Source organism: Camarhynchus parvulus, chromosome 1A (assembly GCF_901933205.1).
Source record: "Camarhynchus parvulus chromosome 1A, STF_HiC, whole genome shotgun sequence".
NCBI classification, from domain to species: Eukaryota; Metazoa; Chordata; class Aves; order Passeriformes; family Thraupidae; genus Camarhynchus; species Camarhynchus parvulus.
Genome location: NC_044586.1, coordinates 37,683,903 through 37,744,873, shown reverse-complemented (window position 1 = coordinate 37,744,873; position 60,971 = coordinate 37,683,903). Strand labels below are relative to the sequence as shown.

The 60,971-nt window shown below is 41.3% G+C and overlaps 1 protein-coding gene across 1 annotated transcript; it reads left to right on the top strand.

The window, feature by feature from the left end:
• Positions 1–7,375: 7,375 nt before the first annotated feature.
• Positions 7,376–37,352, top strand: TBC1D30 (TBC1 domain family member 30). Its single transcript, XM_030959578.1, is given in 14 exon segments — positions 7,376–7,681; positions 13,275–13,336; positions 13,730–13,795; positions 16,780–16,905; positions 17,767–17,952; positions 21,232–21,400; positions 22,801–22,969; positions 25,756–25,861; positions 30,951–31,063; positions 31,227–31,366; positions 32,953–33,159; positions 33,369–33,425; positions 34,742–35,225; positions 35,227–37,352. Coding segments are annotated over 14 exon segments (2,343 nt in total). The 5' UTR covers positions 7,376–7,521; the 3' UTR covers positions 35,525–37,352.
• Positions 37,353–60,971: the final 23,619 nt, after the last annotated feature.

Genomic DNA, 60,971 nt, shown 5'->3' with positions numbered 1-60,971 from the left:
GAAACATAGATGCTGTTGTAGAATTACAGACACACAGCCAATTTTACAACATGGAGATATCAATCCACTTATCTATCATTTTTCTCTGATTAAGAGCTTGTTAGAAGCATGTGGAACATAGCATTTGGAAGCTTCTGCAAGCTCCTTTTTTTGTTGGGTGTGCTTTTCTCCTTTTGGAAGGCAACATATATATAAACAAAGAATTAAACATAAAGTGGACTTCAGCACTGGATTAATCACCTGTTTCAGTGTTTGTACATATGTTTTCATGAATGCTAATGTGTGTGCTTTCCTCATGGTCACTGTAGATCTAGTCTGTCTTCCTCCTGTTACTTTCATATCCAAAACTCTTCGCAACCTACTTTTCTCTCTGTTTCTCTTTTTTCTCTGTCCCATCATTATAACTTACTCAGTATACAAGCTTGGCTCCTGCCTCCTACCTCCATCCCACATGTGTTTTAAAACAAGTACATTTTCAATTTCCCCTCATGCTGACATTTTCTTATAGATGTTTCACCATATTGAACATGTTGAGGATTAAAATCTGATCTCTTAGCACTCTCATTGACCTTATGCATTCATGGTGCATCCCCTTGGAGCCCATCTCTGCCATGAAGGCCATAGAAACAATAGCAGCTCTTATGTTAAGAATATTGTGGACTATGCTTTTCAATCTCACCTTGTCACCTGGTTGTTGCCCTGTACTTCTCTGTCTGCTAATGTGTTTGCTAATGTGTTTTCTCTTCTTTCTTTTTTTTTTTTTTTAAGCAGGCAGTCTGAGGTTTTGCTGTACTTGTGCAGTACCTGTAGCAACAGTGCTGGAGCCCAGAACTGGGATTTGGGATTTACAGGCATTGCAGCAAATACAGATCGCTTTAGTAGTATATCAGGCATACTCAGTTGTGTAAGTTTGTTGTCCTCTATTATTGGCATAAGAAGGTAAACTAACTGCTGTCTTGTGATCAAGCAAAATTAGTCTAAGCTCCTTTTTGTTTCCCACATAGATAGTTCCGAGTTAAATCTGTGCCTTGTTCTTTCAGTGTAGCTGTTGAACCATATGTTAAAAGTTTCCACATTGCATCCGTTTTGTAATGTCAGTAAGGTTTTAGGGGTTTTTCTGAAATATTTGAGGTGCCTATGATCTGTGCTGCATGATGTTTAAAAAACATGAGTCAGTTTCTACTTTTTTGGAATTCTTTCAATTCTCTCCTTTTAAGCTCTGGGAACAGTCCATTCCCAGCGATGGGCCTTGAGTGAAATAAGCTACCATTTATACCCAGCCCTGGAGTGAAATAAATCACCCTTTGTACCCAGCCCATTGGCATTAGTTGCTGTCACTTGTGTGCTCAGGATTGCTGAATTATCAGCAAACTTAAATTCTATTCTCAAAACTAGTTTGACCTAGGAACTCCAGGCACTACAGAATACAAGCTTATCAGTGGTGTGGTGGTAAGAGATGGTGACATAGGAGAGATAATAATTTGTGAAGTAAAGCATTTGAATATTAATGTATTCAGTGTTAGCTTGATGTGATTATGTTGTAGACAGGTTTAAGAAAATCTTCTGGCTTATTGCTGAGGGGTTTTTTGAAGAACTCAGGGAAAACAGGAGCTTTTTGCTCTACTGGATCAAGTACAGATCTGGGAGATGGGTTTGTGCAGTTCTGCTGTTGCTGCCTGTAACTCTGGTACTATACAGATGTTAAGTCTTTCTGCATGTCACTCATTCATTTGCAGTTATGTATTTACAAATGGAAAGAGGTTTATGAGCAGGTTCAGGGGGATTACAGGCACACCTGTATGTCTGAGTAACCTGCAATGCTTTTGAAGGCTTTCATATACTCACCTACATGATCCAATTGCATAAGCATCTTGTGCTACTCTATGAACAACCAAGGGATTGAGGGACTGCAATCAGCCTTACCTGGACTGATTCACTGCCTTGGAATGTGGCGCCTTCCTAGATGGGAAACTGGTCATTGCAGCTCCATGCCATTGTGCTGTAAACTGCTTTCACAATTGATTTGCAGGTGTATTACATATTCAAGTGCTTTCACTAATGCTGGAAAACTCTGGCATACTTTTCAGGGTGTATCTGCCAGAAATTTCAAGAAGCAATATGACTATGAACATTATTAAACTTGAAAGTACACTTACTAGATGTAACTGTCCATCATTCCCAAAGAATAAATTATAACCTATACTTGTGGCAGGGGATGCTAGCTCTATTGAGAGGACCTTCTCTGCTCTCATCAATCCTGTCTTACTGTATGCAAGTGCGTAGCACAGGAGGGAGGAGTGGATAATGTGTATGGGAAGAAAAGGGAGAATTAGGTAAAAAACCCCCAAATCACACAACTAAAGATCATAACAAAGAATCTTGAGTCTGAAGTTCTGAATCCTAATTGTGATGGCTGAAGGATCATGTATTGCTCATGCAGTTGTGACCATCTTACACGAGTTACAGACTTGGAGATTAATTTACTGTTGAAAGATAGGCACCGTACTAAGCAGTACTATTTAAATTATTGTCTCTAGAATAGTCCTCAATAGATATGGCTAAACAATATGCAAGCAATATTCTTTTTCAGCTATCTTACCTATAAACAAGAGAATTCCCTAGCTCCTCTGTCATAAGACCACCAAGAACAAGTGTGCTGTTTTAGGGCTTCCTTAAAAAGAAGGCTGTATTAAAGTGTAATTACCATGCTCTCGGTTTTGGAAGGGGGAAATAAGTAATAAGATTATGTGCCTGAAGTCTAAAGGAAGAGGAAATATTTGACTAGCTGCATGCTTCCTTAGACTAAATCATATAAATTTTGTTCTCTGTTCCTGGAAATCATAGATGTTATTTCCTGTCCATTGTGTAGTTTATATTTGTGCTGAATACCTTTGTGGACGAAGATTGGGTCTGCAGCTTTTGTCTGATATTTAATATAGGACACAGCAAGGTCTTCACCTTTTTTGTGACATTTGTGTACAAAGTCATACAAATGATGACTAATGCAATGAAAAGGTTTAAAATATTACAGCTGTATTGATGAGACTGTGGTATGTGAACATACTTCACCATTTTCCTGAGCCATTTTTCCTGCTTTCAACAAGTTATTATACAAATTATAAAAGTTATTATACAAATTAACCTCCTCTAGGCACAAATACAGTAGCAAAAATTTGTTTTTGTATTTTTTCCGGAACCATCCTTTGTGCAGTAAAGACAACCCTGGATTATCTGTCTGGCAACAGAACAACAGAAACCAGCTTGAATACAGAACTGAATCTGCTAGTCCATAATCATGTTTCTCCTTTTGCATAACACAAATCTCTCCATAGGCAGGTGCTCCCGCAGCAGTGATGCAAACAGATACACCAAACAGTGCCACAGGCTCTATGCTTGGTGATCCACAGGGTAGTTGCAGGGAGCTGGAGGATCCCAGCACACACTCCCTGCACTCTGAGGTAGCACATTGGTACCAGGGGCTGTGGGCAGAGCAGTGTGGGCCATGCAGGAGGGGATGCTCCTCTTGCAGGCTCAGGTGGGAGGAATGCAGGGCTCTGCCACCTCACAGGCTTTTGTGTTCAAGGGAACTTTTGTGTTCATGCTGTAGCATTGCTGTAGCATCTGTGCCCTTGTGGTGACAAGGACCCAACAAGCCAGAGACCTCTTTGCAAGCTGTCAGAGGTGGCTCCATCTTGTGTGTTGGAGGAGTGTGAAACTCCAGGTGGGTTGTGCTTGTTTTTAGGCTTTTAGGATCAAGCAGAAGGAATCAGGGCTGTTTTTTCAGAGGGGATGTTTGATAATAGAACATGCATAGAACTGGGTAGGATAGGAATTTTGTGCCCCAGTGGTGGAGATGGTTTAATGGGCTAAATGTATTTAAAATAGTTTTGCCTTCTGGGATAATCTCAGACTGGCTTACCTTTTTTTGTCTCTAATGTGGATATATTTCATTCCACTTGTTTTCTCTTGTATACTGTCATTTGCAAGTGAAATATTTTTTTCTTTTGAGCCTCATGGTGAACTACAATACATGTCAAAACATATGTTGGTTTATTTGCTAGCTTCTGTCGAGCTATTCGAAACCCTGTGATAATAGATTTACATTTTCTGGATACAATTTTTGGGCTCTTTAAAGTAGTATATTGAGCTTTGGGACTTAGCAGACAGTGACTCTATGATTTGATATAACAGGTTTTCCCTTGTGGTTGCAATACATTTTCCCCCCTCATCCTATTGGTATATATTTCTTTCTGATATTTCCTCTATCATCAGCTGCTGTAGTGCTGCTGTTTAAGTGTAATTTCCAAAATCCTCTTGGACGAATCATATTACAGTATTATCGTACAATATATTTACTCTATTTTTTCATGGGTACATGTCATTTTAAGTATTTTTGCTGACATTAGCATTGAGAATTATGGCAAATAAGCTTTATTCCCAGACCTTGACTGTTTTGCTGGGATGTTATGATGCAAATCAGAATTAAGAGAGGTCTCTACAATTTTCTGTGAAATAAAGGGGAGGATGTGGAGTTCATGAAATACAGTGACCCAGCTGAAGATATTTTACCATTTTTAGTCTTTTAATTACATTCAGTCTTCTTAGCACCCATCAGAAGAGAAGTGGTGAATTGTGTCTTCTAGTAATCCTGGGCTTGGGCAGTTAAAGCTCCATGCAAACAAATAGATTCTTTAAAAGTAGATTGCCCTGTGGCCCCATTTCTGCTGGCTGTCCTTCTGTTTCTGTGGCTGCCCCATCTGTTTGTACTCATTGTCCCTTTCTGGCAGCCTGTGTTTTACCTCATTGTCCCAGTGCAGACACAAGTGGGCTAAAGAATGGAGAGGTTTAAGGTAAATGGAGTTGGTCAAAACCTGGTGTTGACCTTGGGACTGATCACCCTAAGTTTGATTGCAACAAAGGAACAAGAATACACATAGTATTCTTCATTCTGGCCTTAAAATGGCATGTGTGGCAGATGCTGGTAAGATTGTAAAGAGGTACCAAATGAGGAGGTAAGGTTTTTCTGTAAGTGACTGGTGTCAGAGGGAATACACAAACTACAGAGGGAGGAAAAAAAGCAAAGTCTCATGTTGATTATTACAAAATACTGGAGATGAAATATCTTGCCTAGCCAAACGTTTTGATTTTTTTCCCTCCAAATCCTTTCTGAATGTCCTCTGTCTTGTCAGTAAATGCAGATGAGGGCTTGTGGACATGACCAGACTTCCATGCACTGGTGGATCAAACTAGATTCATGATGGTTGACATGTCCTGCCACAGGCAGATTAGAGGCTTCGCCTGATCGGTGATTAAAACCCAGTGCCATCCACTTTTCTAGAGGCTAGGTTCTAGCCCTGAAGATATGTATATGTGTGCTTAATGGGAGGCTTATCCCCCTGCATCTGAATCCATTTGTACTAATGATCCAGTGAGTCATCAAACCTATTAGTATGGCTTGGCTTCTTCATTTTGTCTCCTGAAGTTCGATTTTTGCACTTTTTCCTTCAGAATAACATTGTATTAATTGGTTGGCATGCGGGAAAGCTCTTTAATGGTGTGCTTGGAAGTATCTGTGTGCCCAGTCACAGTATGATTATCCTGATTGTTTCCAGTTTTCTTGTAGAGGCAAGATGACAAGTAGGAGAAATAGCAATGATGGGAATACTGAATTCTCATTTTGACAGCTGGTTATCTTCATCAGCTAAATATTTATATCTTTCTTAGACCTGATTTCTAATTGTTTAAAAATTGGAAGTAACACAGTTTAGTACAATGTCTGATTCTCACTGTCTGGATAATGAGTGGTTTCTGAAACTTTGGTTATGGCTTCTGAGACTTTGGGCAGCAGCGTGTGGTGTTGGATTAGTCAGTCTTGAAATGATCCAAGAACGATGTGGTGCTATTTGCAAAAGGTGCTCAAGCAAGAGGAGAATAATATTACAGAGATAATATGGCTATTTCTGTATTTAAATGTTGCTGTTATAGTCCCATTGGTACAATCTGTACACCTAGGGAGACTAATTGATTTCAAATTTGATGCTTTAACCACTAAATCATCATCTCCAGCTGGCACTGAAATAAAGTGATTTGCATCATCTACATCAGCAGGGAAGTGTCACCTTTGTTAAAAAAAGAACCACCGACACACAGACTTAATTATCTATTCAGAGTGCAAGCTAACAGCTCAAATGTAGTGACTTTTCTCCAAAACCCAAGCAGATATTTAAAGAGGCATGATCAAAATCACACTTCTCTGAAAGCTTAACAGCGACTTCTAAAAATAGTTATAACTGATTTTAAAAAGAGGCTTGATTCTGTGTTTTATATTGTGTGTCTTTTATATAATTAGCTTTACTAAGATAAACTGGCAATGGATAAGCATGCGTTGCCAGTTTTCTCTCTTCATAATGTAACTGAGGAATGTAAATTTTTAATAAAGGAGCAAAATGTTTCAGAGCTACAGTTGTTGGCAGGTAGACTGAGACTTCTGGTAGTTTGGCCTTTGAGCCTGACTAATGTGGTGTCATAAATCTGCTCTCCTTCCACAAAAATGCTGAGTGGTTTAGCTTATAAAAGCTACCATTATTTCAAATGCTTTTCCTTCTTGTCAATCAAACCACGAGTTTGAGAATCTCTGAAACCCTTTTAAGATGCTCTTGGGCCAAATAGCACTGGAAAATGCATCTAATAAAGTGCTTTTGAATAGCTTCGCTTAACTACTTAGTGCCTGGCATGTTACTTGTAAGTGCAGTTGCAATGTAGATTCATAGAAAAGGCTGCTATTTTAGCTGAGGATTGTTGTGGTTCGTGCAGAGGATGTTCAGGCTCTCTTTGCTGGAGAGAGAAAAACAGAAACTGTGCAGCATGCTTGCTTGTGCTGCTGCTGGGGCTGTCGCTGAGCAGGACCCCAGCCTGCCCTGGCACTGACATGCTGTTAAACTCTTTGCTCTCCCTGCTCCGTGGTCTGATAGTGCTGGTCAGACTCCTTCCCAGGGCAGCTTTTTGAAAAAGGCAGCAGGATTATCTGTGTTTGTCCAACTGTAGGCCCGAGTACCAGGTGAGAAGACCCTTTGGTGGATATTTAGCTCGTTTCATTCTCGGCAGAAAAGTCAGTATTGCCGCCGGTTAGCAGGCGTCAAGCGCGCCGTGTCCGCATTGCCCGTGTCGGGCGGTCTCCGCGCAGCCCGGGGCTTGTGCAGCTGTCCTGAGGCCCTTTGGCGCAGCCAAGCCCCACCACTGCCACCGGGGCCCCCTTTATTTCTAACCAGAGCTGCTGCTCCCCTCGCCCGCTGCATTCCAGGTGGTGCTGGAGGAGGAGGAGGAGGAGAGGCTGCTGGTTTATTCAGGCAGTGATGCTAGGGTTGTGGGCGGGAACAGATTTTTTTTTTCCTTTCCCCTTTTTGTCTTTCTCCTCTCCTTGTCCTCCCTCTTCTCTCCGGCACTGGGACTTGGCAGTCTGCAGTGCGGGTCCCCGCACGCCATGCCCCCCAGCCCGCCGCCCTAGGGCTTGCCCCGGGCACCATGCGGCAGGACAGGCTCACGGGCTCGCTGCGGCGCGGGGGGCGATGCCTGAAGCGGCAGAGCTCGGGCGGCGGCGTGGGCACCATCCTCAGCAATGTGCTCAAGAAGCGCAGCTGCATCTCCCGGACCGCGCCGCGCCTGCTGTGCACCTTGGAGCCAGGTACCCGCGCCGGCCGGCCGGGCGAGGCTGCGGCTGCCGCCCCGTAAGCGGCTTAGCGGGGCGGGGGGAGCTGCCGAGGCCTCGGGGTCGGCTCGGAGGAGGAGGCGGCCGGCGGGCGATGAGGGCCGCGGGTAGGCGCGGGGGGCAGCGCCCGGGGGGCGGCCCGGCCCGCGGCAGATGCGCCTCCCCGGCCGCGGCAGCGGCGCAGCCCCGGCGGGGCCCGGCCGGCGCGGGGCGCCGCGGTCGCGGCCTGGGGCCCGCGGCGGGTCCGGAGCGCGGGCTCCCGCCCGGGCTGCGCTGGCCTGGGGCTCGGAGCGGGGCCTGCGAGGTGGCCCCGGGCTGCGGAGCGGCCGAGGTACCGCGGCGGGTGCGAGGCGGCCCCGGCGGGGAACGGGGCCGGGCCCCGGCGGGAGGCCGGGAGCCGCGGGGCCCTGCGGGGAGGCAGCGCGCTGCCCCTGCCCCGGGGGACTGCTCCTGCTCGTGTCCCGCCTGGCCCGTGATCCCAGCTCCGCTCTCCCGATCTCCTGGTCCTCTCCTTGCTCCTCCCGCCCGGCGTCGCCGCCTCGCAGCGCTTTTGTGTCGTCTGTCCCCGGTGCCTTTCTCCCTCCGTCTCCTCTCCCCCGGGCTCGGCGACTCAGCTTTGTGCCAGTCCCTCCCCGAAGTCTCCTCGCAGCCTCCCCAGACCTTTCCTGATAAACCTGCTACCTCTTGACCTGCCGGAGACCCCTCCTCCCTCCCAGCCTTTGTCTGCGGTAGGGTGTTGTCTAAATTTGCAACCATGCCTTTTCCAAGGGGAAGGCATCAGCTCTGCAGCTATGTTTTCTAGATCCTGCTTCAGTATCAAAATTTTTTAAGAACTGGATGGTCAGCAAACGACGTGTGTTTACTCCAGGGAGGGGGGCTCTCAACAGAAGCACAGATGGGTGATCATGACTGAGCGCTAGATTCTAGTTGCCAGTTGCCTGCCATCAAAATTTTGTTTGGTTTTTTTTTTTAATGAAATATCAAGATATTTAAATTCAAGTTACCGTGTTAGAACTGTCACTTTTAGCTAAAATGTTGTGGATCTGTTGCCTAATTTTAGGCATTTACAAAGCATGCAAGCCAGAGATCCACTGAAACATAGAGCAATACATGGAAATAAATAAAGATCAGTTTCCCATTGTACTAGGTGTGTGTGCATCAAACACACAATGCTCACTGCCTCTGTGTTTGAGATGGGTTTCAGAAACTGTTATTAATAAGGTCTCAGATACATTTTGGTAGATTTATGGGGTTGCTGTTTTCAAGGAGATTTCCTGAATTGTAATTGTCAAAGACCCCTGCTCCAACAGTAGCCTGCCATTATCCCAGGTAATGACGTTGTCTGGATAATGACATTCATGTATTTACACTCACACAAAGACCAGGGGATGTGATTGGGTGTAACTATGAATGCCACAGTCCTAAAAATCCCCCTGGTTTGGGGTTTCCATATTGTTCACATGTAGGTAAAGACAATACCACTGTTCAGGATACATGCTTTCATAGAGTGGTGGAGATGGGACAGCTAATGAACCCTTTAAAAATAAGCTGGATGAAATATTCTTCAGATTTACTTAGTGTCTTTGTTCGCTGTCTGTATTGTGAAGTTTTTCTAGACTGGAGGTTTTAGATGTGCTTTGATACATCTCAGTGAGCTCTGGCTCCTGGTAGAAGTGGTTTCATACAGACTTAATCAGAATGTTACTTTTAGAGATAAATTGCAAGGCTAAGAATCTTCCTGAAACATCAAGCAGCATAGGGTGATAGTTTATGTTGACAGTTCTCTTTCCTTCAGCATGGGCTCCTGCTGCACACAAATCTCCTTTAGGCCTTTTTCCTTGTTTATGTTTGATAAAATATTTATTTGCATTCTATGGGAGAGGTTTCAACAGCTGTGAAGTGCAGCTGAGAACCTATAGTGCTACTTTGCAAGTTTAAAGCTACGTCTGTATAGCTCACAAATGTGCATCAAAACATATAATCTTCCTACACTTTCCTCTGGTTTGATATTTCTGAAAAAAATCCCAGATTTTGCCCTATCCTTTTGTTTAACGTTGCTGGGGGTGCACTGGGAATTTGATTCTGTCACCCAGGTACTTGGCTGCCAGTATTTTTCTCCCTTCTTGTGGCTCTTTATGTGGTTCTGTGCTATATTTTGGTTATGCAGAGGAAGACTGCTAGGGTTTGGGAATCCTAGGGATATAATCTTCCCTCTTACAGCCTTTTCTTGTCAGGAGTTATTGTGTATTTTACACAGAAAAGGACTGTGGTTGGGGGGGGGATTATATTTTCCTTATTTTAAATTCTTTAATTTTTTTTATAACTTTTCTGCAGTGGTTTCTGGTGACAGGGTTGGAAGGGCATTGAACAGAGCTTATTTTGGCATTCCCCTACCTTTCAGAAATTTGTTGTCAAGTATGTACCTTTCTGTGTCCTTGTATTCATGGAGCTAATAATTCCAGAGTATTCCCAGCATATTCCTGCTGTTATGAGTTTATATGCTTCTCATACATGAAGAATAAGTTGAAAATGTATGAACTGGAGGTGATATTTAATATGTCAAATGACACTATAGCCTGGCTGATTTGATGTGAAAGGGCTGAGTTGTACTGACAACACCTAAAGTAGGAACTACTTCTCTGTGTGTGATGTATCTATGCCAGGCTGTCCCTGCCGAGGAGCTGGGAAGAAAAGTTCTCTTAAGGCCTGAAGGGGTATTTTTTTGCAAAAAGCAGGTGTTTATGTAAGGGAGAGGAATGTGACCCAAAGATGGAGGATTGTTAGAAATGGGAAAATCCAGTGAAAGTAGGTGCAGACATGCAGTAGGGTTGTATGGGTGGGGTACTGAGGGGTGAAGAAACTATTGGGGAATCTAAGTTAGTTTGTGGAGAGAAGACAACCGAATAGAAAAAGGGGAATGATGGAGAAAGGAAGGATTAGGAAACCAAGAGAGGCTGAGTTAGGGATAGGCATTGGTTTCCTTGAAGCTCCAAAGCTCAGGGAGAAATTCCTTGAGCAGAGTGCAGAAACTGCCATGTAGCAAGATGATTCTTGTGCCAGAAGTAAGTGACAAGCAATGAGATGCTGCTCCCATTTTGCTGGTTACCTTCTTTGCTCTGTCTGTATGGTTGCAGCTTTTTTAAACATGCTTACTTGCTGTATTTTTTATTAAGCAATGTTGTAATTTTTTTATTTTAGGAAATATAAATTCTTTAAAATGGATGGGAACGAGGAACAATTCATATATGCTCTGGGGTTCATTCCCCATGGTTCTTCCCTTCCCCTCCCACAAAACCCACATAATTTGATTTGGAAAGTACTTCTAATGGAGAACAAATAAAGGGACACAGATTCCATAGCATTTACAAGAGATTGTCATGCATGGCCTGACCAAGCAGTTCCTCACCATGCTGAAGAGAGTGTGCTGCATAGTCTGGTGTTACCATGTCATGTAATTCTCATTTACAGTAATTTTCACACCCGTCTTAATTGTTTGCTGTGATTTAATTAACTTTTGTAGATGGATGATCTCGTTTCAGTCTCATTTAATCAAGGGTCTCATTTGAAGGGTCTCATTTCAGTCTCAGGAGGGACATGTACTTTGACTGTAGTGTGAGCTCCCTGTACATGATGCTCATGTAACTATAGATAGATATTTCCTTGCTCTGAGCTTTTATCTTGCTGTACTTGATCTTTTGAAGAACTGGAAGTATCTGCTTGTGTCTTTCTTAGGAAGATTCTAAAACAGACAGAAAAGTTGTTACTGGGGTCTTTTAAGTCTTAGAAAACTGTGAAGTAATTAATATTTGGCTACTGGGTTGGAAATGAATACATGGTTATTTTGGAAGGCTATTGGTTCTTTGCTGCAAGGTAGTATCAGATAATGTGTCAGCATCTGTTACTTTAACAAAAGGAGTTCTCAGTCATGATGTATTTTTGTATGTATTAGGGTTTTACAGTACTTACTTTTTTTTGCTTGAGAATGAAGTTCGCGATTTCCAGTTTCATCAAATGTGCTACAATTTAGTCTTAGGTTGCTGCTATTGTTACATTGCTTTGAATTATTATGAAAAGATTTACCTATTAGGAGCCCCTGCCGAGTGCCATTTCGCCATGGGAAGGAATACTAATAAACAGTTACTTCCAGGAATAGCTATTAATCCTTCCACGTTTTTTCAAGACATATCTATTATGGTTTGAAGTCTTTCTTTTTCTAGGTCTGACAAGCATGTCTTTTAGATCTGAAGCAGGGAAACGAAGGCACTAATCCCCAGGTCTCAGTGATGCAATTCTAAAACCCTAAAATTCTAAACAGTGCTGGGGTTTGTGTGATTATTTTCTTTGTTTCTATTCACTCAACCACAACAAAGAAAAAAAAGGCATGGAGAAAAAGGTTTTGTCTTTAAGTATATAATTATCAGGTAGTAAGGCTTTAAAACTACTTGCCACTTCAGTATGCAAATGCTCAGAGGTATCTTACATTCCATAAATAGCAAATGCCACTACAGTTGGGTTTTCTGTCACACTTGTAGGTTTAGACCTCCAAAAAACTGGGTATTACTGGTGAGTTGATTAGCATGGATATTACATACTTAAAACCTTGCAGGACTATAATCTGTTTGGGTTTTCTGTGTGTGTGTATATGTGTGTGTATGTATATATATATTTCTTTATTAAAACTGTTTGGCTTTGTATTCTGGAAAGATGAGAAGCTATGCATAACATAATTGTAAATATGGAACAATTGCATTGTATTAAATTGTGGAGGGAAAATAAAGGAGAGCTTAATTCTGTGTGCCAGCCGATGGGAGGGAGGGGATGTGATCTGTGCTCTGTTCAGCACCTGAGGTCTGGACAGCGGCATTTGAAGGATCAAGGAATTGTACGTTCAAACTGTGGGATGGAAAGCAAATTAAACATTTTACTGTTGATCATGTTCTGGCATACTCCAGTGCCATGTTGGGATCCACTTGAGATTCTGGTATTTTATGCAATATTGTATGAACAATTACTAGGCCTGCTTCATAACAAGTAAAATAGTTTGATCATATGGCCAAAATAAAATCTAAGCTTAAATAACAGTACTACCAACTGTGTGTTATGGTCTGAGGAATTTGAAAAAAATATATTCTTGACAGTAAAATAATTTTCACACACCAAACTTATAAATTAGTTTTGATTGACTTAATGTCAAGAAGCTGGCATAGATGAAAAGAAACTGCCTGTGCATGTGTATTTTTCTGTGGATGCATATGACAGTTTGCAGTTTACTAGTATAGTTTGTAGACCAGTGAACTATATGAATATTAGTGAAATGAGTTGTGCCAGACTACATCATTAAAGAGAACATTACTGCATTTTAAAACATTTTGTCCGTGTACTTCCTAACACGTTCCTGGAATCCACTGTGAAGACAAAATTCACCAAAACAGGTTGAAATGTAGTTATTAAAATAGGAAGATAAAATTATGTGTTCTTGTTTCAACTGTGGGATTTTTGTGTTTGGGGTTTTTTGGCTTCTTTTTGTCTTCTGAGCTAAATGAAATAATGAGCTTTTTTTTTTTCCTAGGGGTTGATACAAAATTGAAATTCACTCTTGAGCCATCTTTAGGTCAAAATGGGTTTCAGCAGGTAATTTGATTTATTTATTTCTTGAGTTTGTGAAGGAGTGGGTTCTCTGCAATCAAGGTGCTTGCCCTAGTTCAGAACTGCATTTGTCATCATAATATCAGCCTATTATTTGCAATTGCATCAAGAGCTGTTTCATTCGTATTCAGAAAATGGAATAGGCTTTCACTGTTTGCTCAGATATTTCCTAAATCCTTGTCCTAGAATATTATACTTTAGTCAAATTGTCAAGTAATTAATCTGTAACTTCCCTGTGAGTGGATTAAGCAGTTAAATTCTGACATGTGTGCAGTAAAATGAAATGAATGTGCATGTCTGCAAGGTAGCAAATGTTGCTATGCTGTAGCATTAAACTAATGATGGATATTTTACATTTTTGGATGTTTTTTCTTTTAGTGGCATGATGCCCTCAAAGCAGTGGCCAGGCTGCCGACAGGCATCCCAAAGGAATGGAGGAGAAAGGTAGGTAGACCTCCGTGCCTTGTGGGCCAGGTTTCTCAGGAGAGTTGAATTACATCAATATTATCCATTAGTGGGTTTTGTAATAAATATTTGGACCTTTTAAGTTGTACTGGGGATTTTTCCTTGTTTTCGCTTATTCAGTGACAGCCTCACAGGGCAGATGGAAAGGCTGAAGAGACAGGTAAAGATGATGTTTTCAATAGTTGGGTTCTTTCTGCTTGAGGCTTAGGTAACTTATTCTGGTGCAGATGTTATTGCCTCATACTGTCAGTCTCAAGAAATTGCACTGGTGAAATTGCCCCCACAGCTGAAGATAACTGAAAGGAGAACATATCTGCAGTGTAGGCTGTCACACTTAGGAAGGTGAAGTTGATAGATGCTTAATGCTGACAAGAATGCTTATAGAAACAGTTGTTGGGGAAAAGACAGATTACCAAAATTAGGGAAGTTCAGAGTCAGGAGTGATGTAGAATGGCAGAGGGCAGCATTAATGGGAAATTGCACTGAGTGTTGTAGAAAAGGGTCCATTGGGATTTTGCCAGACTTACTTTATTGCATTCTTCAACATTTGAAGTCCCCTAGTATAAAAAGAGGCATGTCTATTAATTTTTTCTTAAAAACTGAGTCACACAATCTCAGCTTTTAAAACACAGTTTTAATAAAAATAATATTTTTTAAGATTTATAAAATATGTAGTTCCATGTATAATATATAATAATACTATTATATATGATTTATAAATTATAAATTATAATTATACAATTTTAATGATAAATTATACCTTTATATATGATATAAATTATATATAAATAATATAGTTCCACATATTTCTGATGTATCAGCTTAATTTCTTTTTCCTGTTTTTGCTGTCTTTCCAAACTGAACTGTACCTCTTTACAAATCAGGGGAGAAGGAAGAGAAGACTTTGTGGCATTGTTTTCCTCACACCACAGTGAATTTATTTTTAATCTACAACTTCAATGAATCCTTACACTCATCTAACAGCCTTTTTTCTTTCATGAAATATTCTTTTCCCACACTCCGGAAAGTGTCTCAGGCACTTTCCTGTGGTACATGAGTGGCAGAGGTCACAGAATCTCAGAAGGGCTGAGTTTGGATGGGACCTCTGGAGGTCATGTGGTCCAACCCCTCTGCCCAAGCAGGGCCACCTACAGGTGGTTGCCAAGGACTGTGTCCTGGTGACTTTGAATATCTCCAAGGACAGAGATTCCACAACCTCTCTGGGAAATCTGTGGCAGGGCTCAGTTGCCCTCACAGTGAAAATGCGTTTCTTGTTGTTTGAGGAGAACCTTCTGTGTTTCTGTTTGTGCCCATTATCTGCAGTCCAGTCACTGGTACAGATGACAAGAGCCTGGCTTCATCCTCCTTGCGCCCTCCTTTCAGGTGTTTATACACACTGGTAGGATTTCCCCAAACCTGCCTTCTCTCCATTCTGAATGGTCCCAGCTCTCTCAGCCCTCCTGCATAGCAGAAATACTTTGCAACCGGGTGTCCCCAGCATATACTGGTGCTTGGGATTGTTTCTCACCAGAGGCAGGATTTTGCCTCTTCTCCTTTTTGAGCTTCATGGGGTTCTTGTCAGACCATTTTTCCATCCTGTCAAGGTGTCCTTGGGCTTATCAGCCACTCCTCCAAGTTCTGTGTAATCAGCAGACTTGCGTGTGCTCTGCCACATCATCCAGCTCAGATCTGTCTTTCCTTTTCACTCTGCCCATCTCTGTGTTTGCTCACATGCTCACATGATGCTAACCAAAGAAATAGTGATGAAAAGAGATGTCTTTTTACTGCCATTCTCTGGTTTCACTATGATTTTAAGGTAGGTACCAACACAGAGGAAGTATTTTGTGGTGGCAGCATGCTGATTGCCTCCTTTGCTGTCAACAAAAGGAGCAGGTTGACATCTGCATTACTGTTGTGGCATGTGACATCTGGTTTCTGGGGCTGACAGAGATAAAGAATCGAGTCAAACAGCATCAGTAGGGTGTCAGCAGTGCTGAGGCTGTTGGGAGGCAGAACAGTGGCATTCCTCCACATGGGTGGCTTCACAAAAGTGGAGGAAGCAACATTTAAATGCAGAAAATATGAGATTCTGCGAGCTGTCTATAAATTCCTTCATCATGCAGCTATCTCAATGTGGGAAGTGTCTAAATTTCTTTTCTCACTTGAGTGAATTAATGGCTGATATAAAACTTGACCAGTTTGCTTTCATGATTTCTTTCAGTTTCCTGAAAAAAAGGTCCTTTATTGTTACTTGTTGTCATTGTATGATCTGTCATGTGCCTTTCATGGTTCAGGCAGTTTTCAAATTTTTAATAAAGGTCCAGCCTTTGTCTTGGATACACATGCATAAATCTGTTCTGGCAATTATTAGGCTTTAAAAGTCGTGAAACTCCCTGTAGCACCAAGAGTTTAGGAAGCCCTCTTGTAAGAGTAAGTTGTTTTGATCCAAGTCATGCTTTCAGATCAATCCCAGATGGTCAATACTAGATGCTATTTGTTCTGCAAAGTCATCAGAAGAGACTTCTGATAAAGAGAAGCACCAACACTGCTAGATTTCTTTTGGGAGTTTCCAGGAGATGTATCCATGGTTGAGTTTGAGGAAAGCCAGCAGCAGTGTTATCCTTTTATCAAACTCTTTGCTGGTTATGAGGATAGAATGTCTGAACTGACAGAGGGTCCTTGACTTGTGTTTTCATTTTGGAGGGCTCCTGTGAATTCACTGACAGATGACTTGCATCTTTGTAAGCAGCCCGCAGATCTGGATGCTTAATGCTGACCATTTCCTTCTTTTCTGTTTTAGGGAGCAAGGTATTAATTTAATTGTGCAAAAACTGTTGTGGCTAAAATCCTCTTCTGCATATTTCAAATCTAACAGCAGATCACATATGGGTGAATCTGATAATATATATTGGTACTTTATATTTTATCAGAGAAATAATTAATTTTGCCATATGTGTTTCTAGGTTTGGTTGACCCTGGCTGATCAGTACTTACACAGTATAGCCATTGACTGGGACAAAACCATGCGTTTCACATTCAATGAAAGAAGTAATCCTGATGATGACTCTATGGGCATCCAGATAGTAAAGGTAGCCAGCTAATTTGTTATTTCTTTTCTAACTTTTTATGAAAAGTTGACATTTGAATTTGGATTTATTTTCATCTCTGCAACTGCTTTGGCAAAAAATGTAAATTCCCTTTTTTTTTTGGCTGCTTTGTCCTTTTGCACTAGTCTGGTTAGTGTTAGCTGGGAAAAAGATGCTATTTCTGGGTTTTTTTCCTTTCATTTTTACTTTCTTTTGATTTCGAAAAAGTGCTGGAGTTAATGAAGACAAAGGAACATAAGCGGGTTTTTTCCTTCTCTGCAAATAAACACAAATGTTTTCTGAGAGTAAAAGCATATTTTAAAATACAGCAAATGAGCGTTCTTCAGTTGTTTTACAGGAGTGAAACACATTTGCCTATTTGTATTTCTCAGCTGATTAATGTTTAATATTTAAAGCAGTCAGCCATTTTGTACATTTTGCCTTTCACTTACAAATCATTTAAATTTCAAGGACAGTTTCTGGCTTGTGTGCTTGGAAAAGTCACTTATCTACTGGTTCTTTTATACTTAAAAAAATATACTTTTATACTTTAAAAAAACAGGTGCTCTTTTTTGTTCAAGTAAGCAGCTGTTGTGCTTTGCCTGTTTGAAGCCCAGAGATCAGTTAGCGTCTTCTGTGGCCTTATAAACGTCTTTTAGGGGACTTGTTTACTTAAGAGCTTGCTGAAACTATTTCTTTTGGCTAAGGTAAAGGTTTAACAGACTAAAAAAGAAACATTTCCATCAACTTTGGGAGGGTGGAGATGGAAGGAAAACTGGGACAGGAAAGAGAACTAATGGGGGATGGAAAATCTTTTCTCTGCTTGTCTTGTCATTTTTATTTTTATTTCTTTTTCCTTTAAAGGACCTTCACCGAACTGGCTGCAGTTCTTACTGCGGCCAGGAGGCAGAGCAAGATCGAGTGGTATTAAAACGTGTTTTGCTGGCTTATGCCAGGTGGAATAAATCTGTTGGCTATTGCCAAGGATTTAACATACTAGCTGCACTTATTCTGGAAGTAATGGAGGGCAATGAAGGGGATGCCTTGAAAGTGAGTAAAATTTTGTTTTCAGTGTCAAAGATTGCTTTTACTTAGTGAACTTTAGAATAAACCAATGTGTGAATTTTGGAGACAGACTAAAAGAGCACAACTCAAAAGAGTTATCTGATTTATATTGGTGAACTTTTAATTTTATCCCGTCTCAGCTAAAATGAATAGCTTGAATGTTATCAGTGTTACATTTTTTTTGGAAAAACAAATGGGACTTCTGCTACTTACTGTAGGATATCTTATCCCATAATCCCAAATCTCCTTGCAAACACTATAGGTAGCTGAAATATTAAAATTTCATGATCAGCATTTTATGTGGCAGCTTCATGTGGGGCAGTTGATAAATCGGCTACATTTCAAAGCAAATCCTAGGGAAACATTAAATATTAAAAATGAAAGTAAGTCACTTTGAAGCTAATTTCTGGACTAGGTTAGTCTTCCTGTGTTTTGTTTTCTTAGATGGTTTTTATTGTAAATAAAACAAAGCTTCATGAAATTTATAATGTATCAGAAAATGGAATAACAGTTTACTACAGGACATGGTTTAAGGTTTGGCAAGATCATGTGCAATTTCCTTAAATAAATTTGCTCATATGTGTGAGTTGGGGTCAAATTAGTAAAAGATGACTGTGACTCTTCAGATACTGAGCTGTTTGTTTTGCCTTAGACAATGATTTAAATATGGTAAATATTTAAATTCACTTAGAGCTCCTAAAATATAGAGCTTGTGGCAGTAGAGTCCAGCTAGCTGGTATTTAATCCTTCATTCTAGACAACTCCTGTAGTAGGAAGAAAATACCATAATATACCGGCTTTATATCAGAAAGTAATATTTATTTTCAATAATTCTTGCTTAAGATTTCCTCAATATTTTAACTGTAATTTATCACGTTATCCTATAGGAAATAGGATTGCCCAAGGTTTATGAAGTCCAAGTTAATGAAAAGAACTGTGTGCATCCTTGTGGTGTCTTATTGTGAGTTGTGTCAGGCTCCTTGTGTGGAGGAGACAATAAATGGAGCCAGACTGCCCCAGTGAGGTAAAACACTGAAAGCTGTTTGCACCAAAACTGGTCTTACCTGGCAAAAATAAGAATGGAAAATAAAGTGATTTCTTTTCCAAGCTTAGTGTGTGGGCTTCGCAGGGTTGGAATTTTCCCAGAAGACAGAGGGAATAGGGGAAGGGCAAGGAAAGTAGCAGGGTGGGTGGGAGGAAATAAGAATTTGGAATTAGTATGTGATGGTTTTGCTGTAGTCACTGGCACCTAAAGCAAGCAGTGAGTGAACAGCTACAGAGGCCTGTAGCACCCCTGTGCTGGGGTTATTGTAGAATCTGGGAGTTAAGGAAGCAAGGGTATCCTTAGGTCTTGCCAGTCAGGTCCCATTTCTGGGGAGGACATTATAAACAAAAGCTCTGTGTCTGGGAAGCATCTCCCAGGGACTAGGAAACAGCAGATATTACTGATGCCAAGGGGCTTTAACAGCACAGGACCCAACATGGTAGCTTCAGTGAATGCCCAGCCAGTGATACTTGAATGTTCATTAGTTAAGGCAAGCATTAAATCCCTGGAGTTGCCTCAAAGTTAGCCTACAGAAATTATGGTAAGCAAGAAAATCCCATCTTGCATGAGTAGAAACTATGAAAGTCTCATAGATACTGAAACTAAAAGAAAATTTTTCTTGCCTGTTATTGCATGAAAATTCTACAGAATAAAATAATAAAAATAAATATGTAGAGATGTGTTACGAAGAAAGTATCTATTGCAAACTGGTAAATACATTAACTGCTTTTTAAAAAAAAGTCTTCTCAAAGCAATTCACATGTTGGTGAAACAGAATGAACTTCAGTGTTGAAAAAGGTTTCTGTTCTTCTCTGTGCTCTCCTATATCAGAGATCAATGAAGTAATACTATTCAGAGGGAAGGGAGCAAAGGCCTTTGTAGAAGGGTGTCTTTAACATGGGGGTTTATAGCTTATGTCATAAGGAATTAATGAAAACACAAATGGCATAGTTGTAAGTTATTGTTGCTATATTAAGTTACTCTTCCATTGGTTGAAATATATCTGAACAAAATAAAGCATGTTTTTGGAAGACTGTGGGGTAACCCACTATTCAGCAAAGGTTAGGTAATGCATCTGACAAAATAGAAGCCTGTCATGTAGAAGCTGTTGATTTGCCCTTGTTGACTACTGTTCCACATGCTTTAAAACATGGAACATAAGACTGCTATTGCTGGAGAAATCTTTCAAGGACAAGTGGCAGTATGTGGTCACAAGCAGCTGGGAATGAGAAGAAAGCAGTAGGACTATGTCAGGTGGTGGTCTTGGTAGTCCTGTGTCTGAGAAGCTGTTTCTGTGGGCCTCGTATGAAAAAAGAAGGATTGGAAGGAGGACTGTATGTGAAGGTGCAATTCTTCTCTTGAGAATGAAGGTCTTTATGAAACATGGTAAGGATGCTCACATGAGAGAAATATAGAAGAGATGCAGATGGGATGACTGCAGGCTCTCTGGATGTAGTTAGTAGAGTGGCCACAGAGATCCTAAAAGATCCTGAAGTGAAGGTCAGTGTCTTCTGTTAGGCTGATGATAAACATCAGCTTCTGCATATTTTTTATTGCTTTTCTTCGTTCTCAAAAGTTTGACAGTATCCATTCAATTCCTTACCATCCATGTAGTTAAACTACCTTACTTGAAACAGATGTCTGCTTAAAATGTCTCATGCTGCTTAATTTAGCACCTTCTAAAGTGACAAGATGGAGTGCAGCATATTGCAACAAATCACAGTAAAATATATGGAGAATTTTCTTTTAAAGAACAGTGCCTTGCATTTTGGAGAGGCAAAATAGGAGATTTGCAAATTAAGTCTTCTAGTTGTAGCATTAACCAGAGAAGGGATAGTGAGACTCCAGCAGTGGAAAATTTCATAAACAGTTTCAACATCAGAAGTGTCAAAAATTGTTTTTGGTGGGGGTAATGCTGCCAGCTTGGGTATAGCTTACTGTGACATTGATTTCAGTCATTGATTTCAGGAATTTCATGGTTCATAAATTCCGGACAGTTTCAGAGGCCTTTGTATCTTGAATGTTTGTGGATACCTAGGGTACCTGAGGATGCTCAAAGTGATAATATTTTCTCCCCATATAAATGGAGGTGCCATAAGCATGTGTTGCCACTGGCTCCAATTCATTCTTTAGTGATCAAAGACATTTTATTTTTCTGTTATTCCTAGACAATAACTGCTCTGTAAGTCCTACATAATAGTCTTTCATTTTGCCCACAGATCATGATTTACCTAATTGATAAGGTGCTTCCTGATAGCTACTTTGTCAATAATCTCCGTGCTCTCTCTGTGGATATGGCTGTTTTCCGAGATCTTTTGCGAATGAAGCTTCCTGAACTGTCCCAGCACTTAGACACCCTGCAAAGAGCTGCTAACAGAGAAAGTGGAGGTATATTCAACAGAAAATGCTGTTCAACTTTCTCTTGCTGTTGTTTCATCTGAGCACTGATTTAAAAATACAGTATTTTAAGTGTTTACATGAGCTTATTGCTTAGAATATGTATTTTAAATTTTTAAGATGAAATATGATGATTTCTGTTACTGATAACCGTAACATAAATAGGTGTACTTCCAGGAAAAAACAAAGGGGAAGAATTTGGTTCCACCACTAGCTGCAAACAGAATTGTGTTGAGAAGAATATACAAAGCATGGAGTGACAACACTAACACTTAGCTTAGTACTAGGGCTACCTTGGAAAGGTATTTCTTGTCTTAGCTCAAGACAGGTGTCCTCCTACTACTCTGTGTAGTTGCTGGCTCATATAGCTATTCTGGGAAGAGTTACAATGTGAGAGCCAGTGGGGGCTGCTTAGTATTTCTTCACCTGGATCCTTACCAATAGATAGGTACAAAACTGAGAAGTACATCTTGGGTTCCTACCTGAAAATTGGCTTTGCATTGTGTTTTGTTTTTTTTTTTTTTCCTGGCATAGCATAGCATTCTGTCCAGACTTACAGCTCTTTTATTTGGGAGTGTTCTGGGGAGGGTAAGAGGTTTTTTGTTAGTTGATTTGGTTTCTTTTTCAGTTGGGAAACTAAGTGCACCCTGAGTTCCACCTTAGAAAAGATCTGCTGCTATGTTCCATGTGTCTATGCCCGAACTGTATAAAAAACAAACAAATGGTATCAAGGAAATATTTACTGTTTGAAAGTGTTTTCACAGGCTGGCCTCTCTGGTCATGGCCTTCAGTGCATCAGTTGATACTGGGATGCACAAAGTGTTCTCTGAGCACAACGAAAAAGTAACATTTTAGAGTTTCAGCCTGAAATACTACATTTTGTTTGAAACTTAGCAAGTACATCAGGATATTAAAATAATAGATATGACTTCACAGAGACAGTCACCTTCACCTTATCAGCATGTAGATAAAGACTTATGCCATCAGTTGGTGAAAAAAATGCAGCTTTTTGTGGGGAAGTTGGTGGGTTTGGTTTTTTTTTATAAATTTTTTGATAGAAGCTTTTATTTCATTTGGCTTTGGGGAAGGAGAAACAGTCTTTCTGAAATAAGATGGAAAAGTGTGGTGGTGTATTCCAGGGTTTATAGTCCAAAGCCAATGATGCTGCTTAGTTTTTTGCAGTGCAGCATAATGGAAGGTGACGACGTAATTTTTCCATTGTTCTCAGCTTATCTTTGGACAGCTGCAGATTAAGTAAGTTTTGAGCAATAACAGAAGTGCTAGAATGTCTGGTGGATTTTATGATGCAGTTTATACCCCTTGTAAAATGATAGTAAATTGCAGTTACTTCAAGTAACTTGTTTTTTACTTGTTTGTTTTTTTAACCCCAGGAGGCTATGAACCCCCTCTTACAAATGTCTTCACAATGCAGTGGTTTCTGACACTCTTTGCCACCTGTCTGCCTAACCATACAGTTCTGAAGATCTGGGATTCAGTATTCTTTGAAGGCTCTGAAATTATACTGAGAGTAGCTTTGGCTATCTGGGCAAAGCTAGGAGAGTAAGTGGTCATTTTTATCTGATTTTTCTTTTCAGTATGAGCCATGTTTAACTTTTGTTTGCTTTAAGATGTTCTCAATTCTAAACCAGATACAATCTTTCAGGAGAATGATTGTTTTGAAAAAGCTGCAAAAAGGACCTTTATGGTTTCTTAAAAACATGTGATTCTGACAACATGTCAGAATGGGCATGATAATTAATTGACCCTTTTTGCAGAAAATGTCTCCAGTTGTTGGAGTTGTCTGTGTATATTGTCTTTGTGCTGTGCTAAAAGGTTGGACTTTCCTGAACATAAACCTCCAAAGGAACTGGTATAAAGACACATGAAGAGATTTGAGGGTGACCAACTAATTTAGTTGGGTACCTGAAAGTGGGGATGTTGATTTCCTTAGTTTCACTTAAGGAGACTTAAGAATTTGAGCCCATTGGCTTTTGCAGTACAAGAGTTCAGTGCTACTAAGGGAATGACCCTTTGGTACGTGAATCTTTTCTGTTAAGGCCTGAAAATGAATTTTCCTGAAATTCTCTGCTTTTCAGCACATTCCAGCCAAGTTTCTGTTGTAGTCCTTTGTGGCCTTGGAAACTCACCACATGGCCAGAACACAGGAGATGGTTAGTTCTTCAAACCCCTCTGTTGTCAAAGCAAATATTTGCATTCCAAAGAGTTTACAGTACTCCCAGAGAAATGAGTTTTGTCGCTGGCTTCAGTGGGAGGTGTGAGCTCTGGCAGGTCAAGCAGATACTAGTTCAGCTGGAAACATTTTTCAGCTGGCATCAGCAGCTGGATCAATTTTTTTCTTGTGATGCCTATTAAAACTTGTCTTCCTTTTTTTCTCTGAAATTGAACCACTGGGATTTATGTTCAGTTCTGTCCTTGGAAGTTTCATTTCCTTTTTTCTTTCTGAATAAATTAGCACTGCAGGCCAGCTGCATTGTAAGAGGATTTGTTTAGTACATTTAATTTTTAATCTGAAGAATAATAATTAGAATAATAATTTCTTGAGAGCTATTTTTATATTCAGTTCAATGAATGAAACTTGCACGAATCATTTGCATTGGGATTAAGCTGTATGCAGTCACATAGTGTTATAGAGAAAAAGTTCTTCCAGTAGATCTCTGTACACTTAAAAGTTATAATTGTGAATGCTACAACTCATAACATGATAAAAAAGGAAGTTACTACTTTGAAGATTTTACCGTAAAACTTAAAGAAAAATTAAAGACGTTTTAAGAAATTGAAAAGAACAGAATCAAGAAATATATAAGAATATGTCTAAGAGAAATAAGCTGATCACCCTGCACATCTTGTAACTGCTGTTTGTGGGGAATGGGAAAAGGTCTGGTAAAAGATAGGGCACTGTTTATGCTGGGAGAAGATTGTGATATTTTTATTTCTCTTTGTCCACCATTAGAACTAGACTGAGGGATTTAAAGCGGGGGTGGGGGGGGCAGAAATAGTGTTCAAAGTCTCATGATCTTCATACGTCTCAAGATTCATTCTCAAAATGAAAATAGGGTGAGAAGTGAATTTTTAAAATGTAGGTGGCTCAATCATACTTCTGTTTTGAGGGAGGCTGAAGGAATGGGGAAGGTAAATATAGGTGCAGTAGAGAAAGCAGTATTTGGAGGTCATCAGAGACTGAAGGTATCAGGGCAGGTAAGCCATAAGTTTGTGATAATTGCCTACATACCCACTGTTTATACTACTTTTTAATTTTTTTTAGCTATGTAATCATTATTTTACCCAAACTGTGTTAAGATTTCAGGAGTTTCATAACTCAATGGTTGTAATCTACAGATGCTGAAGATCAAGGGAAGCTGCTTCTTCTATTGCTTAAGAAAAAAGGCAGTGTATTTTTTTTATCATTCCAGCATCTGGATTTTAGAGGGGAGGCTACAATATGTAGCCATCAAAGCACTTCCTTGGGATATAAGAAAAACAAATTTTTCGCTTGACAGGAGAGATGTTTAGCAGCTGACCCTAATGTGTGTAGAGCACCAACTCACAAAAGCTTATTGCTCATATTTCTCTTCCTCTAGATGACATTCTGTGTATTTAGAATGATTCTGTGCTTTTAGAAATGTAGAGAAAAGTGCAGAAAAAGTATCCAATTGAACCCCCCTTCCCAAAACAAGGCAAACAAAAGCATCCTACCAAAGCAAACAAACAACTGAAACCAACACAGTTGCCATCCCCAATTTGGAAATAGCATTCACAAAAATGATGAATTAATTTTTCTTCATTGTGCTTTATGTTAGCCTAATTATTTTTTAACACAATGACATGTATGAATGCACCTATACTAATTTATTCCACAGGAATGGTTTCTGGCCAGTGAATATCTTCCTGTCTGACAAAGTTCAGACAGTGAATTTGGCCATTTGGTGCATGGTGAAGAATGGGTGATGAGGTAGTCAAGAAATCTTTATGCTCCTTTTTTGAGCTGATAGGAGAACCCCATTGTGCTAGTAGGAGGCAAAATGTATTGATTCTTGTGCTGCAGAAGTGGAAGGGGCAGAGGGAATAGCCTGTCTGGAGATGCAATCATCTGTTATCATGAGGAGTCAGGACAGTAAGCTGTAGTCAGTGCATCTTTTTACTGCTGCAGCTTTTCCAATGTTGTGTGCATAGTTTTATTATTTGGAAGTCTAGGCTGAACTACAAATAAACTTAAAAGTTAAGCTGTCTAACAGAAATGTATATTTTATGATGACAAGAAGATCAGTTTTGAGCATGTAGAATCATATGTAAAAGTCAAATACAAACTAACATGTATTTTGATGTAGGCAAATTGAGTGTTGTGAAACTGCAGATGAGTTTTACAGTACTATGGGCAAGCTGACCCAGGAGATGCTTGAAGACAGTCTGATTGACAGCAATGAACTTATGCAGGTGAGTAATTGTAACATAATTAATTTTTGTGTTTTCTGTGTTGATTTCTTCAGGTCTTGATTTCTAACAAATTACATTTTTCTTCAAATACTGCAGAAACCTAAATTCTCCCAAGAATAAAAGTTTCAGATAACAGAGTTGAGCTAGCATGTCAATGAAACAAGTAGATGACCTGCAGTTAGAGCTAGAATCTTATTTTTATATGAAATGTAGAGAACCACTAGGTGTCATTTAATAAAAATTGATTCTATGTTGACAGCTGAGTCTTTTGGGATATAATGCTCAATTCCATTTACACAAGATTAGTCACCATTTTTAGGATGTTTAGTAGTCACCATTTTAAGGGTGGTCTTTTGCCTTATTTTAATGTTTTGGTCAGTTTTTTATTACACTGTTTCCTTTCCATTCTGCAGACACTGTGGGAAATAAGGGTTTATGAAGTGAACAGTCAGTAGTGTACTGTAAACAAAGACATTTGTAGATAATTGCAGTGCCTGAATTATTAAAGCGTATGCCATTGTATGAGAACAAAGACCCACATTGTTCTGGGAAAGGAAAGGGCCTTTAGTATAGCGGATAAATGTATTTCTTTATTTACAGTTACACTTATTCTTGTGATATTTTTAAGGTGTTGTCTACTTACATGCTTATAAGGACTTTGTGCTACAGTTCTGGAACTTTCCTTTTGATGAATTAAAGCATACTGATCAAATGGGAGCAAGTAGAGAGAGCATAATTCACCTGAAACTTTGTACCTGACTTAAAGGAAGGAAAAAATCAGTCTGTGAAGCCACAAAGTTTAATAACAGTTGTTAGCAAGTGACTTCTATTACCTATTGTTGGAACACTTGTTAAAATACACTATTTTCAGTTTTATTATTTTGGTCATTGTTATTTTGTCTGATGACAAAACTCTAGAAGTGGGAGAAGTGAGTGCTGTGGCTTTGTTTTGCTTCAAAAATGGAAATGCAGCTGATCAGAGGTACTCACAAGCTTTTTAAAAAAGTGTTAAAGTTCTTCACAAGACAGTTCAGATAGTGAGGATGTGTAAGGAGGGCAGCACAAGCTGACATCTTCTCATTGTGTTTCAGTTCCTGGACTCCAGGGTGGTACAAAATCAAGATGTGGCATTTGTGAATAAGAATTTTTTTAAAAATCTTGCAGTTACAAATACTAGCAAATTAGCAATCTTTTTGTGCTTCAGCAAAAAAATGAGTATTTGGCACAATACATACATGTGTTCATAGTGTATGTGTGTATTTTATGGCACTGACAGGAGTGTTAAGGTAGGAGAGCATTGCCATTGATATGGAGAAGGTGACAGGTTTAATTCCGTGTGTGGAGGAGCAGTGTGTCTGGTTTATGTGTGTCCTCTCAGTTGAAGAAACCACTATATAGTTTACATAGCTTTCTTCAAGTCAAAGGCAGGTACTGGCAGTGTAGCCATCTCTGAGGCCTCCACTCTTTACCCTAAGTGAAAACAATAATGAACTACAAGAGTTTACCATCAGGGCATATAAGTGCTACTGTGTATCTGGTTGAAGAAAAAAATTAGGAAAAAAATTAATAATGCATCATTGCATTAATGGAAAGATCCAGGCTGCTTGAACATGCTGTTTTTTAAATTGCTTTAAGCTTTTTGCAGAGGAGTCATCCAGAGATGCTTTGTTGTTGTTGGTTTTTTTTTTTTCCCTTTTCCCCTAATAAAAATCAGAATTATTAATTTACACCTAATATTTTTTACAAGATGGCTCAAGGACTAGTATCCTACTATGGGGAAAGGATTATAATATCCCACTCTGCCTTCCCATCACATTGCAGAAGAGCTCGCTGGTGGCCATCATCTCACTTCTCTTTAGACTTGCATAACACTTATATTTGCATCTAAACTACTTGTCCAGGCTCACTAAAGCCAGCCTAACAGGCACTTCTCAACCACCGGAAAACAAATTGTGCTCTAAGAGCCTTGTTTCTTTTAGGAGCTAGAGGAGGGAGGTACAACTGATCCTTCAAGGGAAGTGTTAACAGAGCAGATGTCTAAAGTAGAACAGGGGACTCATGTCCTCATTCTTTCCACCAGCATGTACAGTTGCTGCAGTTTTATTGCTCCCATGCAGACAGTATCTATAGGTAGGGTGGGAGCCTTAAAGCTTTTGCAGATTTGGCCCTTGTGTGACAAAAGTTCTTAATGTTTTCCTGTGGAGAGCATGAAGGCGTTGGAGGAGCAAACCAGCCCACAGTTTCTTCCTTTTTCAGGTTGAACAGTTTGGGTGAATAAAGGGTAAATGCTGTACACATCAGATTCTAGGCTGGGTATGTATTGGTTCCAATGTGGAGACAGAAGGCTGTAATCAGGTGTCTGCAGATATTCTAAACAGAGTGTGCTAGACTGAGTCTGTGCTTCCATGCCTTCTCAGAACGTGAGCACTTTTATAACCAGTTAAACTGATTCAGTTTGTATACCCAGGAACATTGCAGCACAGCGGAGATGAGAAGCCAGCTGGAGGAAAGGCATCCCTTTGTATTTACTAGAGCAGAGGGCAACAGGGGTTAATCCTTCTGTGGTACTCTAGCATTTTGGACCATCTGCCTAGGCAGTTGCCCTGATTTGATGGTGTTCACTGTTAACTTGCTACTTGAGTAGCACTTTGTCTGTTTTCTTTGGGTTTGTTTTTGCTTTTGCTTTTTGTTTTGTTTTCTTAGTCAAACTGAAAAGAAAGAAACCAGTGAGGGGCAGCTATGGAGATAAGTATGTTTGATAAGTTGTCTGCAAAATGGCTTACGCTGTTTGGAAGCCACAGCCCATCATCTCTCATATGGTGTTCTGCTAAGGGTGTAAACAGCTTTGCGTTTTTAGAGTAAGGCAAAGGATTGTCAAATGATTTAAAGTGAGAATAGAGGGGTTTTGTCCTTGTCTCTTTTCTTGTTCCCAGGATCTGTCCCTTATGTAAATAAGATGCTAAGTTTGGCTGTATCATGCTTTAGTGTGTAGGCTATTTCTCTCTGGGACAGTTCCCCAGAATTAACCAAATGGCATCCAAGGCTGCGTAATGACTAGAAAAAGAATGCTTTGACTCTGAATTGTTGCTGGGAGGAGATCAGAGATGTTGGCTGGCAATATTTTTTTAAAATTTCCAGTGGAACTGGCACTGGCATAAAATTTCTTTTGTGGATCTCTTAACCAGATGATAAGCAAGGCCTGCAGTTATAACCTGATAACAATAGTTAAGCTAAAAATATGTATGCTAAATGAAAGAACTTGTAGCAGATGTGGAAGAGACACAGATTGGAGACAGGCAAAAGCTAAAAGTATAATCTGAAACAGTAGGTGCAAGGAGCAAATGGAGGAATTGGAGTCGACTGTTTCACCTAAAGGGTAACTAGCATATGGAACAAGTTACCTGAGAAGGACATTGACATAGGGAGTAGAAATAAATTCCAGACAAATCTCTGGAGAGAGTTGAAACATATGGAAAAAAATAAAACCTAACAGGAAAGTGTGGTGGAGATCAAACAAGTAGGCAGACATGTTGGGCTGGAGGTAGGTCTTTCTCCAGATCATAAAATCCCTTTGTCTGGTAGACCAATAGGAAATCACTGTTCAGGCCCTAGGGAATATTTATCTTTCACAGTAGCATTGTAGTTTAATGGAGTGGCAAAACTTCAGTTCGTGCTATGGATTTTTGAAGGCATCTTCCTTTCCTTAGAGGCTGTGCAGGGCTTGAACTGTACAAGCATTGTCACACAGAAGCCTGTTGAGGGGCACTATTGCCCTGTCTCTGACTCAGAGAGGACTGTCCTTCCTGCTCCTCAGTGCTTACATCATTGCCATTAACAAAACTTTTTTCCCTCCTTATGGCAGGAAATGTCTAGTACTGAATTCATGTTTGCAATTTTCCTTAGTGTACTTAGCATAGACAAGGCATGGTTCAAGAATGGATTATGTAGAAACTGCTCAGAATTTCCTTTCATCTTAATTGAGGTCATTCGCCTTCAGATGAAAATGTCACTGACTTAAAAGCATAGGAAAAAGAAATTTAAGTGAAGATTTACAGCCATAGCTAATGAGAAAATTTTATGTTGCTGTCTTTCAAAAGATATTTAATTTTCAGGATGTGGAAAAGCTTTAATATTTCAGAGAAACTATGGGAAATTACATATATATATTTTTCTTCTGACATTGAGAGTCAGAATGAATTATTTGGCAGTTATTTGAAAGTTCTGAATAGTGAACAAAAGCAGGGGAAAAAAGGCAACAAAAGTATGTAGGAACAAATCAGCAGTGATACTGCAATGAATGCGATGTATCTTTATGCCAGGTGGGCTGGTGACCTACAGCAAAAATAATGCTGAAAGGAAATGCATTTGCAACTATGTATCTTAAATTCTGAGTATTGATGTAAAGAAAATGTATTAGCATTTTTATGACCTTGTTTTTGAAAAACTACTACCTTTACCCCACAAAATCCCACCTTTATCCTCAAAACCAACCAGCAATCAAAACTAGAAATTGAGGGGAGAAAACTTGGATATGCTGGATCCTTCCTCTTTAGTGATGACTTTTGTGCTGGCATGATTTCCTTCACACAAGCTCTTGACCTTCTCAGGTAAAATAATGAACCAGCTAACGGTCCACATCAATGAGGAACTGCCCCTTCCTATCTGTGCTGGTGCTAGTATTTTGTTGAATACTTGGGCAAAAACTTAGGTCTCCTGGAAAGATCCCCAAATCCTAAATGATGCATTCATGTAAGTGAAATCATAATTGGAGGAGGATTTGTGGTGTGCTGGCAAGAAGGGGTTGACAAGAATTATTAAATGAGTATAGGAGTTGTAAAGGATCCTACAGCTCATGTTATCAGTTCCTTTTTTTTTTAACAGAACTGTGTATCTTTCTAGTGAGTCTATTTTTCTTACAGGAAATACTGACTGAATCATTAAACTAGACCATTTTCTTACAGCATGTGAATGTGCAAGAATGTGCAGCCTTTAATCCTGCAAGACTATGGAAGTCTGCTCATGGAGAAATCTTTTGTGAGACTGTTAATTAAAGCAAAAAGTTTTTAAAGTTGCTTTTTTTTGCCCCCAGACTGTTTACACCATGGCTCAGTTTCCTTTCCCACAACTGGCAGAACTGAGGGAGAAATATACATACAATATTACTCCTTTCCCTGCAGCGGTAAAATCAACTTCATTTTCAGGGTAAGTTTGAAATGCACTGCTTATGGTGTATAGAGTTATTTTTTACCCTTTGCAGATGAAAAGGATCCTCCCTTGTATGCTTCTAGAAAAGATAAAAAATGCTTGGTAATGTTCTCATTTAAGAATGTGTCTTCCTTAATTCTCTTATGTTCTCTTTTGACAGCAGGTTAGGTAGAACCAGAGACAGTGATGAAGAGAATGACTTAGATGATGAAGACTCAATTGCTAATGCAATTGGTTGTCTTGGACCATTAAGTGGGTTTTTGGCACCAGAGCTCCAAAAATACCAAAAACAGATGAAAGGTAAAAGTGACTTCTTTAATTTTGGAAAACACAATTAAATCTATATGACCAGGCAGAAATTTTTTTGCAGTTCTGTCTGTGAAAGCTGCTATGGAAGATGTATTTTCTGTGCACACACGGAGGTTACAGCAGGTACCAAACAACTTGCTCTGTGCTCCATGAAGATGTTGTCAAAGCCAGGTTGGAAGGCTGTAGGTATACAGTAAATGATGCTGTGAGTTAAGGATTTGGCTACAGTAATAGTAACAAAATAACCCCACAGTGTTGCCCAGACACACACAAAAAAAAATCATATGTGAAAAAAATTCTACCCTAAACCCATGCATATTTCTGAGACAGCTGTTAAGCAGTCAGCATTTTCTGAAGGGTGTTCCTTTAATAAATGATCTTGATCTTTATTAGCATGCATGGCTAATACTGGTACCTATCAGCAGGAAGTGAACTCTGCAGGTGATTTGCTTGTCCTTTTGGCCAAACCTCCAGATTGTTGTATGTTTTGGATATATTCAAAATGTCACCATTTTTAAAATCCTTCTGCACGGAAATTTCTTGACAGAATTGTATGAACGCCAGTGCAAATTCACTTTAAGCAGTACAAAATGCTGATCCATAAAAGGAAAAGTAGTAGCCTTTATGAAATGGTACTGGATCAACAGTGATTTCACAGTATCTTGGGAGAGGCCATTTTTATTCATCCCCAATTCACCACCACCTTACCCTCAAAAAACCCCAGACTGATGTAACAGGTTGCTGTTCACGCTTCATCATTCTTGTGTCTTGGTTTCGCTGAGACTTGTAAGCTGTGATTTTCCTTGCTATGGTGTTTTGTTTTTCCCTTCCTGGGGGCCTCTTTACCTGCTGCTTCAAACTAGCACTTAGTCAGAACATCAAACTACTGCTGCAAACTAAGCCAAAGACAAAGAAACATTCCTTGAAAAAGAATTATCCTCCTGACCCTGTAGTGCCAGGCTGGTGCATCAGAAACAGCTGTGAAAATAAACTGCTCTGCTGCTAATGCTCTGCAGCTGTTGGTCAGAGACACTCTCAAGTTGTCTGATCCTCAGCTGTTCTGTGCCTATCCTTTTTATTGCTACTAGCAGCTTTCTCCCTGTGGTATTCTGTTTCTTGATGCTTCTTCCTGGTAGCACTAGGCTGGTGGTTTAATCTCATGCCTGCTTGACTGTAATGTATTTTATAACATGCATTTTTGGCCTCTACAAGAACCAAGTATCTTTAATAATCTGTTACTGAAGTACTTCAGTGGTGGCTCAATGTACTTTTGGATATTTGAGAAGCTATGCTTACAACTTTATACTGCCACGTTAATTGACTTTTGTACTCTTTAACCTCCCTTCAAACCCCTGCTATTCTTAAGCAGTAGTGCTATTTATAATACCTCTTATTGTAAATAGCACAGCTTAGTTAAATATGCATATTATAATAAATTTTTAATTGAAGACTGCAGTTAAATAAGATGGTAGGAATCAGACACAGGCTTCCCTTGGAAATAAGCTACAGAAATACAGATACATCTTTTGAGTATGCCAATTTACTCCTCACCTCCACTTTATTCCCTCCTTCTACAGATCAGAATGAAGAACAAAGTCTTGGTTCCAGCAACATTGCAGAATTAAGTCCAGGAGCAATAGATTCTTGTAGAAGTGACTATCAGACTGCTTTTAACAGCATGATGATGGAGCGTATGACCACTGATATTAATGCACTGAAAAAGCAATATTCCAGGATAAAGAAGAAGCAACAGCAGCAGGTTCACCACGTGTATATCAGAGCAGGTAACACATCCAGAACGTGCTTCATTCCCTGATTTATTGCAAACTAACTTCATCAGGCAAATGACATTATTTTACATTTAATCAAATAGACAAAATAAGAAAGACTGATGATATAACATTATAGTAAATGATATAACATTAGTAGTAAAGTGGGTACCTCTTCATGCAGACAGAAAACAAGAAGGTGATATTTTTTCTTCTTTTGTCAGGATCTGAAGATGATGACCCTGGGATTTTCTTAGGTCCCAGGGATCAACCAAACAATGGTATTTAAAAATGGCTTTGCTATCTGGGTGCATTGTGTTGATTTCTCTGATTAAAAAACTTTAAGTCTTTGGCATTCTTGGGATTGACATATTGATGCACTGAAAAAATTGAATGCAGAGATGAGGATGCTTCAGATCATGTGGCAGGTAGATTCCTAGCTGGTCTGTATTATCTAAACTCCTCTGAATTCATCTGGGCATGGCAAATTATGCAATTGAAGGAACTGGCTTAGATGTTCTATTGTGGCTGGCAGTTTCCTTAGCCATAGTGATACTGTTGTGAGGACTGAGCTGGGCATCAATCCCTTATTTAACAACCCATGTTATGGAGTCTGTCTCCCTAACTGTCAGACTCAGCTGTGCAAGGGTTGGCATGAAATGCATAGCTGAAGGTTTTACTGGGTGTGCAAGCTGAACACAGCCCACCCCACTCATTCCTCCCTGCTTAAGTGTCATCCTTTAAGTTCACTATTGAAATTCACTATGCAAATGGGTCACTGTGGAGAATTTTTATTTCTCTTCTAGATTGTCTAAACCTGTGCTAGCAGGAGCATTGGAATACATGGAACTGCAAATTTTTATTTACATGGTTTAGAAGGATTTTTTTTTAATATCAGTGAAGTGTTTGCTTTGAACAGAGGCCAGCAGAAACAGTGCGAACAGTAAAATGTTGATTTCCAAGGATGCCAACTCCTATCTTCCAAACACAAATCTTTCTAATCTTACTAATCATGATACAGGGCTGGGTTTGTCATTTAATCAAACTGTCATCTAATCACTAATTCTGAGTCTACTCCTCTGGCTTAATAAGATGTGGTTTTATGCATTAATAGTACTTCAGTTTGTTTTCCATTTTCCAGTCACACAATCCTCATGGAAAGGCTTGTGTGACTGCCCTCATATGGAGACGGAATCGCCTCTTGCTGTTGGAAGAGAAATGAGGGAGAGGGGAAATACCAGAAGGCAATATTAATGTTAAACTATCAGTTATAGTTCAATTCCAAAAATCAAGAAACTATTTTTTAAAATTATATATTTTCATGGTATTCCTGGCTTGGGGCTTCCCCACAGGTGCAAAGCAGTGAGAAAGGGCAGAAAATCCTTATATTGAAGGTGCTGCTTTGTGTTCAACTCTAAGACATAAGTGAAATTCAGTGATGATTGTTAAGTTTGGGTTGGTTTTTTAAAAATACATTCTGTCCTACAAACCTTTGCCATATCTCAATAAAGGTATCAAATTTGATGGTAGATCCTTGGAACATTAATTTGTTTTGTTCTTTAACAATACTGTGTTTCTTTTAAATGCTTTCTTTCAGACAAAGGGCCAGTTACCAGCCTCCTCCCTTCTCAGGTAAACCATTCCCCAGTGATAAACCACCTCCTTTTAGGAAAGAAGATGAAATTGAATAACAAGTCTCTCAAAAATGCTGTAATTCACATCCCAAGCCATGCTACGGGGAAGATGTCTCCCATTCCCCAAGAAGATCTTAAGACAAAACTGAACTCTCCGTGGCGCACTCACATACGAGTCCATCGGAAGAACATTGCTAGGGCCAAAGGCCAGCTGGGCTATGGAGATACTGTAGGACTGATAGATGAGCAGAGTGACAGCTGCAAAACAAATAGTCCTGGTGCAAAGGAGGAGGCTTCCAAACATTCTGACTTTGGAGAAAGAGAAGAAGGTGGTTTGGATGACAGGACTACTCGGAAAGCTGAGCAGCAGTCATCTGAGGCAGACTCTACGGACAGCGGTACAAACATGTCCATGGTTCAGCTAAAACTGGAAGCACTGGAACTCACCTCAGATATCCCAAACTGATGTGGAGCCAACATCCCATCGGTCCAGCCAGCCATGTTTATCAGAGTCTTCCACTTCATCCAGAGACAGTGGAAACCTGGCTAAATCGCCCCAGCCTGGGAACCCAAAGCCACAAGTCTTCAATCCTTTTCCCAGTGTCAAGCCTCTTCGAAAGTCAGCCACAGCCAGGAATTTAGGGCTATATGGCCCCACTGAAAGAACACCAACAGTACACTTCCCACAGATGAGCAGAAGTTTCAATAAATCTGCCAGTGGCAGCAGTGGGACAAGGAAACGATGATGTGCTGGTACTCGTTATTTCTGATAGCAACAAAAGGATTTGTATTGCCTTTTTTTTAATGTGTGCATGTGTATGTGTGTCCCAAAGCTTTTCTAATTGCTAGCTAAGTAACAGGGACAAAAGTGGTTACCAGATATATAAATATGTGACTTTGAAAATTGTACTTCCATGTTGTTATGGGATAGATTAGTGAAGATGCACTCTGGCACTCTATTGTTAATTCTGATGGTCCTGTGTAAAATAAATATTAATTTGCAATGTGAAGCATACAATTTCGTAAAGTCTAACTCAGACATTAAATCACCAGCTGCCTTTAACCCCTCAGACCCCATGGCTGCCTCCTGTCTAGCTGAGCTCAAAGGACCAATTGTCCAGTGCAGAAGACAGGTGTAACAGTTTTTGGCACTGTTAAGCAGCTTCCCCATCCGACCTCATCATCATACTCTGGGAGTAGCTGGAGAAGCCACCACAAACAGAAGCACAAGCAGCCTAGCAATCAAAAGTGTCACTTTGTGACATCCGGCTTCAGATATTCTTGAGCAGCATTTTGTGCTTCTCTTCCCACAGCAATTCTCTGCTGATACTATTTTTAATATAAACCTAAACATTGAGCATGAGAACAGCAGACATAAGTCCATCCACAACAGTTTTGCTCTTTCTCTGTTACAGTGTACATACATACATTTCTGTTACTTCTGCTGGAGAGTTGCAGCACTATAAAATTAGGAATTAGGTACAACTATTTGTATAGTTGTATGATTATTATTCTGATGCATCTTGGCTTCAATGGATTTAAAAGCTATTATCTAGATTAGACTTGTAGTTAAATAATATTTGCCAGCTTAGCAGTAGGTAAAATATATGAATGTTCCAAAGTAGTTTAGGGTTTTAAATTCTATAAATAGAGTGATTAGATACTTAGAGTGCCACTTCCCATTAAAAGCCAACACATCAGCCACTATGTCAGTGGGATGTGCCCTCGGGCTTCCATGTCTTGGTTCCTCTTTGGTGTGAAAGAAAGTGAGAAACTGAGTATTTATTTCCAAATCAAAAAGCAGAGCTGATAAATACTGTAAGACAAGTATTTATATATATATAACAGAGCCAGACAGAGAAACTAAACCTACATCATTCAACTTCAGGATTGCTAAATCAAGTACTCAAACTCCAAGAAATTCAGGTTGTTCTTAAATCATTGCAGCTCTGTCAGATGGTATGTACTGACTGTGATTCATTACCTTGATTCCAAGTTTCCTGTGGCATGAAAGGGCCAATCTTTTAAACTGCCGTAATGATGAATCAGCACCATTGTATGTAATATCTTACTTGCTTTAAAAAAATTCTTTGTTAAATTTGCAAATTAATATATATCATTGTCTATGAATGTACTCCATAACCTATAGTATGTGACACCAGATTTACTGTATACCATAACTTATAAGCTGTACAATATACTCTGTTCATTGTTGTGGGAACAGTTTTATTTTGCTGTTGTTTCATATAAGTGTATGCATATAAAGTAATATACAACTATGAACACTATAATTATAAAACAGATGTAGGTCAGATCTTGCCCCTGCCTTATTTCCAGGCAATAGGAGTATTGTTACTAATGATTACTTACAGCACTAAGTAAATTTAAAATAATGTAGAATTTAGTCTCTGATTATTGACTGTATGTGAATTGTTTTTGCACTGAATTAGAAGACATGGACTTCTCAAAAATTTTCCTGTGAATCATCATCCCCAGTTTTGCTTAGCTTCAGTGTATCATGCAGCTGTATGCTGAACCCATACAAATAAAAGGACTGTCAGTCTGTAAAACCTGCTAAAATGGTCCAAGTATGTGCATGAATTTTCAACATTTTATGAAGTAAGCAGTGGGAAATCAGTAAATTATGCATGGATACAGGTCTGGGGAAAGAACAACACATTCTAATGATTCAGAACTAATAGTAACTTTACAAGTGTGCATTCAGGTCTTGGGCTGTTAGGATTAAGGTGAAGGGACCACAGCTGCTCAGTGCAATTGTGTGATATGCTTGCTGCAGGAAATTCTCTTAAAGTACTACTTGATGAGAAAATAGTGTCATGTTAGCTACCTCAAAGGCACATTTCTGTACCTCAAAGGATATTCACTCTCTACCTGAAATACTGTTGGAACATAGAGCAAAAGCAACTTCGTTGCTTAGTACCGCGACAGAGCATTAAAATGAGGTCCAGAGAACCAGGGAACTCCAGAGAAGTTTCCCATTATTTTTCCTTAAAGAATCCCTTGAGCAAATGAGGTCTAGTGATGAAGATAGTTGTGCTTGGAAGAGTGGCATTGCAGCACTGAGGGTTCTGGGAAGTATGATGGTGGGAATCTGCTCTGTAAACATTTTGTTCTCCTTGAGCCTTCTTGTTCTAATGTTTTCTTCCATGTGACCAAATGATATTTCTGTTTGTTGGTGTTTTTTTTTTTTTTAATTTCTAGAGTTTTGGTTTTTGGAGGTTTTTTGGTGGTGTTTTTTGGTTTTTTGGTTTTTTTTTTCTTTGTTTTTTTTTAAGGATTTTAATAGGATCTTGTTGACTTTTACTTCCGAGCATGTGTTTCACCATCATCAAATGAATGCTCTCAAAGGACAGGTATTTGATTCCATTTTGCAGACACTTACAGGTCTGCAAGTGGAAACAGGTCCACAGCTATTCAGAGATTATTAGAAGTTGTCTATGCTTTGGGGGTAAAAATTGCAGATAGAAGACATAAGTTTTTCAGAATTGCTGTCAGCAAAAATTGGTTTAATCCATAACTGCAGCTATAGTACAAATTCAGTTTTGTGTAACTCACAAAAATCCTACCTCCATTCAAAACAACCTAAGTGGTTACTAGAAAGGCAGCAAAACACTCTTTCATGCAAAAGTAAAATGCAGCCTTTTACATAGGTATTTCCAACTCAGGTAAAAGCTCATTTTCAAAATTCAAGGCTTAAAATCCGTATCAAACTTTACATCATCTATTTTAAACTGTGTGAAATATTTCATACAGAAATAAGGTGAGTTGTTTCACTGCACTGTAGTTTTCCTTGACCTTCCTTGCAAGGAGTTATCTTGTGCCCATTCATGGGCAGTAGTAGCACCTGGCTGAGTGGCAGGGAGCCAGGATCATCTGACAGCAGCTCCACTGAAGTATGAAGAGATGGAAAAGTCATCCAAATGCATCCCTATCCTAGTCAATGCTTCATTTGCTCCAGTTTTGCTTGCTTTTTATTGGTGAAAGATTCATTCAAGGCAGGGGGTTGTCCTAGAGGTCTGCCAGTGATTTGAGCTGCGCAGTCATGCCAGGCGAGCAGCCTCAGGCTGTGTGCCATCAGCCAGCAGGGACTGGGGAGGTGACTGATTTCTCAGGCAGCCAGAAGCTGCTCGGACCCCTTTGAATGCCTCTGTTAACAGTGGCCTTGGGAAGATGGGCTCCTCTGTGGGAGGGGTAAATCCAGCACACTGCAGGAAAATGCACGTGTGGAGTGTCTCCTCTGCACACCCTTTCCCACTCAGGAGCCCTCAGGGCTTGCACTGGCTGATGGGCTGATCTGAGATATTTGACACAGTTTAGGACATAGAAGTGGTTTGCAGGGTCAGACCATGCTCAGGCCCAGCCTCCCCCAGCCTGCAGGATGCCATCTCAGCTGTGCTTTGACCTACAAGCAGCACACAGCACTTGCTGGCTCACCACAGGTTTAAAAAGAACCACAAATGCTTCCAAGTCTTTTTCTGATAAAACTGTATCAAACCACACTGGTTTACCACAAATAAGCAGGCAGGCGTGGTGGTGGCACCAGAGGCAATGCATGTGGATGGAGAGCTTGGAAGGAGGGAAGGATCAACTCATCCAGGCAAAAGGTACAAGGAGTTTTGAGGGAAAGCAAACTCCTTGGTGCCTATGTGGCTTTTTAGGTTTTTTAGTTTTAAACAACAAATCCATTACATGATGCTTCCTGCCCATCTTTGCTGTGTTCAAAGTGGTCATGGACTGGCCTGATGCCAGCAAGGTGCCCATCCTGCAGTGGTGCTGTCCATCCACCCACTTGGTAGCCCAGTGGTAGCTCCTGCCCTGGCAGGAGGGAGATGCCTGTGGAGAGCCCTCTAATGAGGTTCACTGTGGCTCACTTCACACTGAGCTGTCTAAAAGGGCCTCCTCTCATGGATATGTATGGTTTTCATTTCTCACTTGTTGGTTTTCTGATGTTTTATATTTGTTGGTGTCATGGGGAATTTTTTGATCCTCTCCTCATTTTTTGAATACTGCATCAGGAAAGACAAATGCTTTCTGCATCTCAGGACTCAATAGTTTTGCAACTATTCCTCTCTGTTTGGCTTGTATTTTGCCTTTGTGAACTCCCAACCCTTGGTGGTATTCATTGTCTGGGTGTTTGATGAGAGTTTTCAGGAAGATAAGGATAACCATGCTGGTTGGCTTAGCCCAGTGTCTTTTCTCTGACAACTAATGGTTGGAAATGGCCAAGAATGGAGTCCTGCAGGAATACAGCACATCCAGAGACTGGCAAGCCTTCCCATGGGGCAGTCATCCACTTTTGCCTGGGTTGAGTAAACCACACAGAGGTGAGCTGGATGTTGGGTGCTGATCTGGGCAGCTGCATGCACAGCAGGGACTGCAAACACAGGTTCATAAGCAGAATTTCCTCCTTCACATGGAAAAAATAATAATAATGGAGACATGGCCAAGAATGAAAAGAATAATAAACATCACAAAATGTGAGCCTGAAGCAGCAGCTGTCGTGGTGGTTCCTGCTGGACTGCCTCTGTGGGCTCCACTTGAGCTTCCAGCCTCATGGTGATTCCTCCCTTCCAGTCTGACTGGCCTCCCCTTGCAGGGGAGATGACAAGGGACTTAGCTGGAGGGATCCTCCAAAGGGGCAGAAGGTGGGAATGGACTGGAAAGCCTCACAGGCTCTCAGAGGGTCAGACATGCTGGAAACCCCAGATCCAGTGCATGACACAGCCTGATCAGTGATGAGGGACTCATGAGCAGTAGTTCCCAGCCAATTTTTCAGCCCCTTTTGGGCACAAACAGTGGTGTTGCTCTGCTCCTGCTGCTCACTGCCCATGATGGATTCTCCACCTTGCTTTCCTTTCCTAACAGTTCCAGTGGCTGCTCTAGATGACGCATGGGTACAAGCCCAGAGTGAAGGGCAGGTGCCATTCTGTACAGACACATCACAAGGACAGCTGTGGAAGGAAGGTGTTCAGCCAGCAAGAAGGAAATAACTTTATTCTTAGGAAAAGTAGGAAAGGTCTTGAGCAACCACCCAGCATAGGCATAGGAGTCCAATCTTAAGACTTTGATAGGCCAAAGATTTACAACTCACCAGCAACCAGTCACAGGTGCTCGGGGAGAGGAGAGCTGGGTGGAACCTTACAATGTGTGAGCCTGTAGTTCCAGGCACCAAAAAGAGTGTCAGAAATTGTAACACTTTTTTCACCCAACTGTGACTTATAATTGCAGCTTCTCTTACTCTTCTAATGAAATCTCTTAATGGAACTGGGTTTCATTATTTACTTTCTTTTTCTTTTTCTTTTTATAAAGGCAGGCCTATTACTCTGTTTTATCTGCAGCAATGTACAGACCTGATTGTCTTCTGCTTGTTCCCACACTACTTACATTAGGCATACATAGTGCCCTTTTGAACTCCAAGTTACTGTGTATGATAATTTTTATACTGTTTCCCCTGCAATGGTAAACTTTTCACCCAGTTACAACAATACTGTTCAGCGTCTGGCCTCCAGTGCTCTTGGAGAAGAGGCCTTTCTCCAGAGGGAACAAAAGGACTCTTGTCTGCTTGGCAGAGGGCCAGGTGACTGGGTGTTGCTGGACACGTTCTCTGTGCCCAGCAGCCAGCGCTGAGTCACTGATTTCTGTCCAGGCTGGAAAGTGTTTGTTCCACAAAGTGTTTGCTGCTGAAGAGGTGCTGCTTCTGCCATCCTGGCAGAGGCAAGTTGTGCCACACTGCTGCTGAACCTCCAGAACTGCTGAACCTCCACTGCTGCTGTGACAGACAGAGCTGGGGAGGATTTCACTATTGCAGTTGGCAAGACACGATAGCATCTTCTGTAAAAGGGCTACAGAGTCTGGCCACAGAGCTGCAGTGCCGCTGCTGGAGGTTAGAGCAGGTTTGCAGCCACCACGAGCAGCAGGGCAGTGATGAGTGCTCCGGCCCAGTCTGCACTGTGGCTTTCTGTGCTCACACCCATTCGAGGGGTTCTTCCAGGTACGGTCACTAGGTGCCACTGGTGCTCCATGCAAACACAACTGCTGCAATTCCTGGGAAAGGAAACACAGCCATAGCTTAGTGTTTTCAATTTTTATTCATTCTCGATCAGATGTGAAGCAGTTCCTAGTCTGTTTGCCTTTGACTTTCTATTTGACTCCTTTAGAAGTTAGCGAGCACATCAAAACACAACATCCTAACAATGTGTCTTTGGAAACGGTGCCCATAGCAAGACACTAAAATGCTCTAAAGGCTCGTTGTCAGTCAGAGGTATAATAAACATTCCCTTTGGTGAAAGAGCCATCAAACAGAATTCCAATTGCAGGCAGATGAAGGAAGCTTGTTGGATTCACTGAGTTGAAACTTATTTTATGAGTGAACCAGCAATGATAACCAGTTCCTGCCATTCACGAATCAGCTGAGGTATTTTATTATAAATACTGGAGTTAAGCTGTTCCAAAGGCTGGAAGAAAAACCCCACCTTTTGGTCAAACTTCTGTAAAAAGTAACCCCAACAAAATATAGCTGTGCCAATAAACTCCTCTCAGATACTTACCTGCTTGCTGCTCTGCCCTGGAGAGCTTGCTGCTCAATCCATTAATGTTTTAAACTTCTGGAGCTTGGAAAAAAAAAACACATTCAGGTATCCAAATGTGAATCTTGTGCCTTGAAGAATTGCTTGCCTTAGCTGGGAACTGGAATTTGAAGTTCACATGCCAGTCATCAGCAATCAGTACTGACTCCCAGTGGGCCTGAGGGAATCTCAGGAGGTTTAACAAGGCCAAGTGCAAGGTGCTGCACCTGGGTTGGGGCAAACCCTGGTATCAGCACAGGCTGGGGATGGACAGATGGAGAGCAGCCCTGCTGAGAGGGACTCGGGGGTGCTGGGGGAGGAGAGGCTGGACATGATCCAGCCATGGGCACTCCCAGCACAGAGAGCCAAACATGTCCTGGGCTGCATCCAAAGCAGCGTGGGCAGCGGGGCCAGGGAGGGGATTCCTCTCTGCTCTGCTTAGTGAGGCTCCACCTGGAACCCTGCATCCAGCTCTGGGGTCCCCAGGAAAGATGAGGAGCTGTTGGAGCAAATCTGGGACAGGCCCCCAAAGATGGATTGGAGCACCTCCTATGAAGACAGCCTGAGAGAGCTGGGGTTGTTCAGCCTGAAGGAGGATGTGGGGAGGCCTTATAGAAGCCTCCTAGTACCTAAAGGGGCATTATAAGAAAAATAGTGACAGAATTTTTAGCAGAGGCTGTTGTGATAGGACAAAGGGCCTGGTTTTAAACTAGAAGAGGATTGTAAAACACTGGCACAGGTTGCCCAGAAAGGTGTGGATGGCTGGAAACATTCAGGATTGGGCTGGATGGGGCCCTGAGCAACCTGGTCTATTTGAATCTGTCCCTGCTCATTGCAGGAGGGTGGACTAGATGGCCTTTAAAAGTCCCTTCCAAACCAAACCACTGTGTGATTACACGGTGGCTTCTCAGGTAGGTGCATGATCTAGACACAGTCACTGTCAGCATCCAGCAAAATTATATGAGCCTTAGATTTGTAACTCAATTTTTCAGCAGCGTGCTCTGCAAATTGTTGTGACCAGACACATTCAGCAACACACAGGCTGGACACAGCCTCACTGAATGTGCACCAGACAGTTTCCTGCCAGGGAAAGGCATCAGCTGAATGCAGGTCACTTGAAAAACAAGCATCCTACATCCATTTAAGGACTTAGGCTCTTAAAGCAGGAGCAAGATGTTATTAAGATGCTTAAAAAGAAATGCAGCCCTTGCCTAGCCCTTGCAAGCCCTCACACAGCAGCAGTGGCCTTTGGTGCTCTCTAAAATTTCCCTGTTTGGCTTCAACACTTCCAGTGCACCTAGAATTCTGCCTTTGCTTGTGTCACCTCTGTGCCCCTTGGCTAAATCACATGAGAGCAATCCAATGAAGCTGAAAAATGGACTCTGATTAAATCTGAGATTGATCTGGTACATCTAGAGCTCCTCCTTGCCTTTTAATAATGAAATTCAACACAGGGCAGATCTTGATGTGTGTGGGCAGAGGCAGAAACAGACTGATTTGGGGCATTAAATCAGGGTGTGCCTAAAGAGATTGTGTCATTTCTAGATCAGAACAAGTGTGATTAGTTCAGCAGTGTCTGGAGAAGTTCAGCAATTTGTTGCTTTTAATTGCCATTTCAGGACACACTTTGAAGAAAGGTGTTACTTTTAGCTCAGAATTTGTTTTTCTCTTGTACAGACAGTGACGTCCAAGACCAGAATCCTTGAGACTGGACAGTCCCAACCAGTGGTTCCCCTCCTGATGAACAAGAGTCTTTACTGTTGAGTGTACCCTGTTTTAGACGACAAGGAGGAGTGGTCTGCAGCTCCTGTTGAGGTGGCACCACCACACACACAAATCTGAGTTCCAGATGCAAGGACATGGCTCTGTGCCACCTACACAGGACGCATGGGTTTAATCCTGTGGGCTGTGGCTTGACAAGGATGAAAGGGGAGGAAGATATTGACCTTCTCACAGTTGCAGACAATAGCCCTGTTTAAAAAAATAGCTGTAGATGGGTCTCTGCATCCACTGGAAAGGCTTCAAAACATGAAGTGTATAAAAGCTCTGTCCTAGAGTTCTGACCTCTCATGTGGATGAGGGAAACCTGGACCACACCACCTGTGTGTGGTTAGATTTTTCATTATTCAGTAATTATGTAAAAAGAGGATGGAGCCCTGTGCAGGGAATTGTCTCAACCTGAGGCTTATTTATTTAGATTAATAAAAAAAGGATGAAAGATAGCAATGATGTAATTTAAATACAAAATCTATATTAGAGATAACCCATAATAAATCTCCTGTGTCAATTCTCAACTTGCTTTCAAGCTTCTATTTGGCAGTGAGTACAGAAACGAGACATGAGCACCTTTGGCTCAGATGCCATCTGTACTTTGAGCTGGAGTGGATCTGTACTTTGAACATACAGATTTTTGCATATCTTTTTCCTTCAAGGACACACAGTGTGCAGGCATTTGGCTGTTATATTTGTTACAGGTGCATGGTATTGCCAGCCTGCATGGTGAATGCTGACTGCTGTTTAAATTAAAGTAATGCTGTCTTGATTTGGAAAGACAGGTGTCTGCTAAGGAAGGCAGGAGTCTCTCCTGAAATGGAAAATGTAAACCCCCTCCCTCCAAATTGCTATAAATTTTAAATAAAGGAGCTCTCAGCCAAAAATATGGAAGCAGGAAAAACAGTTCTTTATTAGGGAAGAAAATTAAAAGATAAAATAAACAATGCAGTAAACCAAAACAACACTGTCAGAGTCAGAATACAACCTGACACGCTGTTGGTCAGGGTGTTGGTAGCAATCCAATTGGAATTGTGGCTGCAGTCCTCCTGGAGTGTCAGGTGTGGTTCTGTTGGAGCAGGGATCCTGGAGAAAGGGTGTAGTCTTCCTCTGAAGATCCAGTGGAAGAGGCAGCTGTTCCTCTGGGAAATCCAGTGGAGAAGCTGTGCTGGTGTTCCAGAACCTCAAGATTATATCCAGGCAGGAATGCTTGGCTCCTCCCTCTGGGCAGAGCATCTCACAATGGGATGCTATAGTCCTTATCAGTCATGCAGTGACATTCAATAGCCTGTTATCAGCAGATGTCTCCCCTGAAAGAGGATTGGTTGTGGAAGAGATAAGGCAAACTGCCCACTTTACAGAAGACAACTGCCATACAGATAGCAAATAGAATACAACTTGCCTTGCAATCTGGGACAATTGGTAAGCCTGCTCTAACCATTCCCCTTTCTGTTAGAAAGTGACACCACCTCAGACAGCAGCTTGCAGAGAAGCTGATGGTCTCTGGGCTCTGAAGCCACATGCAGCACTTGATGATGAGTTAGGGGTGCCAGAGCACTACAAACACGTGCAAGGTTGGTGTTTGCTGGAGTTCAGTGTCAGGAAAAGTGAGCTGGAAGCATCCTCGCTGTAATGGAGCTGCAACTGCACAGTTCATGCAGGTGATTGGTTTTTACCATGTTCACCTGCCAGCAGGTTACCCTGCAGTGCCCCTGGTGCTGATACTGACTGTGGATCCCAGAAGCTGATGCTGGTCTCCAGGAAAGGAATTATGTCATAAAGAAATGCTCTGGGTTTGGTTTATGCCTTCGTGTGTCCCCATGGCACAGGCTGGTGCCACCACTGTCAAAGCTGGCAGACTGAAGAATTTCTATTCCTTCCTTCCTTCCTTCCTTCCTTCCTTCCTTCCTTCCTTCCTTCCTTCCTTCCTTCCTTCCTTCCTTCCTTCCTTCCTTCCTTCCTTCCTTCCTTCCTTCCTTCCTTCCTTCCTTCCTTCCTTCCTTCCTTCCTTCCCTTTTCCTGCCTTGACTCCCTTCCTGCCTGCCTTTTTCCATCCTTCTTTCATCCCTGAAAAGATTAAAAGCATTTTCTAGAGCTGATTTTAAAAAAAGGCAGAAAAAACCCACAATGGTTACCTGACCTACATGTAATATTTATTCAGCTTTCCATTCACATTTTTTTCTTCTTACACAAGACCTGTGATGTGTCTCTAGACTTTCAGGAGAAGAGGACTGAATGGTTTATCTCTGTTCCAGTACACTGCAAGGACCTAAGTGCAGTATCTGGTGATCAACAGGGCAATTTTTGACAAATGAACTCCTATTATGAACCAGCCACAAGTTTAATTTTTTTTTCATGTCTACTTTTCTCATGAAGTTTTATAGAGTGGGTTTTTTCTTTTGTTGTTGTTGTGGGTTTTTTTGTTTGGTTTGTTTTGGTTTGTTTTTATTTTCTTTCCCCCCTGTTACAAGCCCTGTCCATTAGATATCAACACTATGGAGTTTTTCTCCATTGGTGGATTTTTTTGGAGCCTTAGCTGCTAACATCAGACTATACCAACAAAAACACCCCAAACCAGAAGAGGATATTGTTTCTATCTCTCTGAGGTTTGAGAAGGTTTTTGCTAAAAGTTTGAACATCAGAAGGGAAAAGTTCTCCCAAAGCTGTTACTCCTATATTGATTCTGGGTGATTTTGGAGGCGTAATGTGTGATTTCTTATCATTCTGACATAAAAAAAGTGTTGCTGTCCTTCAAAATTGAGGAAGTAGTTGTTATTTAGGTTGACAGTAGCAAATACATGACCTGCCTCTTGAAGGCAATTGTCCTCAGAGTGAAAGATGAATGAAAAACAGCAGAAGCTTCAAGGAAAATGAGAGCAATGCTCCCCCCTGGAGAGGACTGGGGTGGGCATGGCTTTTCTCTTCCCTTCCTTTTCATTACAGTGACCTGTGCTCTTGTTCCCTTTCTTAGAAAACAGCTAAAGTATGTATCTGAGACTATATTTTGACCTTGCTGGCCTTGCTCCAGTAAAATACAAGTCTTAGAAGGGAATTACCACACAACTGATCCTGCTACAGAACTATCTGCAGGTTAAAATTTCTCACTGTCTGCATATTTCACTGAGGCTCAGAGAGGATGGAAGCACTGGGAATTTGCTGCAGTCAAAACTGACTGTGAATGGGGAGTGAAATACAGTTATTTTTTCTCTCAGAGGTGCGTTCCATCCTGAGGTTCTGTTGGAGAGCATGGAAAGCTTTGATGAAGGTCCTTTGATGACAATGAAAAGAGCCATGACATATGTGTAGAAAACAAAAAGGAACTCCTGGTTTTATCTTCTCCTTTTCTCACACAATGGACTGACTAATTGGAAAAAGGATTGATAAGTTGCATCTTGATTGTTCACCAGCTTTTGAACTCTATCCAGAGCAGAGAATAAGTCCTGCTTGCTTTTCTGTCAGGCAGAACGTGCCCACACGACTTTCCAGCTCTGCCATTCACATATGCAGATCATTACAGATGAAATGTATTTTTCATGATATTTTGCTCACTACTCCCATGCAGAGAAGGGCTGGGGTGGAGAATGCCTCATATGCAGCATCCCTGAAGTCATTACTCTCAGAGTAAGTGTTGTCATATAACTCTGTTGTCTGGGTGGTATTGCCAGGCTCTCATTTTCACTCTTTTATTAGTTTCTAATGTTGTTGTGATGCAAATTTTTAGTTTGCTTGCACCATAGGGTCTTGCTTGAAGTTAAGGCAGCTCAGGATGGGAGGAGGGTGTCAGCTTATGTCCTTAGTTGCCTTCAAATGATGGTCTCAGCTGAGCAAGGAGGGGCTCCATCTTCCCTGGGTGTGTGTAAGGTCCTTGGGCCTATTGAAAGAAGGGGAGGTACGCCAGTAAGGTGTCCCTTGCCCATCCTCCCTGGGCATGGCATCCCTCTAAATCCAGCCAGGTTTCCAGCCTGAGCTGCTGGTTCTGTGCAGCTTTTCACCTACATCAACTGGTCTGTGGGATGCTTCCATCTACACTCTTGCTGTTTGCTTTGGAGGAAATGGGGAGCTGCTCTTGAGGCTGGTAATGCTGCTCTTGTGGGTGACCACCTCCTTTTCCTGCATTTTCTGTATATTCTCACAAGGGGATATGATTTTTAAGGCTGAACCACAGGAAATCTGCCTCCCTGGCTTTAGTCTCACAACATCCTGCAGCGGGTTAGGCCCATCATGTAGACAGCACAGCAGTGGCTGCAAGAGGTTGAACAGGACTGCAGGGAAAGCAAGAGGTTTTCTGGGGAAAGAGCATCCCACTGGCATCTGTCCAGCCAGGAACTGCCACCATCAATAATAAAGCCTGTGAAGAGTGTGTGTCCAAACCAGCCCCCAGCCTCTGTGGCAGCTACCCTGAGGCCACTCTGATTTTCCATGTCAGGATTTAGTCTGAGACCAGAGTGCTGAACAGGAGAAAGTCTGGAAGTGCAGGCACACAGTTTGTGGTAACTGGGAGTGGGGCTGTGGCTGAGCCTCAACCCCAATGGGTGCAGCTGTGAGCAGCACTGACAGCAATGAACCATGGAGTGCCCAGGGGCACTGACCAGCCACCAAATGGATCAGAGAGCACACAGGCGCAGTGCATGAACCAATAGGGGTATAAAAGGTTGGGCTGAAGAACAAGAAGGGCAGATGTTTGCAGCCTTCTGAGGTGTAGTGATGCTGCTCTGTATGGGTTGAAGCTTTCTGAAATTGTCTGGTGATATCTGTGTATTGCAGCCATCTCAACTGAGATATGTGCTGTGGCATAGAAGAAGTTGGTCTGTGGTTTGCTGCTCTTCAGAGCAAAGTCGAAAGCCAGAACCAAGCTGGTGAGTGAAAATCCCTTTATCTGGAAGTCACAGAACTCTCTGTAGGGAAACTGTGCTGAGGGGAAGGTCTCTGTAGGGCTGCACAGAGCTTTAATACTTGGGAAAAAGGGCAGCTGGAGGTATGATTTTGAGCACTGCCCACTGCTACATAAATCAGTAGCAGATTATGTATGTACAAAAGTGTAACCCTGAGGGAAACAAGGCTGATTTGGTCCCACAGAGTGGAGTATAGAGCTGAGAGGAAAAGTGGACTTATATTTTGTAAGAAATGGGGTTGAAATATTCTGGGTAGATTTTCCTAGATTTAGTTAAAGAAAAATAAAGCAAAAATAAAAAAATCTCACAGTGTTGCCTATACTTCATTCTCACACATTTAATGAAACAGTGTGATTTCCAGTTTCTGTTTTTGCCATGTTTACGCTATGAACTCGAACTCAAATCATATGTTCTATATCATTGAAAAAGCCCTTCTCAATTGGCTTGGCACACCCCAATCCTCTGGCATTTTACTTTTGAGACAAGAGTGGGAGTGGTTTTTGTAACCCTAAAATAGACTGTTAGGGGAGTTTGTCCTTCCCTCCTTTTGGCACACCATGTGTGTTTGTCTGAGCACTAAGCTGCCCACAGGTCAGGCAGGCTCCTGGCATTTGTTAACTGGATGAAAAGGGCTCAATGCAGCAAAAATTTGAGTTGCTTGTAGAATAGCTACTCAGATTCACCTGAAACCTAAGGCAGGCATTGGTCTTTTTAGAAAATACCAATGCTTTTCTAGTGTTTGCTGGTTTTCTGACAAAGAATTGGAATAATATCCCAGGTTAGGATGCTCTGAGAAGTGTGAAATGAGACTACAAAGCAAAGATTAGGAAATAAGCAATTAAGGGATAAAGAAGGCCTGAAGAGATGGAGGAGTGGCTTGTTTGAGAAGAATAGGGATATACCTCTTATTTTGCATTAGATTTTACCCTTCCTTTCTGCAGGAATCCCTAGGTCAATTAACTGTTTGCTGTGGCTGGAGCAAAAACTGATGTCTCCTTTTTCTTTTTTTTTGGTCACTCACAGGCATCTTGGGTTCAACAGAAAACTTTCTGACTTTGATCCGACTATTTGCTCAGAAGTTTCTGATGCTATTCAGTATTTCACAATGGCACCAACGGGGAATTTGTCAGCACAGGATTTCTACTGAATTAACAGGCTGTTAGGAACACCTCTGGGACGGGAGAGGAGAAAGACTGTTGAATTTGCAAGCGACCTTGATGTGGGAAGAGATGAGACTCTTGACTCCATATTTCAGAAGGCTGATTTATTAATTTATGATATAGATTATATTAAAAGAAAATTATATATTAAAACTATACTAAAAGAATAGCATAAAGGATTTCATCAGAAGGCTAGCAAGGGAAGCAAAGGAATGATAATAAAATCTTGTGACTGAGCAGAGAGTCTGAGACAGCTGGACTGTGATTGGCCATTAATTTAAAACAACCGCATGAGACCAACAAAAGATGCACCTGTTGCGTTCCACAGCAGCAGATAACCATTGTTCCCATTTTGTTTCTGAGGCCTCTCAGCTTCTCAGGAGAAAAAATCCTAGCAATAGGATTTTTCATAAAATGTGTCTGTGACAAAAGGCCACCCACAAGTCTTGGCTGGGATGGGAGAAGGGGAGGCAAGGAAAGATTGCTGCAACATGACAGTAGAAGAAATGGAAAGGAAAGTAAATAAACCTGAATTCTAATAGAAAAAAACCAAGACCAAAATGAAATTATTCCATTTTTTCCCCCACATTTGTTTTGTTTGCCTATTGAGCCCTGTCAGGCACCTTGCCTCAGAGATGGCTAAACCAGTGTATTGCCTCAGCTGCTCTGAAGGTAAGCAACAACAACACTGCCAACGAAATTAACTGATCTTGTTTGTTTGTTTTGTGAAAGAATCAATTGGACAGATGGAGAGTCTACAGACCTCTGTATACCATGATTGCTAACCTTACTGTTATTTCTTTAGGTACAAGTAGCATGGCATCAAAAAGGATAAAAAAGGGAACATTTCATTATGGCCAGCCTGATACTGATCATAAATGACAACGAAATGATTTGCAGTACACTCTGAAGTTTGCACAGATAGAAGCTACTGATGATTATAATTTAAAAGACACTGGCAAAGTGGAATTATTTTACTTAGTACAACACAGTGAGCCAAAGCCAACAAAAAGTTGAGTCTCTTCACTACCATCTCCAGGCTCAAATACAACCATAAAAATTGCTTCTTTTCTTCAAAAACAACCATTTCAAAACAAAAAGATTCCTCTCGGGTTACAAGCTAGTAACCTCTAGTGTCCATAAATGGCATTGTCTGTAAAACACTTCTACAATTTTGTAATAACTGTGGGATTTTGTTCCTTCCAATATCTGGTTAACTACACATTTGTTGCTTGGGTACTAAAGCTGCAACTATCAATTTTATGTATATTTATTTACTTTTGAGAAACCCATAGGGTTGTTTTGTTGTTTTTTGGGTTTTTTTGTAATATATGCTGTATTTCAGAGTTCTGCATTCTGCAGTTGTGTTTCTGGCATGTTAGCAATAATCCTCCCCTGTTTCACAGTAGCTGAATGGTCCCATACCTTATGTGAATAAGCTTCTCCTGAGCATGTCCCTGCACAAATCTACTGTTCAAACCCCTGCCCTTTGACATCTACATTTTGTGGAATGGCCTAAAAATTGGATGTTTCAAGTTTATTTCTTTTCTAGCTTTAACTAATTTTCCTCACCTTAGTCAGTTTCTCATTCCCATAGTGCTTTTCCTTGTAATCTTTCCCCTTTTTCTTTAAAATTCAGTTGAAAGTTTTCCTTTGGAAGAAATGAAGATCCTTCCTTGTCATAAAGCTGTTGTGGTCATAGTAAGCCAGGATATTTGAGGACTTAAGGGCAGAATTATCTCTGGTGAGTTATCCACCAGAGGATATTGGTTATTGGATATGTATTGGTTATAGAGGATATGGATAGTCTGGCTTGTGATTTTTCCTGTGCCTTTTATGAGGTAGGTGCTCCCTGTTGACTTCAAGGGGAGTTGCAGGCACAGTAGAAAAGGAGGGTACTTGAGTAGGCAACATCATATGAAATTAATAAGAGAATTTTGCTTCGTGCTTTCAGTGTCCTTGAGAGTATGGAAATGATGCCAATGGCATAAAGTATTCTTTACTCTTTGTTAAATGTTAATGAAGATTGGGGCTGTTATGTAGTCATGGCATTTCCACATTAGTAAGTCCATCTGTCACTGAGAAGGGAGAAGTTAGGCTTAGTTATGTGGTTTATTGACCAACTTCTCTTACACACCACCCCTGAGGTTTTAAAAAACAGACAAATTTTTCATTTCAGAAGAGAGGAAACTTCTGCTGGAGTGAACAATGGCTGTGAAAGTGCCAAGAGTGTAGGATGCCATTAAAAATCATTCTCTCCCACCAAAAACCCCCTAGTGACTGTCAGTCCAAAAAGACCCTTTTCAAAGAAGGGTCTTTCCTGGGACCCTGCTACATGTCAGCAGGGTTTATGTGGTCCATGCATTTCTGGGGTGGTACCTGCCATTCTCAGGGATTTTGCCACTCCATTCTCAGCACAGCTGATTTGGACTTCACCCATGGGCTATGTTTTTGTGAGTTTAAAGCAATATTCCTTCTGACTGTTTAATTCAGATTAATTGCTTTGAACACCTTTGCTAATGTGAAAGTGTAAAGAATTGGCTAGTTTTTATAGCTCTCTTTTCCTTCTTCCCTCCAAAATTTCAGAAATGCTTTCTTTATCATGTGGTGATTTATAAGTCCAACGTAGACAATTGAAAAGGAGACAGCCAGCTGTGTTATTTACCTTCTTTGGCACCCTGAGCCTCCAGCTAGGTAATCTGTTTAAATTGTCCAATATTCCTGGCAAGGCTCTCCTCAGTTTTTTCTTTGGTTTAGTCCAAACCCAAGGATATTTTTTCTTTTATCTTCTTGTTCCAAATTTCAAAGCCTTAATAAAGAAATGCATTGTCCTTGGAACAACAAGTGAAGCTGCCAGAGAGAGAGAGGAGGGAAGGGATCTTGTCTGGAGAAGCTGGAAATAAATGGGAATATTTCTGAGTGTAAACCAGGTAGGATCCTGCAAATCTAAAAATCTACAAAATGTTAAAAAACCGGTCGGGGGTTACTTGAGTGAAAGGTACCACTGGGTGACTTGTTTATTATCCTCTACCATGTGTGATAAGACTAGAATAGACCACTGTGATCTTCTTGTGATTCTCTGTTTAGCATCCTTACAAGGCCTCCTACCACTGCAGAACACAGGGGGAGATAAACCCAAACCTGTCCTTCTGCAAAGCCTGGCTTCCAGCATGCTCAATCCCTTCAGATGATGTCTGTCATGTTTAATGGGATTGTGGGCCTTATTTTCTGAATTTATTTAAATGGAAATTTCTAACAGTATCTTGCAGGAGAAACACCTTCCAATAGCAGATGTGCCTAGGTAGGTAGGCACATAAAATTTCAGCTTTCTCTGCCTTAATTTAATTGCAAATAGCCTTTAGTTATTCTCACAGCTCATCTCTGAATCTCCACATTTTTAGCCCTGTCCAGAAAAGTACTTAATTAATTTAAGCAACAGAAACTGTTTCAGCAGGAGAGCCTGAGAGTCTTATGAGGTGCAAGGATCTCTAGTCAAACCTCTGCTTTCTGCCAAGGGAGCACAGAAAAGCCTGTGGCTGGCCTCTGTGTGAGGTCCAGCCCTGTAAATGTGTGCTGGGGAGGTCCTGTCTCATCAGCCAAATAGACTTTTCCCCTCTCCTCTGCCCTGTGAACTGCGCCGTGCCGCAGGAATTAGAAACTTGGTGTTTAGGAGATTTGGAAGATTCCTACAGGATTCTGTGGGAAGGAACAGTACCCACAACACCAACTCACAGAGGAGATAACATCCAGCTACTGCCCATGGGACTCAGACAGTGCCCCTTGGGCAGTGTGGTTTCTGAGGCTCTCCATCTCCAGTTTTCCTTCTTTTGGTCATCACTGAAAAACATTCAACTAAACAGGGTTGTGCACAGGACCTTGAAGTACAGGACAGTCACTTGAGAGTGGTTTTCACCTTCATTTCTACCTAATTTATCCAGTTTCCAGTTCATTTGTGCACCTTCATGTTCTCTTGGCACTGGTATGGCACCTTAATCAACTGTTAGTAATATAAAATAGCAGCACAGTGGTCTTGCAGCCTTGGGATCTAAAAATTGGCATCAGGATCTGTTTTCTGCTAGCCTGTCTGGCCAGAGTTAGTTCCAGTACCTTCTCCAAAGCAAAGTTTGTGTGCTGGGGTGCACATGCTCAGGGAAATCACAAATGGATCTCTGGAGCTCTAGTAGCTCTCCTGGCATAAGTTGAAGCTGAGCAAGAAATGGTGTTAGCAGACACTTGGCCAGGTTAGTTTTCTATCAAAACAGTGCTGGCTGAACTCAGCTGAGTCTTCCAAAGATGGGAAAGTTCTATGGAGGTTGCATGAATAGAGCAAGGAGCTAGCCTTCTGTTGGGCTTTCCTGTCAGCAACGCTCATGACACTGAGGTAGAAAGTGGAAAAGTACCAAGCATTACTGGTTAAGCGTAGAAAGGAAAAAAGAGACCAAAACAGATACAAGAAGATTGAACTCTATATATGGGAGGATTTAAGTCTTCAAGCTCAAGTGCTTGCGAAAGGGTTGGGAAAAAATTGCCCTCCATGGGCTCTCTTCCCAAATAAATCACCATCCTCTGTGACAGCAGCAGCACCGCCACTTCCCTTCAGAAATAAACCAGCACCATCATCAGGTTTCTTTGTTTTGGTCTATTAAAGAAATTCCTTTTTTTTTTTTGTTCTTACACATGTCACCCATAAAATTCTAACTGTCTTTGTTTCTCTTATTAGCTTTATATTCCAAAGCTGCACTAATTGTTATCAATTCATCCTTTCATTCATGTCTTATTTCCTTCTCTTTCTTCATTATGTTTTTAGCTTATTTTGCACTCTTACTAAGTCAAGTTCTTTTGTAACCATCACAGCCTTCTTTTCCAATTGTGGTATTGTGGCTTTCTTAGCATCTAGTGAAATATTCTTAAATATCTCCTAATTAACATTTTTCTTTTTCGAGTCATCTCCCAGCTGACTTCAGTCAATAGTTTTCAGCTTGGCTGAAGGCTGGCCCTTTTCAAGCCTCAAGGATGTGAATAGCTTGGACTCTGTTCCAGTTACAGAGAACAAAGGTAATGAAATCATGACTGCTGGCTCCTATGCTATCACTACCTTCTACTTCTGCTAATGGTCTTTGTGTAAACAGGAGGGCTAAATTGAAATCCTCCCCATGTTGGATGTAATGCTTGAACTCAGATATTGCATATGATTCTCAAAAACAAAGGAAAATCTCATATATGAAGATCCTTGAGATCCTTGAAATTCTGATTTTCTCCTTCCTGAACACTGCAGATTAGTCTGGTGGGACTCAGTCACCAGCAGGTTACTGCTCTGCTGGCACCAGCAGCCTGTGCTTCACTTACTAGACTGTCTTTTTCTCCACCATGAGTCTTCTTGTCTTCCTCTGATTTTTCTCCCCATCCCTTGGGAAAGGGGAGTGAGCAAGTGGCTATGTGGGTATTTGGCTGCTGGCTGGAGTCAATCCAGCACAAAGAAGACAAGGCTAACAGGGGCTCACAGCCACATGTCTAAATAGGGGAAGGGAGGACCCTTTACCTGGAGGTGAAATCTGAACTGCAACCAGTGGACCTCCTCCTCTCATAGCAAAATGTAGAGAATAAAAAGTTTATAGCCTTCTTAACATTAAACACTGAAGTTAAAAACATTAAAGTCCCAGAAAGAAAAAACTGTTACATCTCAGCGAGCAAGAGAACACTAAAGGATTGATGTGCAACCAATGCCAGTGTTTGGGTTTCATCTACAGCCATGCTCAAGTGCATTTTGCCTGTTACATTGTCCACCAGCAGCTTCCATGGCTGATGGCTCCTGCTGCAGGCACCCCACTGCTTCACGGGATCCTGGCTTATTAACCCAAGCACTGTTTATTCCCACCTTTATTCTTAATTTTTGCTATCTTGTCTGTTACAGAACATCAAAGGATGTGGTCCCTTCTTTTTACTATCCATGTTTTTAGTAGTGGGAACTAGAGAACTTGCTGAAGGACTTGCTTTTCTGGAAATTTCTTTGTTTTCAGCAAGCCAGTTTCTGGACAGTCGAACGCCACTGATGCATATAGATTTTCTATTTAAAGCCAGAAAGAATTTTGCAGTATTGGAGGTACTTAAAAGCAGCAAGGGGCTTTTTTTCAAATTCAGTCTGCTGCTGAAACATGTTGGGATCTCTGTGAAAGTCTATGTGGATTAATAGCATGATTTTGTGGATTTATAGCATGATTTCTGAAGAGGAAGGCATCCATTTTCTAGGATTGTGTTGGGTTGATGCTGTCTTCCTGACTTTCTAAAATTATTTCTTCCTAGGCTGTGAAACACTGCTCAGCACAGACAGGTTATGTGAGCTTCAGTTATGATAGAAATACATGTACTTTAGCTTCTCCTGGAAACATAAAAGAACTTTTTCGCTTTGCTTTATGAACTCTTTCAAAATGTGGTTTCCACTTCAAGACCCTGTTACAATAAAATATTTACTAATATCCCATGCAAATATCAGCCCTATATATCCAGGGCCCAAAGTAAATACAGACTAAAGACTACATTTACACTCTCCACAGGAGCAGGCTGGAGGCCTGTATTTTGGGACCTGTTCTGCTGCCCACACTGTCCTGATACTTCTGTGTTCTGTGATGCCTTTTGGAGCACAGTTTTGGATTCAGCATCAGCCATGTGTCCCATCAACAGCACTGTGGTAGATCTTGTAGGCACAGGCTGAACAGATACAGACCCTGCTGTGCCATTTTTGACCATAATCTAGGGATATGTACACCTGGGTTATCTCTAAAAGATGCATGCTGTGGGTTGAGGGGGTGTGTCTCACATCCAGGCACCATGAAAGAGGGACATGTTTTAGGGCAAATGTAGATATATTCACACATAGTCAAAATTAAGTGTAGAAGTACCCAAGATCTCTCTTAGATTGGGGGTGTCTCAGTAGCTAGATGAAAAGACAGACACACTTGAAAACCTTTTTGCCATCCTTTGGCAGTCCATCAGGAACAGCCAACTCCCCCCTTCTACCCAAGACTCCTGTGAACTGTCCTGCTCCTTACCTAAAACAAAAATTTCCCCCCTGGGATACATTCTGTTTCCAAAGGGAATAGCCCTGGTCCCAAAGGGTGCAGTGTTCAAGATCCAGTTTGAAATAATCAGTTCACCTAAAATTGAAGCTGAAGCCGCTAGAGAGTTGTGTTCAATATGTTGCATTAATCGTCCCTTTGCCTGTTTCGTATCCTGTTTTGAAAGCTGGGGGGAGGAGGAACACAGCATTTCTTCATGATATACAAATTGTGTTGGCTGTTTGTTTGAAGTACATGGCTCCCTGTAATTGTAGTTTTTTACTTTAGATTTCTAATCCTATTCATTCTGTCATGGATTTGCACATATTATTCCAATCATGGCAGGGCAATCCATAGCTTTCTTTCTTACTATGCAGCCAGACTAGTTTCTCTGAAATCAAAGTCCTGGGACTTATTTTGTTTATTTTTCTTCTTTTAAATAAAGAGACTTTCCAAACAAAGAGCCAAACAAATTTTCCTGTGGGCTTCCTAGATTTGTTCTGCTTCAGTTAAAGAAAGATGTAGGACAAGTCAAAGTGTATTATGGAACAATGGAAAAACAGATTAATACACTGCTTTTTCTTTTTTTTCTTTCTTTTTTTTTTTTTCTATGTTGAAGAGCTCCCTAAACAAAACCAGCAACGTTTCAGAGTCCAAATCTGGGTGTCCTTGAAACGTGTGTCTGATCTCACCTCTCTGAACAACGAGCCTCCTTACAAAGCAAGTGCCAACTGCTCTCCCAGAGTTCATTTGAACTTCCTCCAGCTTCAGAAGAAAGAGAAGCAAGAAATTCCACTTAGGATGCCAGCAGGTCTCATTTGTGTAGCTGGCAGCTCTGAGGGATTCCAGATGGCTTCAGCCCTTCTTTTGAACATATCTTTTGATCTCATTTAAGTTTCCTCCTGATTTCACCTGCTCTGTGTTTACCGACTGAAGGAGATGCAGGTGGACGTATTAACTTCACCATAGGACACAAATGGATTTCATTTTGAGTTTGTGTGCAGGAGGGAGGTTGTGTAGTACAGCTAATGCAGCTCCAGCTCCACTCCATGATTTATGATTCAGAAACCACAGTATAATTTTAACAGACAGAACAAACAAATGGAAACCCTTGTTTGTCCCAGTGTGTGTTTTCTAAATGTTACAATGTGTACTCTTCAATCTAGTGGTCACCTAGGAAGTCAAGGAAGAAATGTTTTTAGAATTCGCTTCTGTGATCACATTTTTTTCCCCATTCTTTGTTTACATATTTATAGATATCTTTATTCACAAACAAGTTGTTTGTCAACCTTTTGAGCTATGTTTAGCTATTGGACATTTCCATAACAACTAGAAAAAATAATTTGTTTCAACAAAGACAGCAACCTAATTACATTTAACATTGTACCTGAATCAGCATGTTGTGGAAAGAGGGAGAGCAGTCAGGATCACACACTGGTAGACTGCTGACAGAAGAAGACATCAGAATGCAGCAGAAAAATAGGATTGATGAGCTGGATTGTCGGCAAGGAGGACATGAAATGGGTCAATCTGCAGAGATGCAGGACTTTGCTGGTTGGGTTAGCATGCAGCTTCATCTGAGAAGGGATCTTCTCAGCCCATTAAACTGCTGAGTGTAGAGCACTTCCTCACTTCAGTTTAGGTAGATACTCCTTCTGCATGTTGGCTGTGTCATAATGAGACTCAGGTGTAAAATTCTCTCCAAAGAGTGGTCTCTGTGGGGTGCATGAGTTAGAAGAAATCTGTTTCACATTTTACCAGGTGCGCTGCCTCTGTGAGGAGCTGCCAGAGGCACAGAGCCAATGCCAGGGCTACCAGACAGACCTGCCACTGGCCAAGGCTGAGCCCATCAGTGACAGTGGAAGGATCTCTGGGATAACAGATTTAGGAGGAGGGAAAAGTCTCTCTTGAGGAGACAGGCTGTCCCACTGCAGCCCATGGAAGTGCACAGTGGAACGGAGATCCACTGGCCAGAGCAGTTCTGGAACAGAACTGGAACAGTTCTGGATCCACTGGATCCACTGGAACAGTTCTGAGCCCATAGAACATCCCAGGCCAGAGTAGGTGGATGCTTAAAGGAGGCTGTGACCCCAAGAGAAGCTCATGCTGGAGCAGGGCTCTTACAGTACCTGTGGACCTGTGGAGACAGGACTCCCCACTGGAACAGGTTTCCTGGCAGAAATTGTGACCCTGCAGGGGACCTATGCTGGAATAGTCTGTTCCTGAAGGACTGCAGACTGTGGAAGGGATGCATGCTGTAGCAATTTGCAGAGAGCTGCAGCCTGTAGGAAGGACTCACCTTAGAGGAGCTCATGGAGCACTGTCTCATGTGGGAGGGACCCCAGGGGAAGAATGTGAGGAGTCTTGGCCCTGAGGTGGATGGAGTGGCAGGGACAGCATGTGATGAATGGACCATAGTTCCCCATTCTCCCTGTGCTGCCTGCAAGGAGGTGGAAAACTGGGGAGTGAAGTTAAGGCCAGGAAGAAGAAAAGTATAGGGGAAAGGCGATGTTAAGCTTTGGTTTTATTTCCCATTATCCTACTCTGATCTGGTTGGTAACAAAGTAAACTGATTTCCCACAAATCAAGTCTGTGTTGCCTGTGACGGTGACAGGTCAGTGATCTCTCCATGTCCTTGTCTTGACCCACCACTTTTCCCTGTATTTTCTGTCCCTTGCCCAGATGAGGAAGGGGAATTATAGAGTAGCTCTGGGGGCAGCTGGCATCCAGCATCAGCCCACCAGACACCATTAGAAATGGCATTGTCAGGGTGAATGACATAGTACACACTACTGTGATGCAGACCAGAGAATAAACATTGTTTAGTGACTCTTTTGTTAAGTAAAATCCAAACCATGTTTTTTCTTTTAGACATTTAAGCCCTCCCCAGCCCCATGTTTCACATCTGCTGGAAAGATCTGATTAGGTTCTTAGCCAAGTCACTCAAATGCTCTGAGCTTGCCCTTCCTGACCATTTGCTTCAAAAGGATCTCCTCTGACCAGTGCAGATGCTTGTAGCTGACAGAATGTTCTAGACACTATCTCTAACTAAAGGAGAGAAACAGGCACTTCCACAGTGTGGCTGTCCCCATCCTAAACAAACAAAAACCAACAACCAAACAGAGCAGTCGCTCCAGCTGCAGGCTCCACTGATGAGAGAGGGAACATGTGGCAGCCAGCATGAATTTAACTCATTGCCTAACAAGTGAGATGCGACCTACTGTCTCCTGCTGGCAGCCACTCTTGTCCCTTTCCTTTCCCCAGGAACAGTCAGTAGGGATGCAGCTGCTGTCTTGGTACAGCGAGGTGCCAGAACCGACCTGGAACAGGACACTGAGCTGTGGAGAGCCCTGCCCACAGCCATTCCTGAGGCTGGAGGCTGGAAGGGGCTCCCCTGGCTCTGGTATCTATCCATCCATTCTCATGGCTTTTGAGTACCATGAGGTACCTCCTCCTCCCTCAATGACTGAACATGTTGCTTCTACTGTGCTCACAGTTCTCGCATCTGCTGATGATCTGCCGCAGGTTTCTCTTCTGCACAGCACAGTGTCCTCATTATGACATCCCAGTTATTGTATTAATCCTAATGCAGCCTGAATACATCCCACTGAAATCAGGAATGGCCAATGAAGGGGTTGAGTAAATTTGCAAAGGGCAATTTCCCTAGTTTGTTTGTGTTTTGTTTGCTTGATTGATTTTAATTTAAAGGTACCACAATTACACCCACCAGATA